Source organism: Drosophila hydei, unplaced genomic scaffold, assembly GCF_003285905.1.
Source record: "Drosophila hydei strain 15085-1641.00,03,60 unplaced genomic scaffold, DhydRS2 tig00000001-arrow-pilon, whole genome shotgun sequence".
Taxonomy (NCBI): domain Eukaryota; kingdom Metazoa; phylum Arthropoda; class Insecta; order Diptera; family Drosophilidae; genus Drosophila; species Drosophila hydei.
This window is the reverse complement of record NW_022045643.1, coordinates 8,860,172-8,921,119: the sequence shown is the minus strand read 5'-3', so window position 1 is coordinate 8,921,119 and position 60,948 is coordinate 8,860,172. Positions and strand designations below refer to the sequence as shown.

Sequence of the window (60,948 nt, the reverse complement as noted above, 5' to 3'; positions counted from 1 at the left end):
AAAGACGGAAGATACAGCGCTATGAACTTATTCCCTCAATGGTAGCTTCGTTGCAGAGGCTGCAGTTCATTGCCCAATCTGTATGATCAGCCCTTGGCAGAAAAACAGACAAATAGATGGACATCCAAAATGACAGACAAGCAGAGAGGTCTAGATCTACTTGGAGCTAGCTCTTCAGGATTTTCTTATGTCTGCCACTCACTGCCTGTTACATTAAGTCAAGTATACGTTATTGAAATATTTATGAAAATATTTAAAAAAATATAATTCAAACAAGTTTGTGTGTCTGAGCTAAATATGAAAAACAGAAACAATAGGAACTAATAAAATAAGTATTGAAATTATTGATACCCAAATATTTCCTAATTTCGTGATGTTTCCCTTCCCTGCCTTAAGCACTCTTGACTCCAGTCAGAATTCACTCTGTGTTTCACTTCTTACATCACTTACCATTATTTTATTAGAACTGCACTCTTCAGCCTTTGCCGCCCATTATCTCCCTCTTGAATTTGCTCTCTCATTAGGCACCCTCTTGGCTTCACTTGAAATTCTCTCTCTGCATCACCTCTCATAACTTTTATATTGATATTGTTTTTCTCATGCAAACTCACTTATCATCTTGATCTGTGGCAAAGTATTTCTGATTTATAATAGAGAGCATACTGCTAGCCATAAAATCACAAGGCGGAAGTAGTATATTTCTCTTTGGCTCTCATACTCTGCCAGCCCTCGCCGTCTGTGATGCTCCAGCTAAAACGATTTTCCGGCAAACACATTTTGGCTACAAATTGCAGCATTGACTTGGCGGAAAAGCCGACGCCATTGCGACTGGGCTCCGACTGCCCAACCCGGTTGCCTGGCTGCGGCACGTGACCTGATTTAATTGAAGAAAGCATTCACTGGAGATGCAGGCTAATTCGTTGAATGCGTTGCGTATGAGAATGCGATTAAATCGAGCATAAACAATTCATTTGTGTCCATGTTTAATTGCCATTCCAATGCTCATACCGAATAATTAATTTGAAAGATTAAAGACGCAACTAAACTCCCTTTCCCGCTCTTTCTCTATTTCAATTAAACTGTAGCCACATGTATGGCTTTATTAATTTTTGCTGGCGCAGGGCCCGAGCTAAATACCCACTGCGTGGCATTATGAAAAAGTTACTGACGTTTATTTTCATACATTTTGCGCGTTATTCCATAATTTATGCATAATGGAATGAAAGTTGTTGATGTTTGCTCCCTCGACGTCAGAGTCTATGCCGGAAGCTTGTCTTAGCGCTGGCTGCCAGCCAACTGACATTTTTTCCGGCTGCTCACGACGACGGCAACCTGTGCCTAGGCATACATATATGCAGCTTTATATATACTTATATATGTGTATATTTTTTTACTTTTCTTTTGCACTGCACTTTTGAGTAATTCCCCATTTCAGCGTCCAATTAACATTTTAAGGCAGCAAAAGCTTTTGCGGCTCTGGCATAAATGAATGGAATAAAAATGTTGATTATAAAAATCTTTGTGCGCGCCCTGCAGTGGTTGGTAAAAGGCGAGCAATGCTATGTATAGAATGGCGAAGGGCGAATACCCTTATCGCTAGCTGATGATTAAATGTGAGCCTTGAGTAGAAGAAAAGTTGAACTGAAAATAATTCTATGATGACAGTAAATTATTTATATATTTAAATATTTAAAGCCTTTTACTTCTCTTATGCCTCCGTTCAAATGAGCATAGAAAATTTGTACTCATTAGCTCAGGCAACTGCAGCTGCGGATATGGGGCTAGACTGACAGCTTCCAATAACAACAGGCGAATGCTGAAAGGATTACATCATCCGAGGCGCAGAGGCATCTAAAGAGCCTGCAATATTGTGGAATAGAAAAGAATATGGAACAAATCAGTCTAGACTTAAGTTGCAAGTAGTCAGTCACTATTCTGCAGCAGACAAGCACCATCCTTGAGGCAGCCTGCAACATGAATACATACATTAGCCTGAAGCTAGAGCTCAGCTGCGCTGTCTAATTGTCTGCGTTACTTGCATAACTCATCTGTCAAGTGCAACTCTCTGCTAAACACTCATCATCATGGCTTCTCTATATAGTTATTTAAGGAACACTTCGATTCTGTCCTCAGCAAATTGTGCTTTAAGCTGAAAGTGAACTTTTCCACACATTAATGAAGAAGAAATCGCAGTCAACACCACAGAGTGCAGCATCCAAAGCCTAGTCAACTTCGTCCTGTCTATCCCTTCGTGCTTCGCTCTGCATGAAAGTGTCGATAGTTCTAAGGAAGTCTCAAGTCCCTATTGACTTGTCAAGTTACAAGTGCTTGGTCCTGCTCATATTCGAATTTATATATTAATATTTATTCAATGTGTCACCTGCTTCATGACATAGCAGTAGTAGCCCCTGCCAGTGGACATACACTTAAAAAGCTGTTAAGTGCAGGCAAGCCAATGAACTTTGACTGCCTGCACATCTATATTAAGGGCATTTCAACTAGCGAATGCCGTTCAGAAAGTTTTGCATGCTTGAAATCGCAGCAAATTGCAATTTAAGAGCCAAAGAATAAAAATATAAATGTAATCAAATTGCATTAATGAATAGGAAACTGTGTCTGCAACTGCATATATATCTAAATATATATATTTATTTTTTCGAGTAGCTTTTTCACATTTTGGAAAGTTGTCAACTCTTTGCTCATTAAAATTTGAAATTTGAAATTATGTTTTGTTTTTATGTACTTTGCACTTTGGCAGCCATAAAGACTAAAAGTTGCACTTGCTGCGTGTTAATTTGTGCGTGAACTTTGCTAACGAACCGGAAACCCCGCCCGGACAGCATGGGCAGAGCGCAGGGAATAGCGAAACGGTGAACAGGGAGCAGGAGGTTTATTGTAGCTACTACACAGACCGTAGAGCACATAATTGAAATGGCATTTAAATGTTTTGATCTTTCAGCTGCATGCGAAGCGAATGTCAAAGCGAATGCTGGGGTGTGCATTAAAGGGCAGGGTATTCAGAGCCAACGGTGCATAGCTGGGGATTATAACTTAAAGTGTATTAAGTGCTGCGGTTTACTGAAACCAATTCTAGGTGTTGTCGTTGAAGTAGTTGTAGAAATAGTTGATGTAATAGTTTAATATGTTATTTTTACTACGTATAATAGGAGTAGTAGCGGAGTTAGTAGTATAAGTAGTATTGATACTAGTAATAGAATCAGTATCAGTTGAAACTGTAGAAGTTGTAATAATACTTTTAATAGAAATTGTAGAGGAGTAAGTAATAGAAGTTCTAGTAGAATTACTAAAAGAAGTAGTAGGATAAGTAGGAGTAGAAGTAGTATTAAGAGTATAATTAAGACTACTACTCTACTAGAAGTAGTAGTAGAAAAGTAGTAGAACTAGTAGCAGAAATTAGCTGTAGAAGTAGTGGTAGAAAAAGTAGTAGAAAAGGTAGTACAAAAATTATCAGTAGAAGTAGTAATAGAAGAGGTAGTATAAAATGTAGTAGTAGAAGTAGTAGTAGAAAAGTAGTAGTAGAAATGGCAGTAGAAGTAAATGTAGAAAAACTAGTAGTAAAAATATTAGTAGAAGTAGTAGTAGAAAAGGTAGTATAAAAATTAGTAGTACAAAAAGTAGTAGAAAAAGTAGTACAAAAAATATCAGTAGAAGTACTAATAGAAGAGGTAGTATAAAACATAGTAGTAGAAATAGTAGTAGAAGTAGTAGCAGAAAAGGTAGTATAAAAAGTAGTAGTAGAAAAATTAGTAGAAGTAGTAGTAGAAATAATACTAGAAGTAAGCAAAAGAAGAATACGTACTGATTCTTCTTCTGAGACGACCAAATAGTAGCAGAACTAAAATAGTAGGAGTACGAGGAAAAACAGTATAAGCTAAATTATTTACTTATGCAACGCTTTTAAAGGCTTGCGAATGATTTACCATAATTCCGACATGCAGCTCAGCTAGTACTCCGAAATGTGCATCATACTCACGCTGAAAACGCAGCACTCGTTGAAGCAATTGAGTTGGGTTATGACTGGCGCACCTCGAAAGCAATTATCCGGGTAATCCAAGTTGTGTCAGACTTCAATCTCCTGCCACGTAGCAACAATTTTAGCATCAAGCGCTTTCCGAATTTCGCAAGCCACAGACTTTGCGTCGCTGGGCACTGACCAACTTTTCTGGGCAGTCCATAAGGGCTGCGCTGCTGCTGCTGCTGCTGCTGCTGCTGCTGCCGTGGCGCAGTCAGGCAGCTCCATTAGAAAGTTGCCAGATGCAACCACATATATCAATTACACAAGTTTCGTTAGTCGTCTTTGCTGTAATTGCATAGAAAACTGCAGCCGCAGGAAGCAGTCGCTATCCGGCTGAGTCCACAGCAGCAGCTGCACATGCAAATTGGCATTTAGCTGAGCTCATAACTTGACAGTGGGCACAAAACAATTTCCGTAATTGATGTCCAAGTATTTGTTGGCCAGGCTAACTTCTAATTCCATTTACAGTTAGGAGCGGAGAATCCTTATTTTCCTTTAAATACATTCGTGAAATTCTGTTATTGTTATTCCTTGAACTTTCTTCTTGCTTTGCTTTCACTTTGACTTTGGCTGCGCAAACATTTTTCTGCCTTTCGCATGGAAATTCGGCGAAAAAGCCAACAGAGTTAAGGCCAAAAAAAGGCAATCCAAATGCGTTGACTACGTGCGTGGGCGACGACAGGCAAAACTTTTGGGTGCAACTCGGCACGGTATAAAGATGTTTATCATTTTTTTCTGCAACTTGTTGTTGTTGCTGAGTGCTTTCAATTTGCGTATGGGTGTGTGTGTGTGTGCGAGTGTGTGTGGGTGCGTGTGTGCATTATAAAGATATCAGACTCTCAGCAGGATTTCAATGTGCAATTGCAAATTGTATTTTGAGCAGCAATTGCTGTTTGTGCAGTCGCACAAAGGTTAGCTAAACTGGGATAATCAAAGCTGAGTTGTGACGAATGTTTGAGAGAGAGAGAGCTTAATATATTTATATACTTCAAGTTTGCAATTTTGTATATATTTATACTTATTTAAGTTTGAGAAATGGAATGAGTAGATTGATTTTATGAAGTATATTTGTTTGCCTTGCTGTTTATTCTGGCTTATATTACTGGGAAATGAAAATTTCTAGTTCTAGCATAAATATTAGCATTAGTTTAGGGGCGTGGCAAATTGAGAAAATCGTAGCTTTCACTTTGTTATTGCACTCCAAATACTCTTGACCTCCTCTATAGTTAGACCAAAAATTATATATAAACTCTGCTTGGAACTATTTGGGAAATTGGAATTAACTATATCTCAATAGCTAGGAATCCGAAATATGTTAGATTACTAATATGCTGCTTTATATATTAACTGAAAATTAAGCGCGTGAAAAATCAGAAAAACTATCTTTTCTATAGTAAATATGAAATTTAGCAGTTGAATGAACTTTAAGCTACTCTATGAATAGATTTAATGGAGGTTTTCTTTTTAGAGTTGACTAAGTTTAAATCAGAATACAACAATAAAATATATTTTAAATATCAATGAAATGTAATATATTTTATAGAAAATTTGATGACTGCAATGTTTAATATGATTTCAGCTTTGAGGAACAATCTGAAAAGTTGCGATTAGTTTGACAAACAGAAAAAATATTTTGCTTAAAACATTCAACAATTTGCAAGCGTTGCTCTGATCTGAGCCTATTCATAATGAAATGTCGAACCAAACTCAATAAAAAATAATTATCAAAGAAGCCAACTCAAAGCTCTAAAGCTCTTAAAAAACATGCTTTATATGATATATGGCACATCCATTAAGCTTAGGTAAATCTAAAAATATTAATATCGGACTAAACTTAGCTTCAATTGTTTAGATTATATTAAATTAGCAGTCTTTGCATTTCAGCACGTTATAATCGTTTTCAAGCAAAGAGACTCTTTGGCATATAAATTATATTGATAATAAACAACGGTAAACTATTTGAATATCTGTTCACTGTTAATAAAAAAGTTCGTTTTTATGAATAATTTTTTGCATTGATTTATGTCGTTAGCTTTGAAGTGTGGCAGAGGCTTTTAAGCCGAAGGTTTTCAAGTCGAGATTCCAATACTTATTACAGCGTACGGCAAAGCCCGTTTTTTATATTATTTTCTTCGACTGTGCACTGGCATTAAATCAAGTTTAGAAACTTGGCTCTCAGCCTTTTGCCAATGCTGCCATTGATTTATGTGCTGCGGCGTGCCAGCACGCAAAGTCTGCAGCAAGATTTCGCCTCCAGCAGCCCGCTCCACGGAACATGGCTGCGCAACAACCTGCTGCTGGAGCGAAAATAAATGTTACTTTAAATATGGGTAAAACCTTTGGAAATGTACATATCGCTGGATCGACTAAGCCGTACTTCTGTGTATTGCGGACTTGTTTACAGCTGCGCGAACAGCCAGTGTGGGCTGAGCCAGGTGGCATGGGGCAGCTCGCGTGGCAGCTCAATAACTGTGCAACACAATTTCAGCACAAATTTGCAAAAAACCAGCTCGTTGCGCTCTTTCTGTTTCAGTTAGTTACCTTTTCGCCAGAAATTGCATCTTGGCTTTTCTATTATTACTTTTGACTTCTGAATGCGCTGGCAAATTGCATTTCACACTTCGGGAATAACTTTCAACGCGTGTGACTTATTTTTTAATGCATATATTTTTATAAAAACGGTCAAAAGCATGTTTAAGATATTGTTTTAGTGGATTATAGGTAGAGGTGCGCCAGCATACAGTGAGTGATAAAAATGTGAGAGAAACGTGGAAAAAAGCAAGTTGAAACATTTAAAAAAAATTTTATATATATTTATTTTGTAAAGTATTTATAAATAATATTTGTTAGGTTATATTTTAGTAGTTCTTCAAAGGCTTTACTTCATTAGCATTGAAACATAAAATAATAGAATTATTATGGTATATGAATTATATTATTATTATATATAGAATTATATATAGAATTATATTATTATATTATTATTATTAGTATAATTGAATTTAAGAGCGGCACTTGGCCTAACCTATTTAGATTTGCAAAGAGATTGTGGTCATAGGTTCCGTTTCCTTCATTCATGTTTCTTGCTTCCCATGCTTCTTTCGCTCTCACAGCGCATTCGCTCGATCATATTGCGCCGCTCCTAGTTACTTATAGATTATCATACGAATGCTTCTAGCTATGCATACATCGACAGTTCTGAAAGGTCTTTAAGTCTACATCATTATATGTTTATGGGAGCGCACAGCACGACAGCCAAAGTCGCTTAATCGAGTGCAAACTCATTACGATCAATAAGATGAACATATATTTTCTTAAATTTCATTGGAATTGACTTAAAACTGTTCGTTAAATCTCGGCAGCTCAACAGTTAAATTTAAATGATATCTCAAATTTAAAGATAAAAGATTTTTATATGCTACTTTATAGACGAATTCCATTCGTTTGACAGGTGCTAAAATACGCTCATTCGATATATGACAAACTTAGAGAGAGTAGTAAATGTCTGAGTTATAGCTAATAAAGGCTTCATTTTATAAGAGAACTGGACATAGTTTGACTATAAACTAGCAGCTTTTCAAGATACTTTAAAACTTTAGGAACTAGTCCAGCAATGTAGAACAGTAAAAGTAGCTGGAAAGTTAAAATTGAAACTGTCATAGTCTGTCTAAGTATGTAGAATCACTAAAATCAATGCAGTTGATGCAAGTCCTTCGTAAAGTACTCGAAAGAGTTGGGTCAACTGCATTGAAATAAATTAACTTCAAGTATAATTCATTTGCTCACACTCGAAGCGCTGCTCATTTAGTGCCGCAATGCGGTCGCAGTCTGATTTCAATTATTTGATTACTTTTGCCACGAGCGAAAGGCTTTCAGGTGCAGTTCGAGTAGTTGTGCAAAATTATGTTTAATTTGTGTTTAATTAAATTTCGCATTGCGTGCATTTCGGGTCGTTAATTCAGATTTAGTTGCGGTATAATTAAATAACGCCTTTGATTGACATTGTCAATGGCTGGGCGCAGTGCCGAGTGACCGTAAGGCGAGACCACTTTGCGGCGCGGCTGGCAGATAAGTGAGAGGCAATCCTTTGCCAGACAATGAGCTGGGCTCTGTGGCCAGCTGCACGTCAGCTACAAAGCCAGTCAATGAGCAGCGGCCAAACAATCTGAAACGTGTGTTGGCTAAAAGTCAACAACCGAAATGAAATCGGCGCCACTGCAATGCGAACGACCAAGCGACAAATTTGTAAAATGCCGTGAAATATAAAACGTGACCAATGCAGTCGCAACGCACACATACACATATAAAAGTGCATTTGTCCTTTGTGCTGCATTTCGGTTGCGTATACGACGTGAGTGCCACGATTTGATTATTGTCCTGATAGGATTACGTTGTTAATTTTGTGCTGCATCCTCTGGTTTCCAATCAGTTTTGACTCTTCTGTTGATATTTAATAATTGGTTTATTCTTGTATTTCTTGTCACACTTAAAAGCACATTTACACAGTAGTTGAAGTAAGTCTTAGGCCTAGTAAATTTAAACGGCAAATGCACCTTTAAAAATACTTTTAAAACTTAGGGCTAATCTTAAGGTTAGAGCTGAAAATTCGTCGTATTGAATTATATAAGTAAGAAAACACGAGGGTGATGCTGATGCTTGGCTTATCATTGGGAGTCTCCAGTAATACTGCTTATGAGAGAGAGAGGGGGAGAGAGCGAGTAGAAGAACTGCATATGTATGTATTTTATGAGTGCCCGAGTCAGGCATCTATATATTCTATATATACACATACATCTAATAAGAGACTTTCTTTCGTTCGGGTTTCGGTCAGAGACTAGTTTTATAGATCAGTTTGCTGAATCAGGCCGGAGCCGCGCCGCGTCGTCGTGCAAAATGCCTCCTGCTGCTCGCTGAGGCAAATTATCAGATTCTCTGCCTCTGGCGCCATGGAAGTGGGCACGGTTATCTTGCCATTGGAGCTGCAAGACTTGGGCGCATTGGTGGAGCCCGTCTTCTCAGCTGTGGTCGTCGAGGAGGTGGTGGTCGATGAGTTGTTGTTGCCCATGTGCAGCGAGAGCAGTGGCGGCTGTTGTTGTTGCTGCTGTTGCTGGGGATTCGTGGTCAGCAGACGTCGGGAGCCGCCACGTCGACGACTGCCCTGCTTGGTGAAGACGCTAGGCTCCAGCTGCAGCTGGGCATTGATGTCCTGCTTGGTCATGCAGGTGAAGGCCTTGAAGAAGCTCTTGCGAAAGTTCTCGCTGAGGAAGGCGTACAGTATGGGATTCACCGCCGAGTTGGAATAGACCAAGGCGCCCAGCAGCAGGAAGATGAGTATCTCTAGTCGGGACAAATCTCGCTGTGCCGGATTCGAGTTGATCAGTGCCAGCTGCGACATCCAGTGCGGCAGCCAGCAGGAGATGTAGACTGTGATGACGGTCAGCACCAGACGCGTCACCTTGCGATGGGCACGTCGCTTCTCCTTGGACTTGGTCGTGTGCTTGGGACCCACCGAGCGCAGCTTGCGTATGACCAAATAGTAAAAGCTGAGTATGAAGCACAGGGGCGTGGCGAAGCCCAGAAAGAAGGTGTAGAGTATGAAGGTGGTGCCCGAGTGCTTCTTGTACGCATCCGGCCACATGATGTTGCACGAGTAGTTGATGCCATCCTCCTGCTCCACGGTGCTGGCATAGAGCATGACGGGCAGCATCAGCACCGCCGAGGTGCTCCAAGCCAGCGCCGACACCAACTTGGCAATGTGCAAAGTGCGATAGCGTGGCGAGGATATGGGATGACATACAGCTATGTACCGATCCGCCGACATGATCAGCAGAAAGATGGACGAGGTGAACGACGTTATCGAGGTGCTCACCATGTACGCCTTGCACATCAGCTCCCCGAAACGCCAGCTGCAAATGCGCATCGTATAGAGCAGAAAGGGAATGCCAATCAGAAAGCATTCGTCGGCTATGGCCAGGTTGAGTATATAGATGTTGGTCACCGTCTGCATCTTGGAGAAGCGCAGCACCACGTAGATGACCAGCGTGTTGCCAAACAGGCCCACAATGCAGACGAGGCCATAGAGCACCACAGTCAACAGATCCGCAAAGGAGTTGCGTGTCTCCATGCAATGCTGGTACGTGGGCAGATCCGTGCTGTGTATCGAGCTGCCCGTCGCTGGCAGATACTCCTCCGGCTGTGGGCTGTGGAGCGTATCATTTGGATAGTCGTAGGCAGCTCGGCTTGTGTTTCCGACCAGCAGCCAGTCCGGCTGTGGCTCTGTGGTGCTGCCACAGACCAATTGAAGCCACGCAAACAATAGAAACATGGTTCAATAAGCTCTACATAAATATATTGAGAATATATCGATATATATATATATAGATTGTAGTTTTGTTTGTAAGCCTTATTGTTGTTTTGTCATTGACCAAGTGCATTGGGTTTGTTGTTTAGCCTGCAAAATAAATATGCAAATTGCTCGTTAGATATTTTCTATCAAAAAAGCTTTTGTGCTTGTTATGAATTGATTGAGCTCCAAATTAAAAATGCCATTTGGACAGATAATTAATTGTAGCTGTGCTTTCCATACAATTTCTACTTAAATGGACAAGCCTTGAAAGCTTCAATTAAAACATTTACAGCCATAACTAGGCCAAAAAGTAGTTAACAATTTATTGATTTCGCAACTAACTTTGGCGTTCGTCTAATGTGTTATTGAGCTGCGTTTTCTGTTTTGTTGGCACTTGGGAAAGTTTCAACGAAGTCCAACTTTCTGACTTGATTTCTAGCTCTGAAGTCCACAGAAATGCGCACAATTAACCTTGCGCAAACACCCAATTCGATTTGCGCAATCAATAAGAAATTTGATTTGTGAAATGGCATTAACATTTAAATCGAATTTAAATTAAGCATATTTTAGCACAAAATTCTCGTTAAGTGAGCGTGCGTGTGCGTGTCACAGGCGTTAAGACAAACAGCCTGTGATGCTGGCCATCCTAATTGACCTTCAGTATCGATACTGGGCATAGTTCTGCTCGGGCCTAAATTTGACTATAAACATATTGGCTTAGGCTTGTGTTTTGCTTGGCAAATTAATTTGTGGCATATTTCACACTACGCAAATATTGTAGTTGGCCCAGGCTGGCTGACCATCTTGCTGGGCCAAATTAAAATGGCTTTTTGCTATTGCCAGGTTAATGCATCTGCCATAAATTACCAGACATTCTCAAGTGTTGCATAAACAAGAGCAAGCCACGAGCTTACAAAGCTTACGCAACTCAAACATTTCCATTTCCCAGCAACGCCTCGAGCTATGCAATAAAAATTTTACTTTCAAATTGGAAAATTAAACAAAGCTCAATGCAAACGACAAATTCTTGGCTTGGCAGCATCGAGTAGTTATTGTTTTTAGCATATGCCCTTACTTAACAAAAATTGATTGCACAATTTTCATATGTTGTTAACTGTTGTGGCTAAGGGACTAACAAATATTGGCCATTCATATTAGGCAGCTTAGACAAGGCGAAAAGTAGGAAAGGAGAATTGAAATTTGATATTTTCATATTTGTTTAGCCCCAAATATCTCGAGAGCTTAGATTGTCATCCAAGCAGCCTAGTTAGGGTCTAAGTGCTGCAGCACAAAATACCGCCAGTCCACGTAGCAGAGCGAGAAGACAAATCAGACGATACTTAAGACTGGTGTCTGGCCATCAAAGCGGATCTTGACCCAAAATAAATTAAATATCCTCTTAAAACTTGTCTGCAGTTACACACTATATCTGCATGCTCCAAAGACCATAAAGAATAGGCTTAAAAAAGTATTAATTCATTTCTTTTTGGGGTAACTTTGCCTTAAACGTAGCACTACATTAAACTATAAATAAAAAATAAATACATTTTTTTAAATTAATTAATTTTTTTAATTAATTAAGTATAGAACCTGTACAATTAAATATAGTACCTTAACAACACATGTATATATATGAAATTAGGGCCAAGCCTCAGTCAATAAATAAATAAAATAAAGAAATTATTCAGCCCCAAAAAGTAGGCTATGATATTTAGAGGTCCAGCTGGAGAGAATTGAATTTTCCAGCTCTAGATAATTTAATCATCAATTTTATATAATTGTAGTTCTGCTATAGAGTAGATCAAGATGCACTTGCTCAATTGTAAGATACAAGTTGGTGAACGAGAAGATATATAGTTTATATCGATCGACGTCCACAAAGGTAACTTACTTTAAGCTTCCAGCTGTACAAATCTAGAATATACTATTTTGTCTGATGTGACAAGCCGTTTATCTAGACAAACGCGTTGAACTTGTTTTATAAAATGAAATATGCTTATTTATTCCTAATATCCATTGGGTGATAGCCAGGGAGGCATCAGCAAAAACATATGAGCTCATACAGGCATAAGTCCAGTCTCTGATACAAAGTTTGCCTTCAGATAGACTGATTGACATTACACTAAACCAATACTCATTGAACAAGTATACAAATTGATAGACACATCAAATATATATAAATAAATATATATCATGTAAAGCGCACTCAATAAGAGATTCACTTTGTATTCACCATATTGAGGCAAAAGTGTTTCCACTTCCTCACCTCAGGCACTGCGCTTAAAACTCACTTTAAAATTGAAGTAAGCTCTCCGAAGCTTCTCTGAAATTGTCATTCACTCGACAGTCGGATTGAAGCTGATTGAAGTCGAGCCGCAAATTGCCTCGGCATTCGGTTTGTCAAAAGCGTTTTAAATTTCGCTGTCGTTCACAGTTCATGCGACTGGAACGCGACTCTGAGTAATAAATCGCTTGCAATTGGCGTTGGCGTTGGCGTTGGCGTTGGTGTTGGCGATGGCGCTGACTGAGGTGTGGGCAGAGCCTGGAGGGAGGGGAGTGGAATTGTGGTTGATATCGGGCAGGATTTGGTTGGGCCATCAATTAATGGAAAAGGTTAACGTCAGGTGCGTGAAGTGAAACGCTGAAAATCGACTCGTTGTCAAGGCAAAAATAAAGTTTCAGCTTACGATGAGTTCGTGAACAACTTGAAAGCAAATATATACGTATAATAGAGACTATATTACTTAAAAAATATTTTAGTATTTAATAATGCTAAAATGAAAAGTCAGCATACAAAAATCTATTTTTCTTGCAATTTAAAAATTAAATTCTTTTAGTTTTGCATAAATCATAAATATGCTCCACAGCCATAGGAGTATTGGGTAACCTGTTTACCCAAATGCCCGCATTTATTGCTGTGCTAACTGGTTTGACATTTTGCTGAAGGGTTTTAACGGCTTTAGTTTAACACCTGTCGACGCTTTGTTCTGATATCGTGTTCGTAACTTCTATCTGTTGAATGGTTTTTTGTTGTTGCCCTAACTGTGCTATCAAATGGCAAAGTGCAGACAACGGCTGCTGTTGCAACAATTGTTGCTGCTGTTGCTGCTAACTGCAACCGCAATTCGGGCACAAATTGCAGCAGCAGTTGCGGCTGGGCGTGGCAGCGGCTACAGCTTATACGCAGAGCTCTGTCCATTGGCTGCCATTTGACAGGCAAATGGAACATGTGCTGCAATTCTGAGACAGACACAGGGAGAGGCTGCCAACGAGGGGCTTCAGAGTCAGCTTCAAGTGCCCAGTTTTAGATGCTGACTCAGACAAAGTGGGCAGTAGCGCAGCTCCCCTCGCAGCTGTCAACTTTGCTGCTGCTGCTGCTGCTGATGCTGTTGTTGTTGGGAATGTCCCTTGGACGCATTTTGTGTGCTGCGCTTATTAAAAATTTATGCAGTTTATGAGAGACGTAGCGCTCTGTGCCCATCTTCTAGTCAGTGTTTGAGTCGGATGCGGTGCAGCATGTGTCTGGACATGGCTGATGCTGCTGCTGCTGCTGATGATGATGTGGCAAAGGGCTATAAAGCAGCAGTTTAGCCTGGGGGATATGCATCAAAGCTGCGTCGAGCTGTTAAAGCGGAAAAACTATCGCATAAGCCACAGCAAAGACTACTGAATGGTATTCCATTCAAAGCTTGTCGCTAGAGGTTTTCCAGCGCAAGCATTGAGTTTTAGTGAATACAATTGAAGGGCGCAAAGTTCACATACTAAAAACTACTCAAGCAGCGGGGATTTGTTTCGTTGCTAGGTTTATATAAGTTGAATAGTTAATGATGTGTGTAGTGTAGGTTTTTTTTATCCAGAAATATATATATTATATCTTCATGCCGGTTGTACTGCATGATTATTTTCTTGAAGCCTGAGAGATGCAACAAAAATGTATAATATATGTGAATGGGGAAGCTTTGAACGAACGAGTTTGAGTAAGCTGCAGGTGAGGTAACGATTATTTAAAGAAATGAAAGGAGGGAACTACTTAGGATAAAGATAGCGAGAGCCTGAGAGTAGTCTGTAAGGGATAGGTTGTCAACGAGAAGGAGATTATAAAAGAGTGAGGCTGTCTATCACAATTCAGAGAGGGGGAGCAATGGAAGAAGTAGAGAAGAAATTACTGGAGAGACAGCGAACAAGGCACTGTCAGGACACAGAGAGATGGAGATGGAGAGATAGTGATTGACAGTTTAAAAGAAAGAAAATGTAATTAAATAGATCCATAACATAAAAACACAGCGTAGTTAAATTTTTAATCAATGTTTGCTAGGAGTCGCATAGAGGAATTAAATTTTTAAATTTCATTTGGGTTCTTAAATTTCATCAGACAATTTTAGGAACTTCATTGACTTTATTAAAATATTATTCGAAATGATTAGCTGCATTAGATTATTATCTATATAATCACTTATTTTTTAATTTAATAAATTTTAGGACTTCGTCATGCTTCCCAAATCCTGCTCCATAAATCTCAATAATTTGATCAATGAGCGCTGGAAATATAGTTAGAAACTCGCTAAGCTCACATTTGATTGATTTGATTTATGGACCGCAGCAAAGCAACTGCAAACGAGTAGAGTGTGCACTAAATTAATTAAAAGTTTGTGTAAAACTTCGTCATTATCGAGAGAAATGAGGAGTCATGAGGAGAGCAACTTCATTGGCACATACTAAAAAGTTGCAAGTTGTTGCACGCGTGCGAATAATGCCATAAAATTGGAGTTTGGCTCAATTTGAAGGCACATTGCGGGACTTGTGGATGGCAGAGGAAGGCAGCCGTTGGGCAGTCAACAGCTTGGCAAATGTTTTGCTGCCGGCTGCTAGCCGGAACAAACGTTGAGGCCGCATGTGAGGCGTATAATTTTTGGATAAACAACAACTACAACAATTCATACATAAACAACAACAAATAAACACACGCACACACGTACACAAAGTGTGTGTAAATTTGGCTAACGCATTTGCATGCAGACCCCCGCACACACACACACACACACGCACGCACAACACCCAGTCAACAGGACAAATGCACTTGGTGTGGGCCATGTTTATGGAGTGTGCGGCCTGCCTAGTGTAAAGTGCAACATAAACAAAAGCCACTGCCACCACAGAGCCTCACTCTGCCTCTCTCTTTACTAACTGAATCTCCCTCTCTCTCTCTCTCTCTCTCTCTCTTTCACTTGTTTGCCAAATGTTAACCGCACTTAATCTTTGAAACACCTTTGGTTGGGGTACGCTTTGTGTGCAAACAAAACATGCATCGCAACAAGTTTTACGCATACTCTAGCATACTTGAGTTATCCGAAACTTAAGGTAAGCTGAACATATAATATAAAGTTATGAAACTTTGATATATTTATGCAGGGCATTTGTTTACCTGTTTTTAAGAAATAAATCCTAACGAGCTTTAGTAAACTTCTAATATATGAGCTTAAGCTTATCAACAGCTAAGCACTCACTTTTATTTATTGGAGAAGAGACTGTCTTTTATATATATATATATATTTAGATGGCTTACGTGCATATTTACATATTGAGAATCAGATAGAAGGGCGTTAGTTGGAAATATTTTGTAGCTCATTTGAGGTATTTGGTATAAGAAAATAGTTTGTTCTACCGGTCTATATGACTTTGAGATTAGCCTAATCTGCTTGAACTAATAAGTTTTTGTTAGTTGTTGGCTTGAAGTTTGTTTGTTGCAGACAGAGTAATTTTATAAATAATTTATAAATAAGCTACTTCACTAATGTAATGTACTCAAATCGAATCGAAACTGCAAATGACTTTTATTATTAATCCCACACATTTATTCCACATAATTCTCTAGGCTTGCCAAGGCTTTTAAATATAAATAAGTATAAAACAATATGCTGCTGCTACTTTAATCATATCTATATTTAATGAGTTTACGAAAAGTTTTATTTAGCAGCTGTCTCTCAGCTCAACATCCTCCATAACATGTGGTTTGGGTTTTTGATGAGCAAAAGAGCCATCAGTCAATAAGTCAGTTCAAAGAGCTTAATATGCTCAGATTAGATCTGACATTTATTGATATCTAGTGTTAAAGGGTCCTTCAATATTTCACATATGTCCCAAAAGTGTAGAGTTTCGGCTTTCAGTACTGCTTAACATCAGTCATCAGGTGGTGGGGTCAAACCGTTTTACAAAAGGCTCAGACATGTTTCGTTGTGGTTGCAACCTTTTGTTACTCAACAGATATCTCAATAATCGAGAAGTCGACTTTTCTTTCATGCGTACGACAGCACTGTACAGAGTTGGTTGCTGCCCTTTCTGACCGCTCAATTATGGGTGGGTGGGTGTTTGTGGTGTGCGGGTGTGTGACTTTCACACACTGCTAACCAGCTGCAACCCAAGTCCTAGTTGTGAAAGTCCTGCGGTTTTTACCATTACTCTGCCGGACTGCTCATTTTATTTATGAAGCTTCCTCTCACTCAGATACCTACACCTTGGCTCCCCTATGGCCTCCCACACCCACACATATATCATAGGCTCTGGCTTTGGGCTTTCGGCTTTTAGCAGCCACATTTGCAAGCACACAGAAACAGACATTTGTACCTTTTGTTTGGGTTGGCCAAATAGAACACAAAAATGGGGCCGCAGCTAGCCTTTGGTGTGGTAAGCCCTATTCCCGCTGCTGCTAGCGTTTGTGGCTAAATGGTCTCAACTGCAGACCTAAATCCTGCATTCTTTTTGCATTGTTCCCTGCTCAGTTTTCGCTCTCTATCTCTAAGTATTCCAGGTGATATATCAGTGGAACATTAACGGCACTGCTTCTGTCGGGAAGCAAACAGATTGTCGTCGTAAATTAGAGCAATGGCTGAAATTTGTCTGCACTTAGCCAAGCTAACTAGGAGGTGCTCAAGTCGAGCTTTGGTTGACAATTGATTTACTTATACTATTTACTCATACGAGAGATTCTTTTATCTTTATTTCTTTGAAATTTATTAAATTTGTTTTATTAATTAATTTATTTTTTTTATTATTATAAATTAATATTGGAGATGAATTGGTTCCAATTCAGAAATTTATAAAAAAATTTATATTGGCACTAAATTTATTTTAGTTTTGATTTATATGCCCATATTGAAAATAATTTATTTCCATTTCGATTTCTTTACAGAAAAGAATTTAAATTAAAAAAATTAGAATTTAAAAAAAAATTTTATATCAAGTAAATTTGATTTAAATTTTTTAATATTAATTTTAATTTAAATTTCTTATAGTGCGTCTTCAAAATATATTCATTTATATGTAGATTTCCATAATATATAAAAATTTAATTTTTCATATTTATTGTGAATACAAATGAATTAATTTGAGATAAAATTTCCATAATCAAAAATATTTCTAGCTCCCCATTGACACAACAGAAAATACATACTTCGATTAAGCATTTATCAATTTAAATTTTACGCTAATATAAATTTCAATTGATTATTGATAATAACATAATTTGTTTCATTCAAGTTGAAACTTTTTGTGGCATAAATGAAAGCGCTTATCGAATGCAGCAGCCGTGGTCCATGTTACGCATGCTTCACTGTGTGCTCGTGTGCGCGCATTACCTCTTTGTAGCCTTCGCATAACGCAATTTACATAAATTAGCACCAATATATTGCCACGCCCACGGCCTAATAGCCGCCCATCTGTTGGTCATGCTCCAATAGTTTTCGCTTCGCAAAATTTTAAACAACAAATTTTTTGGTCCACATAATTGAAGCATGCCCATTGATTCCATATGTGTTCAACTGGCCCTAGTTTAACAACGGGTGGGCGTGGCTCGCGGTTTTCCGCCCACAGCCAGTTTTGCAATTGTTGCAACAATGGAAAAGCCTTTGTCAGGCGACGATTTTGGTTTCTATGGCGCCGACAAAGCAACAGCGACATTTTAATTGGATGCTGTTGAAATTCGACATTTTATTTTAGCTGTTGGCTCACAGTTTGACTTTGTTGAGGGGTTTTAGTGGTAAAGGGCTTTGATTTTACCGAGTATTCTAGCCAAGAGCGGGTAAATAACTTTTGTTGAAAATCGAATTTACTAGGCAGGCGCAGGCAGGAATTTTCTATCAGGAATTGAAACTTTGTTTCGTAGGGGGTCTAAGTCCACTTGATAATGCCAAGTTCTTTACCCATTTCCATTTAATCGATAAATATCGATTATAAAATATGTACCTAGATAGAGAAAAAGGAACTGAAAACATATACCTATCATATCATAACAAGATCTGAATAGCAAATCTGTTTGTTTAAGCACGTTAAACTAATGGAGCACTAGCACATCAATATCTTTACCTATTTCCATATATTTTATGAGAATCCACACTTAAATACAATCTTTTTGGCACATTCCAATTCATTCATCTATAAACATTTTTAATATAGTTAACCTATAACTCAACAAAGATTTGTAACTATATTAGTTCCGGGTATCTTCCAGTCGAGCGCTGCCCACCACAGCTCTCTGGCTTTTGTTCTATTCATACGTTTTCTAAGAGCTTAGCTAACATGGTTTTTTGTTATGTGAACAAAATAGTTTGTGCGTTGTAATTGTTTAGCCCAACTTTGTTAATATTGCCGCAAACAAATTTTAAAGCATTTTCCAACAATTCAATTGCATTTTCAATTAAAATTTTTTGGCACAATTTCTGAACTTTTTAATTGTAGTTACAAATTTTATGAACAGTGACCAGTCAACTGTGCACAAATTTTAAATGGCAATCAAATTTATTGAGTTTTTTATAGAGCAAACGCAATTTAATATAAAAAAATCGCTCATACGCCATGTTCCACTGAGTTTTTTATTCTGATCGTATCAAAGAGATTTTGTTTGATTTCCATTTCCAAGAAATGCGCTTAGTCAATCAAAAGTTATAGCATTTACCTGTGTACAAATAACATTTGAAGTATAATTACCGAACTGGAATAAATAGGAAGAGAAAATGGCTCGGCCTTTTATGTTGCCTGAGTCTGTCAGTCTGCCAGCTGGCCTGTCGGTAGGCCTATCTGGCTCATCAGTTTGTCTTTGTGCGCTGTTGTGTTGATATTTACAGCTGACTCAACAGCAGGCGAAAAGAAATATCAAAATAAATAAATTGAAATCAAATCAAGCGTTAGTCAAAGCAAATTGTCCAGCGGAAAGTCGTTTGCCGCTTGGCAAGAAATGCAATTAGCAACATGAATGGCCAATTAATAATTATTGCAGCCAATGCATAACACTTGTTGTTGTTGTTGTAGCTCCGGTTGTTTTGGTTGTTCTGCTTGTTGTTATTGCTCAATGGCACACAGTTGCCTGCACTTAGTCAGCCATCAATTTTATTTATTCATTTAATTATGATAGTCGGTCAAGTTAATATGCCCTGTAAACAATTGTTGTGCATGGGGTGTATGAATGTAGGATTTAAGCTGAAGAAGGCGTGAGAAGCGTTTGTAAATTATAAAGCTGACAACAGAAAAATAATAATAATAATCGAAGCTTTTACCAAGAACTTTAAAACTTTTGATGAATATATTGATTGAGACTACAGTATTAAAATAATATAATGTCCTGCAATTCCAGTTTTAAGTTAAGTAAAATTAAACTGTAAAAAAATAATGTTTGAAAAATTAAAATATATATATATATGTGCGTAAAAGCTTTTCAAATTTCTTTTGTATATTCTTTCGAAATTTAAGACTTCCAGAAAATATTTAATTATTTCATTAGAGACATTCCAGAAAATTGTGAAAGTTCTTTATAAAAGTGTTCTACTAAGTCAGTTATGGTTAACTGTACTCTGTAGTAGTACACAATCCCATAAAGAAAGTAATCGGATTTAGTAATAGAGTCTGATTGATCGAGAATATTAAGTATCATTTAGTTTTGAGAGTAGCTTTAAGTTGATTCAAAAGAAATTCAATAAAATATAAGTTCACTTTATTCATAGTATTGAGCTTGCACTTGAGTAAGCAACTTTGCTTGTCGTGCTGTCCATTGCCATAAAGATAAAAAATGTATTTATTTTATTAAATTCAAAAACCTTTTAGTACTGTCGTTGTATGCACATCTGGAGTATTTAAACGATAATCAAAAAGTAATAAGCTCGAAGCTTAGCATACTCAAGTCAATGGGCTGTGAGAGCGAAAAAAGCATGGAACGAATAGAGAGAAGATGGAACAATTGATTTTTGCATAATTAAATTGTGATTGTGCCGATTGCCACTCTTAAATTACAAAGTGAAGCATTGGGTTGGTCGCTGGACACAACATATATCTTAGAACAAGTATCATTAAGCTTTTAAAATAACTAATTAATTTCAATTACTATGTCTCCTATTCATAAAACAATACTTATAACAACAATAAAAAATAATAATAATAATAATAATAATAAATAATATTAATTGTAATCTGATCAAATTTTAGAATATTATCATTCAATTCATATTTGAAGATTTCTACACTAGGTTTAAATCTACATCTTATCAAATTAATATTATTAATCAATTTCTATTACTAAGTCTTCTTGAGGACTGTGCAACTTGCAGGCATAATATACTTATTATCTTGACTGCAAAGAAATTAAATTATGAATATTCATCAGAAAATTTTATTGGTGAGTCTTCTGTTCTTGAGAACTTTAAAATTTCTTAATAAAATTAATTAATTATTTAAAAAATTCTCATTAAATTATGAATATTTCCAATGAACTCTGTAGCTAATATTAATCAAATTTCCTGGTATATTGCAATTGGTTAATTGCTAATCAAATCATGTAATAAGCTAACTAATATATTCTCTTTGTCAGGATATTTTCTAGTCGAGCTGTTTTCCCATACTTTTGTTGTTTATCCAAACTGAGCATTGAGCTTTGTTGTTGTTGCTGATATTTGTTTTCTCTCACGTTTGCTCATTGAAGTATTTTTAACAATTGCAGCCATGACCAACCTAGACACAATGCGCCTGCCATCCGTTCATATTCTGCGCTCGTTAAATTATTTTATGAGTTCATTTAAGCAGAAGCAATGGAAATATGATGCACATTCAATTTAAATTGATTACTTTAGGGCGGCAGTAACGGACGGGGCCGAAACGAGCTACCAACTGAGATATGGATATGTTTATACCAGCATATATATATCGATATACTAAGTGACTTTATGAATCGATAGTGCATTGACGTTCAATTAACACTAAATCATAATATTAATTAATTGATATTGTTTTTCTAGTCTCTTATCAGCTGCAGTCCGCTGCTGATTCGACTCTCCTTTGCCACAGAAAAAGTCCAATCAATAGTGCCCCGAGTTGTCATAGGCGGGGGGTCTGACTGCTGGCTGTCACCTCCATTTCATGGACAATTATTCATTTCGTCATCGGGCAGCGCTAATTGAATTGCGAAATCGATTCGGAAGCGGAACCAATGGGATCGCATGACTCACATCAACTAACCAATATCTCAAACATAACTAATGGAGTATTTATATGTGGATCGGTATGTCGTTGTGATTGATTAGTCGCATTCCAATCAGTGTAACAAATACCATTGTTAAACTAATTAACTATGTGATAATGTTATCAGCCTTTAGATATTGTCATATATCTGCATCTATATACCCCACTGTTAAGCATTCATTATCATGTAACCCTTTGTTCTTGATGGTAATTTTTTTGTTTCGGCACTTTGCTTGGCTTTTTAGATACTCTCTTTTTTCCCGTCGCTTTTGCTGCTGTTGTTTGGCTATTGTTGTCGCTGTTGCTTTTCTCCTTTGTCGTCATTAACGTCAGCCACGCGTTGTTTAATTTCAACATTAATCATGGCCACGAGCTGGGACTCCCAGCGTAACTGGATACAGTTGCCAGCTGCAGCGCAGCGCTGGCTGCTGCAGCAGCAATGCCTGACGACAACTTGATGAAAAAGTTGTGGCAAGTTTTTTGGGATGCAAAACACCAAGTTGCATAAGGTGCACAGCACAATATGCATTCTGTGCTGTCATGACTTGATGAATTCTTAGAAATTTGTTTCGGAAATATGGTGACATACCACCCGCTTCCTCCCACTGGTTTACTTATTAACCACATGAGGTCTTTATATTATCAAACTATTCCCATTTTTTTCCATATGCTGAGTAACTTTCGCAGTAAGATTTATCATTTCACAAGCTTAATGGGAAGAGGGAGAGCTTTTAGTCAAGGTAAGATTGACTGGGGACATTCTAAATCAATTTTATTTTGGAGAAAAGTCTTTGCTACTTGCACTGATTAATCTAAGTTACAATTACAAGGTTTATCAAATGCGCCGAAAGGAAAATTCCAGTAAAACTACTAAGTAGTAAATATGTAATTTTAAATATAGTAATTTTACTGGAATTTTTGTTTTTAAAAATTAATTTTCTTGACATAAAAAACTCGAGAAGGAATCTGTATAGTTAGACGCCAGCAACAATATTCGATTTAAGATTCCGAAACACTTTAAATTTATTAAAATATCGCCCATAATCTCATTAATCATCTCATTCATAAGCCTTACTCTAAAGAAGGTTACCAGCGATCAAACTGCAAAGTCAAAAGATCACAGCTCTATGCAGGTTTTCCTTTTGATCTGTCAATTCCCTTATAATAATCTATATAATATTTGGTCGATCTGTTCAACAAAGAAGGGAGTTGAGTTGCGCTGAATATATGCCAGAAATTCAGACAGCAATACTAATATACTCTTTTGCACTTGGTGAACGAGCAGAGAGAATCTTTAAAGCTTCGATAAATAGTTTTTCACTTCACAAGTTTCTGTCCTTTACCCAAAGTTTCTCTCGCTTTTCCAGCCACCTCATCACATCATAATTTCACACAAAAAACTGTAAAAGATTTTGCAGCATCCGCTTTGCTGTTTAGCAAAGGTCTCTCTTGACTTTTTTGCCAACACCAATTTTATATGCAGTTTGCAGCGTTTTCTCCTCTAATTTTCTTTTACTACCTTTTTTGCTTATGATTTCACTTTGTTTTCACACCTTAACTCAGCTTTGTGCTGTTGCTTTTATGGCACTGAAACTTGTTTGGCACGCATTGTAGCAGTTGAGCTATCCAACGTCCTGTTTAATGAACTCTTTTTATACCCTGATCCCATTAAAAATGGGAAATCAGGGTATAATGGTTTTGTGCAAATGTATGTAACAGGCAGAAGGAGGCGTGGCAGACCCCATAAAGTATATATATTCTTGATCAGGACGACAAGCCGAGTCGATTGAGCCCTGTCCGTCTGTCTGTCTGTCCGTCTGTCCGTCTGTCCGTCTGTCCGTCTGTCCGTCTGTCCGTCTGTCCGTATGTGTGAACGCGTGGATCTCAGCATCTATAAGAGCTAGAGACTTGAAATTTTTTTTGTAGGTCCGTGTATAGCACGCGCAGGTCAAGTTTGTTTCAAATATTCGATAACTATTCGCATTTAATTGTTATCGAATAAAAACATTATTGAAATGCAGTAAATAAATTATATCTCGAACGTCTTAAGAGCTAGAGCCTCCAAATTTTGTATTTAGTGTTATGTATATTTTATGCAATTTTGATTTTTGTTGGATTTTGGATACCGGCTCCAAATTCCCCCAAATTCTTAGAATTTAAGTTTAGTTGGAACTAGGGCCATTATGTGAAGGCGTTTGCATCTCAACCAAGCCAATAGGATATGTAGATCATATGCTGAAAATTTCATTAAAATCCATTAAGTAAAACAGAAGTTATTAAACAAAACGTTTGGCCAATTTGCAAAAGCACATGTCAGCAGCGCCACGCGCACGCATTTTTCCTATGCGTGTGCACACATACATTCAAATGCGTGTATACTTTTCTATTCCAAGAATTGAAATTGCGATTGAATTGTGCTGAATTATTAGCTGCTACTTATGTTCAAATTTGCAACAGCTCGCGTAAGAAGGGCAGTGGCTGCGTTGGTAGAGGCACCTCTCGGATGCAGCTTGGTCCGGGTTCGAGACCAGAGGAGATGAAATGTTTTTTATTGTTTTATATTATTTATTTATTTTTTTTTTTTAGTTATGAAGTGGCGGTGTTGGTAGAGTTTGTGCACGTTGCGCAAATAATCCGGGTTCGAATCCTGGTCTCGCAATGTCGATTTTTATTTGTTTTCTTTTTTTTTTAATACTCGATACAAACTACGGAAAATATTACAAAACTCAAAGGACTGGGATCAGGGTATCTCCTAGTCGGGCACCCCGACTAGAGCTTTCTTACTTGTTTAATTTGAATTTCATCAATTCATCGGAGCATGCATATTACGTTAGCTAATGTCCGATGATATAGTCTGGGTCTAGTGCTGTCGTCGTGCAGAGTTTTGCTGCCTTTGCTATCATCGCATCGATTGCTTTTCAATTTTCATTTGCGATGCACAACTAATTGCAGTAGCTCGAACTGCTTATCTTATCTATCCGAGGCGAGTGCTTTATATATCTCATATAGCATATCGCTGGCAATGCCACCTGCCGAGTGCCACGTGCCAGCTATCTGCCCTTCGAGTCTCGTTTGTATAGATCGGTTTAAAGGTCTCGTCGTAATTAATTGCAAAACTTTTCGCATTGCAGGGCGAAAAATTTGAAAAGTTTGCTGCTGCAGCTTTGGATATCTCATTAACAGTTTGCGGCTCTGCGGCCATTGAACAAACGATGAGTGCTTAACCCACCTGCATGACTGTCAAATATCATGGATAAGTACCTGATGGAATGGTAGCTCAAGAGCAGAGCAAAGACAGAGACAAATTGCATGGAGAGCATAATTTATTTTCCCAATTAAATCAGCCATCGGAAAGCCTAAGATACAGATTAATTTTTTTATATAAAATCCATCGATTTAAGTCTAATGAAAACCGAAGGCTTTCCACAAAAGCCGCAGACCAATTTGTGATTCTGTTTCTCAGCTTTTAATTTGTCTTGCCCAACATCCTTTCACCTCGGCATTCGTTTGACTTGGTTAGAAATTTTTGTCACTTGCTTTTTTTCCGTTTGAATATTTGCCGGGTGTCTGGAGCTTGTGGCAAGAGGCAGCGAGGTTGGCGCCGCTTCCATCAAATTATACGAATTTGCTATGCACTTTGTCTGGCCGAATTTGAGGGCAGAAATTTTGGCAGCTGGCTCTCTAACCATAAACCTTTAGCTTTTGGTGCCTATTTTCCGACGTAATAATCTTTATATAGTATATGTTGGGTTGCTTAAAGGGCATGGAAACGAGTGAAGTGGGTGCACATATAGATATCTTTCAGCATCTTTTATATTCCTTCCACAGTTAGCTTTAAAATTCTTTGACTATTTCGTTTTTTCCTATGCCCTGTGCTGCCTAGCATCTGAATAGGGGGTATATGCAAGTCAGGCATATACTCTTACATCTTAATAACTCTATCTTTATATATATATTTAAGTCTTTGCTATAATTTGTTAGCTCTATCTGAGTCTAGACTGCATTTCTGTTGAGCCTAGGGTAACTGCTAGTCATGCATATTCATCAATTGAATTCTTTTTATCACATCATTTGCACTGAAATGTTAATGTCTGTTGTTTCCTTTTCTCGTTTCCTAAGGTTCCATGTATGTCCTGGCTCAAAAAGCATTTCCAAATGGCAGCCAGTCAGCCGTAATGGAAGGAAACTGTTTGGTTGCAATGTCCTCTCGTGTGTGCTGGTGTCGATTGTCGGAAATGGGTGTGGGAGTGGGTGTGGGAGTGGCCGAGGTGTCTTTGACTTGACGTTAAAAGAAATCTGTCTGACAAATTACATGCGTAGCAGCTGCTCAATGCTTCGTCCTTTGGCCAAGTCGTCCTTTCTTGCCGCTGCTGCTGCTCCACATTTGACTCAACCAACAATCATCAACCAAATGCGCGTCACTCACCCCGTCAGTCTCTCAGTCTTGCTGTCTGTACGTCAAAGGGAGTGCAACGACCTTCTAGCTGAATGTTGCTACGTTTGGCAAATGGCTTTAGTTTTTTTACAACAGCGGCTCAATGGGCTGTACCTTGACTTATTTGGCTGATAAAAGTGTCTGCGACATGATTATGGCAAATCATCTTTTGCTGGACTTGGTTAATAAGCTAAAGGTGACCCATGACATTGGCTACATTTATTTGCTTACATTTTTGTATGGCTATAAAAAAAGCTTAAAAATGTCCAAAATAATACAGCAAAATAAATAAATGAAATTAATTAAATAAAATACAAAATGATTAATTTGAAAAAAAGATCAAATTTAAAAAAAAAAATATTTTTCAAAAATATTTCGAATTGTTTGCAAAAAAATTTTATTATATACAATAGAAAAAAATTTTCAATTTTTTTTAGTTTTTATTTTAAAAAATGTTTTTAAATTTTTTAAAACTTTTTTAATTTTATATAAAAAATTATGTTTTTTTATAGTTATTAAAAAACGACCATAAATAATTAAGTAATAATTTATATTACTATATTATATAAATTTATATTAATATAAATAAATTAAATATAATACACAAATATTTATTTAAAAAGAGATCAAATTAAAAAAAAATATTAAGTAGAAAAACCTTTTTTAAAAATGAATTAAATTATGAAATTTCCGCTTTAGATCTATTTTTCAAATTAATACTATAGCTATAAATAATTCTATACCTTTAAATAATTTCGATATTTTTGTTTGAATATTAAACTTGTTTTTGGTAAATCAGAAATTGGTGCTGATTTAAACTTGATCTGAATTTCGGTTCGGAATTTCTTCATTTTGTGTAAAAATAGACTTCAAAAGACAACATAAGATACAAAATTGTAAAAACTTAAGCCATTTGCTGATTTTTGGAACGACTTTTCGGCTTTTTAAGCTCCGTCCAGCTATATTCCAGTCACACTCAATTGGCACTTCATCAACTTGGAAGTGACTTACCCTCGCATGCAACAGTTATAAATGATTATGCGTACAAATTGTAGCTATCTTGATAAATTCGCATGCAGAGGACATGGCAGAGCAGGACATGACAGGACCCTTCGAAAATGGCATTTCTTCTTTTATTGTATGGCCAATTCGTGAGTGCTATACACACTGAGACACAAATGTATCTCAGAAATGTATCTAATGCTTACCATTGTTATGCGACGCCAGTTGCCGCCTTGGCACACGGCCCATCCTTGACTGCGGTGCGCACAATTTCCAAACGGCACGCACTTTTTGCCCCGTTGTTTCGAGGTTTTCAAAATATTTGGCAAACGTTTCTGCGATTTCTCGAATTTCACGAATTTCTCTGTTATTTTTCACTGTCTGAATTATTTGTGTTGCTGCCTGCGGCCGACTGCCTGCAGAATTATTTGTTTATTTACGCTGCGTTCTGCTAATTTGAGTTAACGCTGCCAGCGTCGCTGTCGCCGTCAGAGTACCGTTGGATTTACGCACTGTTGCTTTGGTTCGCTTTTCTAGTTTCGCTTATCGCTTATACGCTGCTGCGATTGCCAATGACAACTGCACGTTTCAGCTTTGTTTTGCATACTGCGCGCCGCAGTCGCCGGCGAATGTTGTTGTGGTGCATGCGACGCCCCCGACTGCAAAACTGCTGCCCCGACGCAAGCCTCGTGTGTTCACTCGGCAAATTGGCTAACTGTTCATGCTCGTATGTTTTTCATCTGTTCGTTTCGTATTCGCTTTCTTCTCATAACGAACTGCATGCATGTCTCACATTGCAATTGCACTGAGAAAAATAGTATAGCTAGTATTTTGGTATATCAAATAATTAATGATATGTTATATTTCTTTTATAGTAAACTATATGAAAACTGGAAAGCACTGAAGAATATCTTTAATTAAACAGGGCCGCTTAACGAATTATTATTTATTATATAAAAACTATTTTTTATTAATATTTGTACGATATTTATATAATCTATAAATAAAAATAATATATCTATAAATATAAATTGGGAAATTGAAGCTTCAAAAAGTCGTTGATATATATCTTTATATACGAGTTTTTTTTTTTAGATTCCATGACTAAATTAAGTAGTTAGCTCCAATTTGGCCAGATAGGCGGACACACAGCAAACATATATTACACATAATTCAGATACTCTATAAGAATACATATATTATAATATTCATTTTTTTTTCAAATTAATTTTTGTCAGTGCTTATACAATTATTAAGAAATGTCACAGACGGGCTGCTCTATATCTTGCTCGCTATCCTGCTGTCTCTCTCATTGTCATATGTTTGAGCTGCGGCTCTCTTATACTCACTAGATTATAAGTACTATTTTTGCCGGCAAACTTTCACTTTCACCGTCGTCTGCTTAGCTACTGCTAACTTAACAGCCAACTGTTAAAGGCTAACAGTACTGTTAGAGGGTGCCTAGGACATTTGTTGATTGCACGCTGATTAAATGACAAATTGATTTGGTTTACAAGCGATTGCCTCCAGCTGTGGGACTCATTAGGCTAATTAAACAGGTGGGAAATAGATAGCAAATATTAATTTCTAATCGAAAATCATATTCGATTTACATGAAGTGTGGTAAATATGTAACATGAAACTATACATTTTTGAGAACTTAAGATATTTTTAAATATATAACTTTACTTTATTACAGTTAAGCCTTTGAGGAAATGTTTGAGGTAGAAATTCTTAGAATGAATGCGATTATTTTAGCTCATAGCTCTATTATGTGCAATTGAAATTTCCTAGAAGATATTTGTACGTATGATTCTTCATCTGCTTTATTAAAGGTAACAATTTCATGAATTTGGCCTATTGCCAAAAAAAAAACTTGAAAGTAATTGAATTCTCAAATTTATCTCATGCTGTATTTGGCCAACTTTTTTTGTTGTTGCAAATATTTCCATGCAATAATTTCCATGTGCAACAAAAGGATTCTTTGCTGGGAATAGAAAGTTTAACTAAGACATCAGCTGTAAAGCAGAAAAGTAGAAAACAGAAATACAGCACTAGACAAATTCTAAGCAGATTCAAAAGAGAGAGACAGAGAGAGAGAGAGAGAGAGAGAGAGCGAGAATAGAGGATGCTGAGATATGGCAACTGTGTCCTTTGAACTGCGCCTTAGCTCGCCTTTTGAGCAAAACTTTTAATCCTTCTGGCTGAACTTCCGTCACTCTCTCTGTCTGTCTCACTCATATTTCTGTTATTTCGCTCTCCAACTGCTGCTGCTGCTGCTGCATTTCTATATTTTGAAATCCTTTAACGCTGACACTGAAAAGTGCTTAGAGTGCAGACTAGCTGAGCTGTTTATTGTGTTTACAATGCTCGCTCGACGCTAGGGGCAGGGGACGGCAGCCCGGACGGGTTTTAGCCAAGTTGCTGTGAAATTCAGCAAAAACTTTAATTAAATAAAAGCCACATTTGTTGATAAATTGTTTGTAGTCTGATCAAAATTCAATTAAAACTTTATTTTTAATTTCCTTAAAATTGTTTACAGAATTTAAAGCAAATTTCAGCGGCGCTCATTGGCCCCATTTACAGGGTATTCTTAGTTTTGAATCTGTTAAAGTTGCTCGCCTTTAAGCAGCCCATTTTAAATTATGTAAAACACAAAAAATTCAAATATTGTTCGGCTCCAGAAAAGTTGCCGATATTTGGCAAAAGTTTTCGTTGTGGCTATGCAGAATGGATGTCTGGCAATGCAGACTAGGCGTATGCTAAACGTCTTTTTACCACTTTGTTCTACATATATATTTGGCCAGTTTTTATGCTCGTTCATAGAGTCAAAGAAGTATATTGGCTGCAGCTAAAGTTCGTCTATCTGTAAATGGGTTGGAGACTTTAGGAGTTTTGAATATACACTTGGGAAGATAAGCATGAATTAAATCATATAGTAGATATATCTTTGCCCTTAGAGGAGTCTTAAATGGGAATTGAGGGTATTTATACTTTATAGTTTTACTGTTATAAACTAAAAATTTGATAAAACTGTTACTATGGGATTCCAGTCCTGATTTATTGATTATATATAATATAATTACTTATATACCACTTTGGAAACTTGGACTATATATATTTTTATATATACATATATATATATATATTATCCACTTTATCTTCCACAGAGTGATAACTACTTTTAAGTTACTGTGGAGCTCTGCTTAAGATTGATAGATCCATGATATATATAGAAATAATTCTCATCAGATTTAGCGAAGATAAAAAACTATTGACCTCCAGAGCAGATGGGGCCATAAATTCTATAATCCGCCCATTGAGTTATGGCCAAGATATGAATTTTTGAGCAATTGCTTCTCTAACACAAGCGAGCATTGTGCAGTCTACACTGGGTCAGGCCGCACTGAGTCTAACTTCTTTGCATTTGAGTGCTGTGGGCAAGTGTCTGCCGAAAAAGTTTTGGACAAGTTTTATGGTAAATTAAATTTAGCAAACGAACCCAAAACAGCCAAAGTTGAACTTAAAGAACTTTGCGACTAAAGCTGCATCAATAGAACTCGATGATTTGCCAGCATCTTGGCATAAACACATAATTAAGTTAAAATAGAAACTATTTATAAAATGCTCTGCGATTGTTGGCAATGATTTTCGATCGATTGAATTTCGCTTTGTAAACAAGTTGTAATTAAATCAAATTTTAGTAAATGTTTTTGGGTCGCTGTGAATGTGTAAATTACTTTACAGCTTTCATTTCATTAAGCTTAATTTTTACTGCCAATTTTTGGTTTTTTTAATATTATTATTAAATGCACATAAATTTCAGCTGATAGCGAGAAAATACATAAATGTTGGCCACATAATAAATGCGAGAAAATAATTACGCCTCGTCGTACATTAATTAATAGCTGGCAACACTTTTTTTGGGGGCAGACATTAAAAACAATATTAGAAAAAAATTTATAACGGCTGCGCACAACTGCTAGATGCTCGCTCAGTTCACAAAAATTGTTTATAGAAAATATTGAAATTTTCGAATATTTATAAGCGAATGAGGCCAGCTAAGATTTGCCCAGACAACTTGTTGATTCGAGCAGACTAAACTCACACACGGCTTCCTCTAGCTATGAAGTATATATATGTATATATATATTCGATTGTCGCGCCTCTAAGAATAATTAGTGTATAATGCTCTGGCAAATCACTTAAAGGTTTCAGTAGTAATTCAGCTGCCAATCCTATGACTTCTGCTAGCTGTAGACTTGATATACTTTTTGCATTTGCCAAATTCCCAAACGGAAGTGGGAATATCTTATGATGTTGAGTTGGGAAAAAATATGAATGTCTGATATATATGTATATCTAGCGAACTAGTTAAAATAGTTTTGTAATTTTAGTTGAATAATCTGTAGAAATTCCTTTTCTTTTAGCCGCGCCTCAAAACAGACTTAGCCCAATAGCCTTAACTTGTTAGTAGATCTTGTTCTATATGGATATAATCTTAATGTCAAGTCTTTAGCAGTAATAGAGCACATATTGCTGTAGGACTTTATAGAACTTTTAGTTATTCCTAATTAGCTACTTTTGCTACTTGATGCTTGATATATAAAGCAGATACTAAAATTTTTAAGTACTTGTTAAGGCAATTTAACTGCATGTAAGACTAGGATATACTAGCACACATAAGACTATACATATTAGGTTAAATAAATATCTATATATATTCAAAATTACATCTATCTAGCAACAGATACGAAGGTGCCAATATACTCACCTCACGCATTGAGCGCGTATCTGGCACGATTTATATATGTATATATATATAACCATATATTCACTAGGTGTTTAGCGTGTTTATTTTCACAACAATTTATGGCGACAGCTGGTAATTAAATCATGAGTTTTATAAATTGAGCTGCATAAACATTAATTAGGCATGCAAATCATCGAAAATACAATGAAATCAATGAAAGCGAGCGGCTTTTATGTGCGCAGTAATTTAGATGCATTAGCAAATTTGAGAGTCTCTTCGGCTGTCAATCAAAGCTGTGACACGTTGTCACCCGTTAGCGAGATGCAGATGCAGATGCGGCTGCAGCTGCAAATGGAGACGGCGATGAGGCCGATGAGGCCTCTGAGATGGATGTGTGTGCGAGTTGGCTAGCAGGCTGGCTAGCTGGCTGGCTGGCTGGCTGTCAAAAATGATTGACATGCACAAGTGAATGCTGCTGTTTTTGCCAAATGAATGTTGACCGAATTGGGATCGAGCTGCGCGGCAGCAAGGGGCAGTTGACCATAAGCACGCCCACCCGGGCAAACGTCAAATGATTTGCATTTCACCGCGCCACATGCACATCTCACTTTTTTGCTAGCTCGGTTCATTGGACTCGCCGTCCCAGCACTTGGCCGAATGTTTTATTTAAGTGCCTGCGGATATGTTGTGGACCGTTGGCCACATTGTGCAAATATTCGGGCTACTTGTTTGCCCAGAAGTCTGGCAATTGTCGTGCCATTCGCCGTCAACTCAGCTCAACTCAACTCAACTTGCGCGCCGCCATAATAAATTCATCCAGAGTTCCATTCGCCAGCGGATGAGTCATGCCACATAAATCACGAAAACTCACTTGTCAATATTTATTTTATTTCACATTTACTGCTGCTGCTGCTGCTGCTGCTGGATGGCAAACAGAGCGTGAATGACAGTTGCTTTGTTCGCCCTTTAGATAGATTCCAGCCAAGTGAGCGACACATCTTCTACCTGAACTCAACCGGCCTTTTGGGACAGTTTCCTTGAAGACTCCAAGTGACTGTGAGAGCGTCTCTATCACAATTAGTTAAAGGTTAAGCTGCTTATGCACGACTTGAGCAACTTAAGGCGCTTATCAGCTAATGTCCTAATGTTCTATTAGCCTTGGCAATTGGACATTATGATACTTTGATAGCTAGTTAGGCTCGGTTGTATTACGCTTATTGCCAAAGGAAATCTCAACTTTTTTGAATCTTAACAACAGTCAGCTTCAATCAAATGCACAGCTAAGAACTACTTGCACCTAGCCAAGTTTACTTTTTCTCTACTGCCTGTTGTTTTATCTCTTATGACTTATATGCCAACTTCAACTTTAACTTTAACTTCAACTTCAACTCTGAGTCCAACTCTCGACAACTCCCGACAGCATGACATAAATTGTCAGTCAACGTACTTATTGCTCTAGCTTGGTCTGCCCGGCTAGAAGATACCCTGTTACATTTCAATGCCATATATATAACGGCATTTATTCATTTATCTTATTTTCAGCGCAACTGATCGTGCATAGTTAAATAGGACTTCAAGCTCTGTCAATTGCTTTATATTGAAGAACTCAATTATAATTATCAGAACTACTTATGCTTTTTTTTTAAATCGTATATATATATTTATATATATATATTTATATAAGAGATATAATATAAGATAACATAAGATTTTATATAAAGAATCTAAGCGCTTGTTATATTATTCCATATATTTTAGCATCATTAATTTTCATATATATATAACATAATATACATATACGATCATCATGAATATCAGCTATATAAAAATATTTATTATGATCCTCATAATTACTTTAACAATATTCATACTCATCATGATGTTCATAATCAATTTAATTATGCAGCCAGCCAAGAGTGTAAGTCTAGAGCAGTTTATGATCATCTATTAACTTCATGATTATCATCAGTTTGACAATAAGAAAATGCTGTGAAACATAACATAGCATAAATTTGATCAAATAATCATATTGATGTTATTTATAATGATGATCATCATCTCTACTTCATTCCAAAATAAGCTTAAAAATATCTGTTAATTATCATTATCATCATTTAAGTTCATGATAATACTTATCGCGCATCAAAATCATGTCATTAATATAATTGACAACTTACTTAAAGAACTTTATAAATTCATTATGATCAGATGAAAGCTCTGCATCGCGATGATGATGATCATTCGTATAATTATGAAGCTATTGAATGCTTAAGTTCAATTGGTAGTGAAATAAATTTTGTTTGCGTTTAGTAATAATAAAATGGTAAATGATTTTATTAATTAGATAAAAGAATGTAATCAGATGGATACATAGCTAGAGTCATTCAATTCTTTATGATCAGATTCATATATAGAGTTAAGCACTTCTTGTGTTGCCTGTTACATGCATTTGCACCAAACTAATATACCCGTTTTTTGCACTTTTCAGATGCGTACAAAAACCAAGCCAAGCCAAGCCAAGCATGTGAGTACTGAGCTCTACAACTGCGCCAGGGTTGCCACCGCAACCCACTCGCACCACTTGGAGCAGAGCCCGCTCTTAAAAATTCATTTGCTTTGTGTCTGCGTGTGGGAAATTATAACTGAAAGTTGGGCCAAGCAGCTGATAACTGTAGAGGGCCAGCAAAGTTTTTCATAAGTTTCTGACGAGCTTTGAAGCAGAAGCACTCTATTCGTATTATGTGTGCCACAAAATGAAATATGGATGGATATAATTTGAGAATCTATCCCTGTCTCTACACTAACTTCAATTAGTTATGATGATATTGAAGAAATATTTATCTTCTCAAAATTTCCACATGTCCCGCTTCACTTTTGTTTCGGCAATAAAAGCTTTTGGCCATTTTTCATTGCATACTTTTGGGCAGTGCCACGAAATCACGCATACGCCGTGCACGCCATTGAACCTTGAACCTTGTGCGAACCGAACCTTGCGCTCTATGAATTTTGTATATTTTATGTCCTGGCAACAGATTGTTAATTGCGTCTAATGCGAATGCTTGTCCAAGCGTGGCCACGCCGCCCCAGCTAAGAGCACAGCACAGCCCGGTCAGCCACCAGGCAACTACGCGCCGACACGGCTCGCCTGGGCGACAGACACATGTCAAATATTTCAGATAACGACTTTTTGCCGAGCCTTGGTTTGGTTCAAGGCATTATAATTGAGCGGTTTAGGGTTCTGTTCCTGACATCGAGTTCATTTGCCCGCTCTGCGACGCACGTCGTCTTTTTCGGTTCGCTGTGGCTTTTCCGTGCAATTAGAATGGCATTTTCACTCTGCGCCACTTTTATTTCGCAGTTGTTGTTTTTGCTGCTGCCTTTTGACAAGTTTTTTAATGAGCATTAGCATTTTGGGCCAAAAGTTGTGCTAGACATTTGCGGCTGCGGTTGCCTAGCATGAAAAAAAAACTGACAGCATGACAGCGTGACAGACAGACTAAACACGTTGGCTTTGCTTTAACCAAATTTTATAAATTGCTTCAAAATGTTTATAAAAGAAAATAGAGACTAGGAAATTTATTGAGAGTCGCTTTCAATTACTCTACCTTTTTGGTCTGAGAGTCGTTTTATATTACTGTATATTTCTCTTTGTTAATTTTGTGAAATATTCTTCTAACATCTTATCTACAGCTCTCTATGCGATTCTCATGTTTATCAAAATGTATTTTTTATAGAATGTGGAAACAGAAAATGTATTAAGTCTTTCTCCATTCATGTTTATGTAATAATATGTGGCTGCCTTTACTCGCGATTTGGCCTTTCTATGCGATTCTCATTGTTACAAATACTTGTGCATTATACGAAATTTAATGTTGTTTTGTATATACAATATAAATGTAATATATATATTCTATTTTATGTATGCCTTTGCTTTGTTTAAAGCTTTCTATGCGATTCTCATTATCATAAAAACTCATGTATAAAAAAAAAAATAAAATAGAAAATATTAAATTTTCGATAATTACTGCTTGAGTCACTATTTGTTGTTTTATGCGCCGTTCTATTTGATTCTCATTGATAAAAAATGAAGCAGATAAAGAAATAAAAAAATAAGTTATATATTTGCATTTTCATTTCATACGTCGTCTCTCTTCTCTTTTTAGTACGTTCATCAAGTCAACCATAGTTAAGTCTTTCCATGAGCTTTTCTCAGTTACATAAATTCATTTTTAGAGGAATTCTTTTACGAAATATTTGTGAGCATTGAAATCTCTTACTCAATTTTCTCCAATTACCTCTCTTATCTTCCGTACGCACATCTTTGCGATTTCTCTTATTGTATTCACTCACTTCACGCAAGACAAATTCCGTTAAAAGATTATGTAGAACATTTTCATACTACAAATTGCTGTGCCAAAGAAACTTTTCGTAATTGAATGTTGTCCAGGATGTTTACAAAAGAAGATATCATTATAAATTCCTTTTTGTATGCAATTAAAAAGCATTTAGAAATTTGAATGAATTTGTGTGAATATGGAGGAGTCAATAGTAGTCAAAAGGGCACTAATTAGAGCAACGTGGGACCTGGCGGCGTTGAGTGCAGCAATTGCATAATAACAAAATTAAGGGTGTGCGGTTATGTATTTCATTTCCATGCTCCTGCTGTGGCAGAAACAACATTTGCTGTCGCTGTGGAATTACGCGAAACAAACATGCCACAACAGCTGGCACAGGGGCTGTGCCAGCGGCAGCAGCACGAGACTTGATGATGGCGATGAGGTTGCGTGTGCTCAGGGCGTGGACGACATTGACAAATGATGGCCGCCTTGGAACACACGGTGCGGAACACGGATCGGCTATGCCATGACACGGCAGGACAATGCGAACTTTGCGCAGCTGATGGCGATTTGGCCAACCATGTGCCGCATATTTGTGGGTTCACTAGGTCACACACCATACACACACACACACACACACACACACGTATGCACGCTGTAGTAACTGGCGAAAAGTGCAACGACCAACTGACCAGGAACAACAATAGATCCAAGTTCTTTGTTGCAACTTGGCCCAAGGCGAAAAAAGTTGCAGCTGCATTTTATGGCTACGAAAATACTCATATTCCTAGTTGCACTCAAACTTCCTGTTCTAATTTACAGGGTGTTTGCGAGCACAGATAATTAAAGCTGCTTTTTCAAATGATAAAAGAGAAATTCTGTGTGCTATGAGTGCCTAAGGCCATGCAGATAGAGTACTAAATGTTGTGCATTAAAGAGATGAGTTAAGATAATTTAATTTGATTTGAAATATGGGCAAAGCTAAGAGATAAAATAGTTTATATAAGTTTATAAGAATTGATGTTTATAGGGATGAATATTATTGAACAAAGTCAAGCTGAACTGATTTTTCTAATAACTATAAACTGGGCAATTGTAGATAGTGAATGAGTAAGACTAAACGTTGGAACACAGCTAATAAAGGAATATTCTCTTTTAAAAACTATAATTGGAAGCAAGTTACATTATCTTGGCGCATGGTACTTTAGACTCTGAAGCCAAGACTTGAAACTTGTAAGCTGGAAATGCGGCATATGGAAACTGTAACCTTTTATTATAATGCTTCTAATAATAGAGCTAGAGCTTAAGATGCTAAATCAGGAACATGAAACTTTAGACCCAGAGTCTTGCATCTGGAACTTGCAGCTCTGTGTCTGAATAATTAATGGTATAGCTAGAAGCTTTCCAAAAACAACTCACAAGCCAAGGAAGCTTAAAACGTATTGTCTGGAATCTGGACCATAGGAACTAGGACAATACAAACTGAAATTGGACACAAGCATATTACTTTACCAATGTCAATCAGAGTTTCAACCCAAAAATGCTGGGAAAGCCTCGAGTATGAAACGTGAAACCTAGAATTCTTCAAAATATAGTATTTACTCTTCAAGACCTTCACAATATACAATTTATTCGTATTTATTCTTCATTCTACGTGCAGCATAAAAAGGCTTGAATAACCAGGAACTGGTAACTTGACAATGGTAACTTACAATGGGAACTTGAAAATGGGTTCTTAGAATAGAGAGCTTGCAACACAACAGCTGCAACTTGTAGTCTCATAGCAGCCATTGAACACAGTTAAGGAACTTCATCGCTTTAAACTAATTCCCATACTCAGAACACCCTGTGCTTTCTCACATACTCTATGTGCGCTGCGCTGCCCGGCAAAATTGTGCTTTTTCTGCGGCAGTTTAGAAACTCAAAAAAATTATTGACAAAGTAGCTGAGGACGTGACACAGCAAATTCAATTTGCAATAAAAGTGGGCGTGGGTGGGAAGACGTTGTTATAAGCTCTATATGTATATGCTCTGGGCTGAGCAGTTAAAGTAAACCGAAAACTCAGTTGACACCACTTGGCTCCTGCTGCTCGCTAGGTGCCCCTCAGAGCTTCGCTCTGGCTGAATGATATGTGTGCACATAATATGTCAACTAATGTGTCAAGCTTGTGTGAACACTTTGATTCAGTTGTCAGCGCCAACTGTCCCCACCGCTCCCACTGGCGAGCTTTTAAGTGCTGTCATTTGCTCGTAATCCGCATTTGTAGCGCTCACGTTGCAAAAATCTCAGCAGCTGCGTTATGCAAATGAAATATTGTCCAACATTTGCATTGGCAAATAGCAGGTAAACGCCACGAAAGCACGGTTAGTGCCGCCTACGATACACCACCCGCCACCCACCAACGGCCTCTGCATATAATAAGTTATAAAAAAATGGCATTCGAAATATGAATTTCAAGGAAGTGCTTCAGTGCGTCTTACTGCTGCTGCTGCTGCTGCTGTTGCTGCTGATGATGATGAAGACTTCGTCAGCAAAAAGTAAGAAAAAAACAAATAGAAGCATCCGCTTTTGGGCACATGGCTGAGCGAATACTCTTTGCTCATGAGTGAACATCTTATAAAAGGGAGTAGTGAAGACATTTTTACTGTAAATCAATGGAATACTTATATCTTCGAAAGTAAAAACGACGAGCCTTATGATTACTCTAATAAATCTTTCTAGACAGATTCAAAAGCAGTTGCTTGACTTAAAGTATTATATAGTAGACTTATATGGTAGAATTCTCATATAGTAGTCATATATAATAGAGGTGTGTTATTGGTCTTATATAGTAGATTTATGTGGTTGTAGACTTTTACGGTAGTCTTATATAATAGTCTTATATAGTAGTCTCATACAGAAGTCTTATACAGCCGTCTTACACAGTGGTCTTATAAAGTAATATTATATAGTAGTCTTATACAGAAGTGTTATACAGAAGTCTTATACAGAAGTCTGATACAGAAGTCTTATACAGAAGTCTGATACAGAAGTCTAATACAGAAATCTTATACAGAAGTCTTATACAGAAGTCTTATACAGAAGTCTTATACAGAAGTCTGATACAGAAGTCTTATACAGAAGTCTTATACAGAAGTCTTATACAGAAGTCTTATACAGAAGTCTTATACAGAAGTCTGATACAGAAATCTTATACAGAAGTCTTATGCAGAAGTCTTATGCAGAAGTCTTTTATAGAAGTCTTATACAGAAGTCTTATACATAAATCTTATATAGTAGTCTTCGAAAGTAGTCTTAAATATTTGTCTTATACATAAGTCTTATACAGAACTCTTATACTGTAGTCTTATAAAGTAGTCTTATAATATAGTCTTATAAAGTAGTCATATATCAGTTTTGTAAAGTAATCTTATATATATATATTACTCTTACATAGTTCTCTTAGTCTTATATAGCAGTCTTATAATGAAGTTTTATGTAGTTGTCTTCTATAAAACCCATATATAGTAGTCTTTTATAGCTATTTTATACAAAAGCTTTATAGTTCACATAGTAGTCGTATATACCAGTCTTATATAGTAGCCTTATATGGCAGTCTTATACCGTAGATATATAGTATATCTTAAATAGTATTCGGTTTTTGCATGTGATTTTGTTCTGTTACATCTTTCATGCAACAATCAATATAGCTTCATAGAAGTGTGTAAGCATCGTCGAAGATAAATTTGCATTTCAGTTGGCGCTTTATGCAGAAATATTGCAGTCGGGTGAATCAGACTGCATAATACTCCTTCAAAAGTTGTTCAGGTTAATCAAATATTAAATTTCAATACAATTCAGATTTGACACGCCCTAGTAGGCGGACAACAGGGATCCTCTAACAAAATTTGCTAATTTTGCCTTTTAAACTTATGAAGATCTGATTTCTTATTGATCTGCCATAGGCAGGGCTACAGCAGCTTTGCTGTTAAATTCATGCCCCAAGAGTCCGTGTCGATTCGACACAATTTACGTAAAGCCTATATGCCCGTTTACCCATGGTGAGCGAGCATGAAAACCATTCGTAATTCTCGTACTTATTTTTATTCTGATTCACTCATTCGCAATTTGAAATACTCGTTTTGCATATGTTTTAACAAACTGAAAGATTCCAGCACATACATTATATGCGATGTGATCTATATACTTGTACGTGTATGTGTATGCGTGTGCATCTGTGCAAATACATGCATGCATGCATATATCTTGTGTATATGTATGACATGTACACATTTGTGCGTGGGCCGCAGCATATTCAGGTTTCTCTGCTGCTCGCCGACTGCTGCTGCATACTTTGCGGCGTTAAAAAAAGTCGAACAAACCGAACGAGTCCTTGCCACGGGCTTTAACTGCTTTCTCTGCTGTTCTGCTAGTTGTTGTTTGCTTTATGCGCTAGTCAACTATATAGCTAATGGATGTTCGAGCACACATATGTTAAACTGCATTAACCAAAGTTGACACTTATCTGCTACGTTAATTAAATAATGAACCAACAACTTTGCTTTAGTTGGGAGCGCGCGACTACGAGACACGCGGACCTCGCTGATGAGCTGCAATTTTGCACACATTTTACTTTAAATTTTAATATGCATACATAATTATATACACACATACATACATATTTATACAGTTATGGGAAAACTTAAAGCTTTAATATATCGCTATGAAATGTGAAAGTATGGAGACCATTTTTTTTTTATATGTATAAGTGTAGAACCTGTACAATCAAATTTAGTACCTTAACAACACATGTATATATATGGAATTAGAGCCGAACCAGTCACAATATGAGGAATTAAAAAGTGCGGAGAGCATTAAATTTAAAGCTTCATACGTGCTAGCTCAACTATGAAACCTGAAGTCCGGACTGTGGAATCTGGACTTTGAAATGCAAACTCTGTAAGTGGAACTCTGGATCTTGAACTGTGGAATCCAAACTCTTAAATTGGAACTCTAGAATTGAAACTCTAGAGCCTGAACTCTGGAACCTGTAAGCCTTGAACGTGAAATTAAAAACTAGATTTAGATTTCAGTATACAGAGGCATCTAAAATTTTGTAAAGTGCTGAAAGTAACTTTTATAATTAAGAAGAAGAGAAGAGACTATACGAAAATCAAGGTGAATATTTAATCTGAATGAACTTGAAAAAGTTGAAGAAGTTGAGGAAATATTCAGAAAACAAATTATCTTTTATATGTGTATGTTTTAAGAGAATAATTATACCAAGTTATTAAGATTATAGCTGTGCAAACATATGATATTTGCTTAATTAATTGAACTTCGATATAATTTTTAATCGATTTCATACAAGCACAAAAAGTTATCGATCAACTTTAAGAGTGCAAGAATAGTACGAACAGATAAAATATTCAACTCTCATTTGTATCGAGATCGATGCGCACACACACATCCCTAGATGGACAGAATAAGAGACAAACAGACAGACGCACAGAGAGACAGACGCACAGAGAGACAGACATGCAGCGAGTCACCTACACAGCTAGACACAGGCACACAGCGCGACCCACTCCATAATTGAACTGATACTGAATTGCTATTTCCAGTATAGGCAGAGTATAGAACGGTGTTTATGATACATTAGCATTTGCATAAATTTAATTTTACTAGAATATCTATACTTAATGTCTGTCTTTAGGGCTGCCACGTCTGCTTCAGCCTGTTACATACACTAAAAAAAAATTCAAATTTAACTGAGAATATAAATTGCCTTAATTAAATACTAAGTTCGACATCTACTTGCTGCCTTTAAGTTTATTCAAACATCTTGATTGCTGCTGACACACACACATCACAAATGCAAGTCAATACATAGTTAACTATTCAATCACCTCTCGCTTGGGGCTAACGTATCATCATCTGTCCCGACAGCCAAATGCCAGAACAGAGATGGGGAGCCTAGCAGCTCTTTGAAGTGGCTTCTTTTGTGTGTGTTGCCTTTGACGGGCTTCTGGGTGTTGTATCCTTGTTCAATACTTGTTGTTGATTTTGTTGCCTGACTCGGGGGTCGTTCTATTCCTTTGTCGGATGTTGGCAATTTCGCTGCGACTTCCGCCAGAAGAGTTAAGAGTTTCTTTTAATTCTCAACATAAGCGAAACGCGTCCGCAGGCAACAATAAAGACAAACCGCGGCAGATATCGGTGTCGAAAGGGGTACACTGAGCATATCTGCACACACGCACACACGTACGCACACACCCACTCATGCATGCTTGGATATGAGACGCACTTTTTGCGCTCATTTCCGTTGAATAATAAATGGCGGCCGGGAAACTCTGGCGCGGGCTGCTGAGGCAGCTAAAGGATATAAATGAAATTTATGCCGCCGCGCGTCCTGCTGCTTCTCCTCACATGCAAGCACGCAAGTGTGTGTGTGTGGGTGTATATATGCTTAAGGATTGCTGTTGCCAATATCTGCGTGTTTTATATACACATACATATACATATATATTTGAATTGTCGAATTGATTGGCTGCTGGAACGTGCCACACGCAGCCCGAGCCAACTCTTTTGCAAAGCTTCGTCTTGCTGCAACATGTTCTAGGCAAACAGTTAACTGCCATGGCGTTGCGTGGCGCGGAAATGAAAACGAAATTAAACAGAAATTTTACCGAACGTGTGTTGATGCCGCTGACAGCAGCAGCAACAACAAGCGACACTTGCGCCATCTTGTTGCAAGCGCAATTAAACCAAAAGGAAATGCATTGTGCCCTTGGCATAGCCCCAACAACAATTGTATCTGTATCTTTATTTGCAACGCCTGGCAATTTACAGTTTATATTTACAGTTAAATCGAAAGAAAAAAAATACATATATAAAGGAAGTGAAGAACTTGATAAACAATTTTATTTGCCACGCTCAACCTTGATCCTGAACAGCAGGTGCCAAAGGCAGCAAAGCAAATCGAGCAGGTTGCTTAACAAGTTTTTCCTTTTTATAAAGAGTGTAGTGAAACATGTTGCTTTTTCTGATATTTTTTGAGGCGTAACAGAAAATTGTTTACCTATAATTTACATAGTATAGGCAAAGTTTTTTATGACTTACTCCTATTTGTCCTGAGCTGTTAGAATCTCTGAATTTTGTTCAAGAAATTAGTCAAATATAAAAAATCAGATATTGAAGAAGATTCATGAAAATATTTTGCGTTGTTATATAAGCAGATTCAAGTCTGTGTCTAGACTAGTTAGAGTTCGAGCAGAAAGTTAGTTAGAGTAGAAAGAGGACAGATGAAAAAATTAACTTAGTAAATTATTTATGTTCAGGGTATAAATTGAACATTTGCTGTGGTTTATTTTTGCAAAACAAGATCAACTCTACTGATCTTAAGCATATTTTATTCCATATAAGATTTTATTAAATACTGCAAATAGGATTACAGGGTATATATTATGTGCAAGTTTATGTAAAAGATCTGAAGGAGATGTGACAGTACATATATGTATATGTAAGTATATATTTTTGAACAATATAAAAAGTTTACTCAGACATGAACATACAAAATAATCGAGGATTATAAACACACAGAAACTATGCATTCAAGGACTAGCGGATAGTGCGATATAAATAAATAGGAGAACATGTTAAGGGCTGGCATATGCATGAGTTAGGGTAAAAAACACTAAGAAGAATAAAGAATTATAACAAAACTGAACCAAGTCGCAGTCTAGTGTATTCAAAGTGTAATCTGCTCAGGCCTTGTTTGTCCGTTCCAACTGGAAACAGTAAGCGGCGTGCATGGTTTATATAGTATATACTAATCTATATATGTCTACAAACACATGCACATTCACACAAAAGCAGCTTACGTACATACATATGCATATCTCTAAAAGCAGCTTAGCATGATGCGCGGCATCTCCGAGTCGGTCACTCTCCACTAAGGAGCGCTTGGCTCATAATAGGCTAGCTAAACTATCCTCTTCAGTATTTTACTGCCCACAAACAACATTTCGCAAATAAAGTCTAGGCTATTTATTACAAAAGATATAATGCTCTCAACTTTAGAGCACATGAAAAAGATAATTCAAAACATTTTAAAAGTATTAAAAACAACAAATAAAGGAAAATGCCATAATCTATAAATAAAGTTAGCTAAGAGCTTGTATATTGTCTTTTTCAGTATTTTATTCGATGCAAACCATCGACAAACCGAGGTTATCTATTTAATGACCGCTGAACCAGTCGATACACAATGCAGTTGATAGACGCAGCTTTAAAGATACTTTATTTAGCAGTTTTTTGCTGCTGCGTTTCGTGGTTGACCGCAACATGCGACAGCTAAAAAGTAAACATTACATGAAAGTTCACTAAATTACAATCAAATGTCTGCGATTTTTATTGTTTTATTTTTCCCTTTCAGTTTTTGTCATAGTTCAATTGGAATGCATTTAATTGGTTTTCGCTTTTTTTTGTTTGAGCTGGAAAAATAGCAAACGATATAATATTATTGCAGTGTATTTGCCATGCAAATGCAAACCGCAGCACAGCGGACAAAAAATTATATAATGCCAATTAAGCGAAATATCTCGTCTCAATGTTGTTATCAAATTGTAAAACCAAGTGGCCAAGGACAAAAGGCAAATGTTTGAATGAATTGCATTTTTATATTGTTTAAAGCTTTAAAGTTGTGTTCCGTTGTCTTAAAGCCGTTGCCACGAAGAATGCCAGGCTGCACAGTGCGTAACCATCGAATTTGTATATGTATTTCGATGACATTTTACTCAGTTTTTGGCAGCATATCAAAGAGTTGAATTGCTTTGATAAACACCTTCAATGTAGGTAGGTCGTGGAGCCACCTGCTGCTTTCTATCAGGCACAATGTGCAAATACTTCAGCTCATATGGATGCAAAGCACACGTAAATATGCACACACACAGACACACACCCACACCTAGTAAGCAGCTTTTCTTTTATTATATAAAAAACAACTCTGCAGACTTAGGAGTGCGGGTGACTGTGGGTGTGCGTTCGCGCTTGGTGTGTGGCCGTTGCCATAGTCGCTGCTGTTGCTGCCATGTCAGCAAGTGCCGAAGAAGCACATCTCAATATTCTGGTAAAACTTTTTCAAAGGCGTCCCGCCGAGTTATTTTTAAAATCAAATTTCTTTGGCTTACCTTGCAACACATACCTGCAGTGATTTGAGAGCTTAAATTAAACTCGACAAGCCGCAATATTGCTTTATTAATTTGTGTGGAATCCCGCTCGTAACTTCCATTAAGTGCATCGCAATTTATGACCTGCCTCGTGACTCTACTGTTTTATGTGCCTCCACTTAAATGTCTCTGTGCCTTCAGCTGGCGTCAAGTCGTAACATGAAGGGAGTCCCATCATATGCGATTTTTATTTTGCCCGACATCTGAAATTGGCAAAAATTTCTTTGAGTGACAATCAATTTTTGGCATTTATTCGCCTCGATTTTATTATCGCTTTCTGATGGACATGGGTCAAGAACAGCCAACAGCCACATGAGCTATGAAATGAGATGCATATAAAAAATATATTTAACTTCCATTTTTTTACTTATACATACATATATTATTATATGTATGTAGAGAAGGGAGATTCTAAAAATTCTTGACATAGCTTCAAAAATATTTTTGTTTGTTCGCATTAGGGTATTAGAGGCACAAAAAGTAAAAAAATTATGCTTTATGACTTGATGTATTAAAAAAATTTTGCATTTCTAATACGAAAAGTAAATTAAAAAGTTTTTTTTTATTTAATCCTGTTATTAGCCTTTGAAGAAGTTTTTTTATTTGTTGTAAAAAGAAAACTTTTTAAGCTCAGGATTAAATTTGATTGCGAAAAAATATTTTTGGCATTTTTGTTTAAATTTGCCCTTGCACGACAAATTTAAATATTTATTTTTTAATAGATTTCAATTTGATCCAAAATAAATATTTCAATTTACATTGAAATTTAATTTTTTTTGTAATTTTTAGGTTTTTTTTTATTTGCAATAAGGGTTTAAGTTTGAACGCTTTTGAGTTAGGTAAATTTTATAAATATTAAATATTATATATAGTTGTGAGGGATAAAGCCGCCAACTGCATTTCAATGAATATATGAGCCTTGTCAACAATATTTGACGAAATAGTTGAAGACTTTAATTCTGTAAAGAAATTTGAAATTTAAATGCCAAGTGATACGAGCTGCTACTGCCATATAAAGCCCTCATTAAATTAAAATAAAATCTTTGTTTGCTACCGAGACTGGCTGAAAGTGAGATGCCAGCTGTAGCCCAGCCATTTAGTTTAATTTAATGAGCATTAACTCAATTCTGTTATCAGATCCAGCATACCAAGCACCTGTCCTGAGCCCCTTGACCTGTGATAGCAAAAGTTGTAAATTATATTCTTTCAACAGTTCATTTCATTAGCATAAACATTTCTAATTGCAGTCTTTGGCTGCCCTCTTAGTTTGCCACAAAACAAGCTGACTTTTGCACTTTGAACTAGAGCTTGAGCTTGAGCTTTTGGCTGCTAAGAAATTCAATGAAAAGATTTTAATTAGATGTAATTTCATCCTCCATTCAATTTGCAGCCATTTAAGCGCTGAGCAGCTCTTAAGCAATCAACTATGTTTTTCGGTCTTTCATATGTCATCTTTGTTTGCTGGCACGTCTAGAACTTGGCGCTCTTTGCAGCTCCAAATGGAATGCCAGCAAATAGTGTGAGTGGGTCTTAAGTGTCTCGGCACAGGCACATTGAACTGGGGGCGGGCGTTGGGGGTGGGCCCAACTAGCAAAGTGGCTGGCGGATCAGACGAGGTCGTCCCTTGGCCTCTTGGGCTTTGGTACAGTGAGCACACATGACACGAAAATGCGTTGCTGATTGTTTTGATTAATTAGTAAGCTATGCGTTCGATGGCGACGAACAAAGGACGTCAGGCTGGCCCCGATGGAGTTAATTGTCTTCGATGTTCAGTTCGATTAACATCAACATTTTCGTTGGCCTAACGTTGTTGTTCTTCCATCGCAACTGGAAGGCTGTGTACATTATTTGTAATTATTGGCTCATGGATAAACAATTAAATTTAATGGCTGACAAAGAAGCCATTACCAAGCCCACTTTATTTGATGGCGAACAATTGCTATGTAAACCAAAAACTCCAATTACATATTTCACAAAATCACCTCAACAATTTGTATTGTAACTCAATTCCCGGCTGACACGATTCATCGTCCTTTTTGCTTTTTTGTTTTGAATTTAAGTCCTAATTAGGCATGTAAGCATTTCAAAATCCTGTAGAACACGTACGTGCTTGGATCTACGTTTCGCAAAGGGCCAAAAAGCTCGCACGTGGCTTTTTTGTATTTTATTTCGCATACTAATTCAACGAATTTAACGTCTGACAGCTACCCAAACATGTCAAAAAGGAAAACAAAGCATTTCTGTATATATATGAATATATTTTTGGTAAGGCCTCTCTGTTGCCGGGCAGAGGCTGCTTGGTGACGCGACCCTGTTATCATAATCGAGTCATTGTTGCCTATTCGACGGCCATTGAAGCGTAAACATTTTAATATGCTCAATAAAAAAGCAAAAGCTACGCCTTCTTCTGTATTTGAAATGGTGGCAGGGGGCGTGGTGCTCGTCTTCCTTCTGAATTGCGTTCAATTTCATTTTCGTTTCCGCTCAAATAAATTTTTGTGCAGTTTTTTTTATCGAGAGCCAAGCTGTTACAATTAAAGCCAAATGCTTTCATATTTCCAACTGTTGTCAACTCTCCGCCGTAGACCCTGAAGTGTGCAGTCCAATTGCCATTCAATTGGAATAGTCCAGCTGTTAAAATGTGAAGTGCTTCAAGTTGAATGTGATCTCATGCAGAAAAGCTTTAATAATAAATCAGAGACGAGCTCAAAGAGAGGAAGAGAGTGAAAGAGGAAGAGAATCACATAGAAAGGCGATATACATATTTTAGTATATTTATACTCACATCAATTACCAGCATATATACATATGTACATACATAAATATATTCATACATTCATACATTCATACATTCATACATTCATACATTCATACATTCATACATTCATACATTCATACATTCATACATTCATACATTCATACATTCATACATTCATACATTCATACATTCATATATTCATACATTCATACATTCATACATTCATATATTCATATATTCATATATTCATATATTCATATATTCATATATTCATATATTCATATATTCATATATTCATATATTCATATATTCATATATTCATATATTCATATATTCATATATTCATATATTCATATATTCATATATTCATATATTCATATATTCATATATTCATATATTCATATATTCATATATTCATATATTCATATATTCATATATTCATATATTCATATATTCATATATTCATATATTCATATATTCATATATTCATATATTCATATATTCATATATTCATATATTCATATATTCATATATTCATATATTCATATATTCATATATTCATATATTCATATATTCATATATTCATATATTCATATATTCATATATTCATATATTCATATATTCATATATTCATATATTCATATATTCATATATTCATACATTCATACATTCATATATTCATATATTCATATATTCATATATTCATATATTCATATATTCATATATTCATATATTCATATATTCATATATTCATATATTCATATATTCATACATTCCTGCATAAATTAATTTATGTATATCTATAAATACATGTATGCCATTTCATCATTGATACATCCTATGTATGGCTTCTTGCTTCAATCTTATCTCTCCCAATTATGCTTCTATGAAGCTTAGTTAGCTTCCAAATGTCAGAAGTAAAAGTCAAATGGATTCATTTTGTAGGGCTAATGCCAAAAGGTGTGAGCATTTCACACGTTCTGAAAGTATTTTGCACCTGTGACACACCTGTCTGGGCTTAAGCTCATTCACGTGAAATGTGTTCTCAAGTTTTCTGCGGTTAATTAGCAAACGCAGACGTTGTCTTTGCCAGACTACAGCAGCTCACCTGCCACAAGCAGGCGGATCGGGTTGGTTGGGTCGGTTGACAACTTTTACTTTTTGCCAGCGTGTCAATTGACGGCTGGAAAATTCGGTTGATTTGCTGTCACTTTGTTGCCGGTTCAGTGAACCTGGCTAACAAGCCCAACATGTTGCCAAACTAAAATGAGAAGCTAACCAACTGTTGGATGGCTCGTTTAATAATCTTGAAGTACTCAGACCGAACGGCACGTGTCTGGCCGCTGGCTATCAATCAGGAGGACAGGACAGGTGTAAGGTGTAAGTCCCTCCCACAGATAAGGAAATGTATTGTGCAAGGCTCGACTGTAAAGCTGGCAACAATCAATCAGAGGCGTGGCGTCCTCCCCCTTTGAGCCACGACATAGGCCGCAGAATTCAATCAATTCATGACGCCGGGCCTGGCCCGGTCCTATACAAGCAATTTTGCAACTCATATCAAACGCATGACTAAATTGAATTTCAAATTTTGTTTGGCCCAAGCGGTGATAAATTGAAAGCCATAGAAAATGATGCGCAATATAAACAATAAATAGCTAAAAATCTACGGAGGATTTCCATACGAAAGCCACAGAAAGTCAGCCAAATGAATTGTAACCAAATTTCAATAGTAGACATAGACAACGAGCTTCCAGCACAAAAGGAAGCAAATTCATCGAACTATGCAAATAGACTGCTCGACTAGCAGATACTCTTACCAATTCGGATCTAATTGAGTTTGCGTATAAGCAAAATGAAAATCAATAAGGCGCAATTAGCGCTGCTTCAAAGATTAAAGACCAAGTACGAGTGCTTATAATTTAATTAGGCTAACAGCAGCAGCAGCAGCCAGGCTAAACTAAAGGAATTAAGTCAACGGAAACTTTGAGCTAAATTGAAAAATCACAAAAATAAAAGGGCAACACGAAACAATCTCAAGTCCGACCACCAAAGGGGCACCATTAGCTTAAATTTCATGATGTCGTCGGGTGGCAGCGCAATGAACACAAATGCTAAAGATAAGCCCAGTTTATGAATGAATTTTTTATGCGACGCGTCGTCCGTGCCGGGCTGCCATTTTTCACATTTACTTTACTTTGGCTGTGGCCCGAAATCTTGCCGGCATTTGAATTAGGCGTTAAGGGTGCTCTAACTCATGGCAGACACCCGAAGGAGTAGTTAGCATTAGATAAACGACGCTTTGGAAGACACGGCCCAGACTATTGTGTCTACGGCCAGCCACGCCCAGTTCCCTTTACACCTCAGCTGAACGTGAACCTAAGCTTTGAATATGGATTTGGTCGCCATTGACCGACTGTCTGCAGCCTTGAAGTGCCGCCAACTCGTTGGCCATAAATCAAAGTGAAGCAAGTTTTGAAGTCCGAAACTGGTCTCAAGTTGCGGCACTTTAAGTAACCAAATAATGTTGATCCAATCCTTTTGGCAGCTCTCAAGCGGCCAATGCTTTAATCTATGCAAATAAGATGCGCCTCTCTCGGCGCGTCTCAAGGCAATTAGAGTATGCATTTCCTTTTCAATTTGTTTAAATCAACTTGGGCACAGTTGAATTCATTTACTTATGAGTACCCCAACTGTCCAGCTGTCCAGCTGTCCAGCTGTCCAACTGGCTTAGGAGTTGTCCAATAAAATAAACTAACAGCATTTGCGTGACATTCATACCAATGTAGGTGAAGTTAGCCCACAACAGAGCAGAGTCTCGGTCGCAGACTTGGAGCTCAGCCAGAATTTATTTGCCACTTTTTGGTAATTGCTTTACGGACACACTAAATGGATTTGCAAGTCTATTAGATAACACTTAAAACTTATAGTTATGGAGTATGTTTTTATGTCTAAATCTAAATTTGAGATTAAACGAACTTACTTTGAGTGTACAATGTAAATATTTAGAAATAAATAAAGAAAAAGTTGGAAAACTGTTTGAAAAGTTAATTTCCACAGAAGTCGACCTCTTTTACTGGCATGGCAGCTGTTGTCAAGGTTAGCTCATAAAAGGGTCAGCATTGTGGTTTTTTTAGGCCGTCATGCGGCTTCGTGGCAAATAACAAATAAAATTAATTTACGCACTAAACGAAATTACGAGCGCCTTCTCAGTTTTAACGACTGTCCATAAAACGTTTTTCACGGCATAAAAATAAGTTTTCATTAATTTTCCGCTGCGCCTTGGCCATTAAGATTAGCGTTAAAAACAGGATTCAATTTGAAGAGGCCCCAACCATAGAGTCGAGAGTGCGCTTTCAAAAACGGATCAAAATCGGTTGCTGATGCAGCAGCATTAGCTATATATGTTCCGAGGTATACAAATTTGCAAAGTCCACAAATTGCTGGCTAATATAACGCACAAAATACGATATTATTAGATATTACGCTGCCAAAGAGTGCCGGCAAACATCAGCAATAACCAAACCTCAACCTTAGTCTAGCTAAGCCAGGCCCCTGCCCCCATGTCGGGCCCCAACAACAGTTGTCCGCAATAAACGTGGCCCATTTTGCATGGTTTGCAATTAAAACGAGCCGCACAAATGGAAAAACAATGTACTCCCGGGCTGGAAGCATTTAACGGCACCAATATATGAGTCGAGTCGCAACGCAATTGCGGCCTGCCGCTAGCGTTCAATTTGCGTTTTTAAAGCCCAACTGAAGGCAACCAACTGTGATATTACGGGGGATATGGCCTAGGCATATCGTGTTGTTAGCTTCTAGCGGAAATGGCAAATGCCGAACAAAACAAATTACTAAAACAAAACTTTGTCTGACTTCTGTGAATCGCTGGCCAAGGCCAATGAATTCATAGGACTTTAAGTGACCAATAGGCAGAGTGGAAGAAGCTATGAAGAAGATGAAGAAAAACAAAGCATTAGTTTAATTTAGTGAAATGAAGCAAGTATGGCATATATGCCAATTGCTTTAGTATGTGCTCGTAAATCAATGCGTGCTAAATAATGAAAGCTCAAAGAAACAAAAGTCAAGTAAATAGTTTGGGAGTGACCAACGAGAAAATACCCTGACTATCAGTCGATTAAAAATGCTACTAGAACTAAGAAATGTAAGAAATTACGGTAACTATTAGTATTATTGATTGATATTGATATTATTATAATTGTTTTATTATTTTATTAATTAATTATTAATAATTTTTGACTACACTATTTGTTTGATGTCTTAATAATTTTTATTTTTATAATTATTCAAATACCTTTCGAAATACCGATTCCACTTTTACAAAAAGTTTTTGACTTAATTATACAATTCTTAGGAAGAAGCCAAAATATTATATTTCAGACACAAATTTAAAAAAAAAATGATGTATGCTAAAAAAGAATTTCTTTAATATTCTCAATTAAAACTGCTTCAAAAATAATAAAAAATATTAAATTTCAATTTCCTTTTAATGCTATTTGATTATAAAAATGAATATGCCCAGTCTCCATTTCCAGCATCTTAGCAAATTAAATCAGCTCCGGCTATTTAATGTAAAAAGGTCTTGAAATATACTTGTTCACAAGTTTTTGCTAGTCATAGTCACGTTAAGATTTATGCGCCGCTAAGACACAAATGAAAATGGCGCAAAAACAGAAGAAAAAGCTGAAAACATATTGAAATTGTCAGATAAACGAAATTGTCAAATAACTTATGGCTGCGGATCAACAATAAATGTGAGCGGGGCGGGTGCTATCACACGCAAAATATATTTTAATTGCGCATACGCCGTGTGTGCCATTGGCGTATACGAGATGTATTAAATTATTCTCTTTTTTTTAGGCGAGCATTAAGTAAATGTGTCAAAGGATACACGACGATAAAAACGTTTTGGCAGCAATTGATTTATCGCCGATTTGCCATTTGTTTCATTTGCCTTATATATATATTTGGCTGTTGGTGAGCAAGCCCTCGGCTATGTCAGATGATGATATGCGATTTGGACACGCACCATTTGCCGGCAAAAGTCAACAGACGCGTGGAGTGGCGAAAGGAAATGACAAATTTATGGCTTTGGTCGCGTTGGCTTAGCCGTATTGTTCCCATGAAGCTGACAATGAAAACATAAATAAAATTCAATTAAAATGCCAAGGTGAAGCGGATATTTGTTATTGTTTCTCTTGCCAAGTGCAGCGGACGCAAAAACTTCTTAACCAATTCGTCTGCAACGCCAACATAAACAGCTGATTTTTTGGCGGCTTTTTCCAGCAGCAGCAGCTGGAAAATCTAACGAACTTAAGAGAGCAACAGACCGTCACAAATTCGGAGTCAGAGAGCAACAGAGCGCTGTTAGATAGCTCACTGTTAGCTGCAGTGCACTGTTAACAGATTGCTGTTAAGTGTCATGTTATGCTGCTAGTCAGACTTATGTTATTCACTTCTTTGGTTTTCTTTTACTTCATTTACGAGATCTTACATAGGCAGTTGATAGTTAATACAGCCACGCCCATTGAATGAGGTGTGAATTTTCTGTACGCTACGCTTGAATGCCAGCCACACCCTTGAGCTGCACTAGGCCGACTAAGTAGTCTGGCATGTTATCAGAATTCATTAAAATCGTTCGCTCTAAAAACAGCTTCAGCATTCAAGCAGCCACAGCATAGGCACTTTAGCTGTGTGTATCTATTTTGCATATGCTTAAAGCGGAGATTTCGATTTTGCTTTGGGTTTAGAGTAGCCCCAGCACAGGCAGGACATGTTTGACAGGCTGTCGTCTCTGTAGCAGGTTTGAAAAGGGTTGTTAGGCGCAGACTAATCAGTTCGCCTCATGTCCGGGGTCTATTGAGGCTTTGGGCACTCAAATTGACAAGTTGTAGACACAAGCCCAGGGACCTGTTCTGATTCTCTCTCTCTCTGAATAGATAACCAGCACATCTCACTCACATGGGCACCCAAAATGTAATTAAAGCTGGCAAATTGCAATTAAATTTCTTTAAGTGTTCTCTGGGGACTGCTTGCTCCACTCGTATATTAGTCAGATAGCGTGCCACAATTAGACAGACTTGCATTATGCCAGGCCACATGTATTACTTGTCCACACCTTCGCATTATCTACCTTGCGCAATTGCCATCCAGCAGCTGGCAGCGTGTCAGCTGTCTGCTGTCTGCTGTCCACAGCTTCCCCGTGCAGCTGGACACGTGCACAGGCTGTGCTGTGGTCCAGGCAGGACGCTCGTGCGTCTGTGCTATAATTACGCATAGCTTAGGGCAGGCCCCAGGTGAAAGTTTATATAAGTGTGTAGGAGGACTGTGCCGCTATCTCTCTCGCTCCACCTCGCTGTGTGGGCGTGCGTTCTGCGTCCTGCGCGCGTCCTGCGTGCGCCCTGCCTGCGTCTCATAATCAAAATAACAACCGTGACGTTATTTGCATTGTTTTACATAAGCCGACAGAGAAAACGTCGACAACGTGAATAGTTGAGGGGCGAACAGTAGACAATGAGATTTTACATTGAATACCAGCGCAGATAAGTGTATAATTAATTTCATTGGAACATGGCTAAAACACGCTGCCAAAGGGCAACTTTGCTGTGATGACAAATTGTGCCTCAGCATGTTAATTTAAATACTACGAAATATATAGATATATACTTATATATAAATGTGTGTGTGTGTGTGTGTGTAAATCAATGTGCAACAATATCGGACTGAACTTTTAATTGTGCCCCCATGAAGTTTTTTTTGTCTCTTTTATCATGCTTGGGTATGAAAAATTGTCATCGTTATGTGACAGGCTGTAGCATCATTTATTTGATTAACACGACCGGCCGCATCGGCATTACGAGCTTTACGTTTTCATATTTGTATTTTTATATAGTTTTTATATTTTGTATTTTTTAATTCGATATGCTTTTGTTGCAAGCGTTTTTGTTTTCCATTCTTTTTGATTCCGATAAAATGGAATCCATAATTGTAAGCCCCATATCATGGCGTATAAAGCGCTTGTCATTTAAAAAGAATCGCCTCGGCTCACATTGTGCGCGCCCGTTGAATTATTTAACAAGCTAAATAAATACAAACAGAGTTTTTCCCATTCAGTTTACGGACTGCCAGACGCTCACATTGTGAATGCCGTGTGCCCAAAAGCGGAAAAGACAATTGAATATAAACTATGAATTTTTGTCGTTGAACTTAAAGCCAAGGCGCATGAATATTTTATACATGGCAAATATTTATTTAAAGTTCACTTTTCGGGCAACGTCTGCTACATAATACATTAGCTCGCTCCGATATGCCTTGATGCCTTGACGCCCCCTTTTGTCGCCGCTGCATAGCAAATGAAATAATAACAAACAAGTTGGGTCCTGGCTGCTTAGAAGGCAACGAATGGCCTATACACTAAAGGCTGAATTCCAGCTCAGTTTTTAATAGAATTATGTGTTTATAGTTAACCTTTTTCTGGGTATTTTAAGGCTGCTTCGAGTTCCCAAAATGGGCTAGCAAACACAGCAGTTTTGAAGCAAGACGGTGTTGCCAATAGAACAAGTCAGCTACAGAGTCGAGTATACGAAAATGCACCTTAGGCTTCAATCACTAGCAGCAAAGCTGAGGCAGTCATTTGACTGCAGCAATCTTTCCTACTGATTGACACAGATTTAGCTTTAAAATAAAATTAAAAATTAAGCAATATGTCAATTTTTATTTATTTAAATGCAATTTATGTAATTTATTTTGCCAATATATACTTTTCGCGCTTCTTAGAAATCTTAGGATGACATAAGCTGCTTCAGTCATATCATGAACATCTTACTTTAGACAATAATCATAATGTCTTCTACAGTAATTAGAGTCCTAACTAAATAATTGGTCAACTAAAACTAAACTTCGAGCTAACTCTATTGGTTGGGCCAAGATAGAATTAAATTTTATTTTAGAAAATTTGACTTGATTTTTCAATATATAATGCTTAAAATAATTTCTAATTTTTTTTATAATTTTTATAATGCGATTTCTCTTCAGCCTTAAAATAGGCCTCATTTTCATTGATTAGCTCCTCATCGGCGCTAAATTTCTTTGCACCGAGCTTGCTCTCAAGGTCGAGGAAGGCGAAAGGTCGCTGTGATTAGGTCTAGAGCATATGCTGGATGCAGCAGCAACTCGAATCACAATGCATCGTTTCCATTGAACTGTGACTCTCTGCACTGTCTTCAAATAGAAAAAGTTGTTTCATTCAAAGTGCGCCAACTTTCCAACAAATAGTGCGAAAGCTGAAGGCTAGAGTTAACCAACAATCATATGAACTTAATGCAAGCAACGCTCTCTGTGTGTTATATGCAGGACTCTAGCTCCTTTACTTGCCATGACTCTGACTCCTGGCCACACGCTAGAGTATTTGAATGTAGTTTCTGAAATAACGCCCGGCATTAATCAGCATACACTACACAGAGCTCTCAGACAGTCAGCGGCGGCGAGGCTGTGCATAGCAAATGGCTCTTAATGCCAATCAAGCAGCAAATGCCAGCCAGAGCTGGCACTGAAGGCAGCTCAATGTTAAGCCCGGTCTAGGTAAACTAATCGCGTTGCAGCGGTTGACTGCCAACTAAATTAATTTATAATAAGCGCAGCTTGATTAAAGTGCATTATGTCAGCTGAATGAAGGCAGTTGGGCTGGAGCGCGCAGCTTCAAGCCAAATTGAGACAAACTAAAGTTATGCTAAAATTAAATGATGTCGTTAAGGAGTCTGTCGAAGGGCAGTTGCACTCGAGGGACACACATTTCAATAGAAACAATTCGAGATTTTAGGTAAGCATCGCCTGAGGGCTATTTGAAAAATGTTGTCTTTTTTTGGGTCTGCTGGTTAAAGCTGACCGCGGCATTGTCACTCAATTTGCTGGCCCGACATTTGAACTGTGAACTCGATGCAGACATTTGCCCAGAGAAAAACTTTGACTGGGTCAAGAGCAGCAGCAACATCTAACCCTGAGGCGTTTCGTGTGTGTGGGGCATAATTTGTAAATGTCTCAACACGAAATCAGGGCAAAAACGCTTTTATACGCTACCAAATTCAACGGGCCAACGCATAAAAACTTGTAACTGAAACACAAGCCCCAAACAGCTGACTGACTGGCAGCCATGTCAAACAACAAAAAAAAACAAAAGGAAAAGAAAACAAGAAGAGGAAAACTGTAGCAGCAGTAAGCCAAAGCGTAGCTGAACACTTGCCCATCTTATCTTACACAAGCCCCAGACACAATTGGGCCAAGTCCGGAGAAGCTGTTGACAATTTGAATTCAGGCCAAGACGAGTTTTCAAATCAAAGTTGCGGACGTAGGACAAAACAACATGTAAAATATTTAACACGAAATGTGCTTCTTCTTGCCGCTTATTTTCATTAAATTCGTATATGTTACACACAAAAACAGAAATTGCCCGGGGGCTCAGAGAGGAATGAGGCCGAGCGCCGAGCGCCGAGCGCCTGCTGAAAAGTAATGAGCATCATGCAGCGTCGACGTCGACGCAGGCAGCACAAAAGACTGCGACGCTGTGATAAATTTACTAACAAATTTATAGGGGCAACAGTTGTTGGTGCCATAATGGCCCCGGGGCGATAAATTTGACAACGCATGTGGATATGGATATAGCCCTTGATGAAGGTAGGCATAAGAGGGCCGACAAAGAGACAGAGAGAGAGAGAGCGAAACAGTTACTGGATTTAACTCTAATTGCAACTTTAATATACAAAAATATGTAAAACTGTAAATCAAGTGCCAAAATTAGCTAATCGCATGCAGTTCTTAGATAAAAAATGTGGCCTGCTCTGGAAAGGCAAGTCAACAGCTGGCACGAGAGCAACTGCTTGTTGGCCCCAATTGCCAGTGGCACTTATTGCCGCCCATTAATTTGCAGTGTAAATTGTGTGTGCAGCCTGTGTGTTGCATGCTTATTAGGGCCAGCTCGAAGCTAGTAGCTGGCAGCATGCAGCATGCCGCATGTCGCCTGTGGACGCGATGAAGCCATCATCAAAATAACATTAAACAACGCCAGCGAATGGGGTTAATTGCGATTGTGTATGACATTTGGTCATTTTGCAAATTCATCTGACTCGCTCTCCCCCACTCACCCACTCTGCGCTGCGCTTCATACATCGCCATAACATATCGCACATCATCAGACGCAACAATTTGCATAAACTACAGCAGCAACTCGCATCGTCTGCGCTGTAAAAACAAATGCTCTGGCATAATGGTTAATTTATTGGGCTTCTGCGCCTCATTGGCTTAGCCCTTGCTCGGGTTGACTATCTGTCGAGTTATGGCGTTTTTTTATACTCGTAAAGTCTGCTCGCAATTACTCCAACTTTCAGTTTTATTGCGCCCTTGAAGATGTTGTCTGCTCGGCGTCTTCTGTCTCTTGTTGCGCCTGCCAGCAGACGAACTTAAATTGAATTGCCATACTTTCTCTTCTTTCTTTTACACGCATATATATTGTATCATATATTTCGTGAAATAAGGGTTTTAAGATCTAAGATAATGCCATATTTTATGTGTGCCACACTAAAGCTTGCTATTGTTATTTTTAATGCCTCGTTAGTCTTTCAAAATGCATGAATATTTGCTGCAGCTGGGGAAAAGGCTTATGCAACGCTATTGAGTGTTGAGCATATCTTTTAGCTATTTATGCACCATTTCTGAATGATTATTTATCAGCGTTAAAAATATGAAAAGAGTATATACATAAAGAGTCTTTGCCTATACGAACTTACTCTGTAAATGCTCTTGAGCTTCTACATCGAGTGAGGCTGCTGACTCTAAAGGCCAACTCTGCAGCAGTCGTCGCTCAGTCAAAAATTTGTTAGTGCATATATACATAAAATATTATGTATAATAAAGATAATAATTTTTCAAATTAACCTAAATAATATAATAAAAAAAAATATGAATATTAGCCAACATAAAAACACTAAAAATTAAATAATAAAAATATAAATTATAAAATGGCAATCCAAAAAGTATCAATAACAATAATATTAATTATAATATAATTATATATTATAATAAGGATAATTACAGCACTTACACAGATCTTCATATTATAATTTCTATAGTGATATCTTTGACTACTAAGAAAATTATAAAAAAAAAACAATCTATGTTAATAATTTCCATTATATAAAAGATAAATTTTTAAATATATAAAATACAAATTCTAATAAAATTGAAAGAAACATTTTTGAAACACATTAAAAAGTCTTTAAAGTTTCCTTTTGCATAGTATTAGAATATGAATAAAACAAGATAAGCCAAGTTAGGGTATTTGCTAGTCGAGCACTCTCAAGCCGACTACTTTTACGTGTTACACTTATTGTTGCACTTGATTTGATGCATGACCATAGTTAGCATGTCTGTCGAGTCGACTCAAGTCGCAGCTCGACGATTTTTGTCTTTCGCCTAGGCCCGGCTGGAGCGCTCATCCGAGACGACGTCGTCGTCGTCTGAGGTTTCATTGCCAATATGTTTGTCTCAACCAAAACCAAAAAAAAAAACAGAAATGACAAGTTGATGACTTGGGCGCAGCGACGCGTTGGACAAGCGGCAAAATGTGATCCAGCCAACGGCATGTCCAGGCTGGCAGCGAACTAATCAAAATGCTGTGAAATGGAAGTTTTATGGCGCTGCATAAGGTGAGCTTATGTGCTACGGAATCAACGTTCTGACAGCACATTTATGGGACATTAACGAGCCAAAGCTTCGTCTCTTAAATGATGGCCTAAGCCGAGAGTAGAGCAGAGTCGCAAAAGAAATACGTTTGACAGCATTAGACAATTGTTGTTTATATATCTATACGTACGTATTCTGTTTATTTTTAACTTTTTGTTTGCATTTTGAAAAAACATAGATGTTTATATTGGACTTGCTGCTGCTGGACATGGTTTTGTTATATTGTGTGTTGTGTGCTGACATCCTTTGCCCGATTTGTTTTTGTCTGGTATAAAATCATCTTGTTATGCATGCCACAGCCAGACGGCCAAAGAAATGGACACGAACGAATGGATGAATGGACTTTAAGAGCGGACGTCATGGCTCAACATAATGCAATATAATGTCAGGGACCTATACTCGCATCTATTTGCAGAGTCCAAGCATCTTATTTGCTGAGGAAAGAAGCTGGCAGCCTGCAGCTGGGAATTAAAATGGAAGCTGTCGCATTTTCATAACAAAAAAGAAAATAGAAATTCCAGCCAAAGGAAAAAATATGCATGAAATTGTTTTCTTTTCACCAGAAAAACTTTCTGTTTACTTTCAGCAGGCGCCGAGGCACTCGCATTGTATAGAAGATATTTACTGCTTCGGCTGCGATTAGTTAACATTATCTGTCGCAGCATTCCAAGCCAAGGTTAATTAAAATCCAATTCAGTCTACTATCTGAAATTTAAACAGTTTTTAATGAAAAATTCCAGTTTAATTTGGGAAATTTCTTGAAATATAATTACTCTGAAATTGGCTTAAGAATTGTTTAAAATTAAATTAAATATGGAGCATAT

General features: G+C 37.3%; 1 protein-coding gene across 1 annotated transcript; it reads right to left on the bottom strand.

Moving 5' to 3' along the window:
• Positions 1 to 8,793: 8,793 nt before the first annotated feature.
• LOC111603333 (somatostatin receptor type 2) lies at positions 8,794 to 27,909 on the bottom strand. Its single transcript, XM_023320869.2, has 2 exons — positions 27,522 to 27,909; positions 8,794 to 10,487 (listed from the first exon to the last, which is right to left on the bottom strand). The coding sequence occupies exon 2, from the start codon at positions 10,359 to 10,361 to the stop codon at positions 8,877 to 8,879; it is 1,485 nt and encodes a 494-aa protein (XP_023176637.2). The 5' UTR covers positions 10,362 to 10,487; positions 27,522 to 27,909; the 3' UTR covers positions 8,794 to 8,876.
• Between the last annotated feature and the right edge of the window lie 33,039 nt (positions 27,910 to 60,948).

What these genes read in the sequence shown, in the direction of transcription:
- LOC111603333 (XM_023320869.2), bottom strand. Translation starts at nt 10,361, where the DNA reads ATGTTTCTATTGTTTGCGTGGCTTCAATTGGTCTGTGGCAGCACCACA.